General features: G+C 45.4%; 1 protein-coding gene across 4 annotated transcripts; it reads left to right on the top strand.

The window, feature by feature from the left end:
- Nucleotides 1-3,269: 3,269 nt before the first annotated feature.
- Nucleotides 3,270-33,046, top strand: MTCH2 (mitochondrial carrier 2). 4 transcript variants are annotated; one of them, XM_004051070.5, is made up of 13 exons: nucleotides 3,270-3,594; nucleotides 6,713-6,797; nucleotides 6,959-7,065; nucleotides 14,748-14,774; nucleotides 15,588-15,650; nucleotides 18,659-18,716; nucleotides 19,286-19,337; nucleotides 19,758-19,817; nucleotides 21,321-21,414; nucleotides 23,241-23,288; nucleotides 24,627-24,694; nucleotides 27,584-27,659; nucleotides 31,447-33,046. In XM_004051070.5, exons 1-13 carry the CDS (start codon nucleotides 3,271-3,273, stop codon nucleotides 31,531-31,533), a joined length of 1,149 nt encoding a protein of 382 aa, XP_004051118.3. In that variant the 5' UTR covers nucleotide 3,270; the 3' UTR covers nucleotides 31,534-33,046. The 4 variants fall into 4 exon arrangements, with proteins under 4 accessions (XP_004051118.3, XP_018892719.2, XP_063567255.1 ...); XM_063711186.1 differs by having other exon boundaries at nucleotides 3,461-3,572; XM_019037174.4 differs by lacking the exon at nucleotides 14,748-14,774 and having other exon boundaries at nucleotides 3,287-3,594.
- Nucleotides 33,047-51,847: the final 18,801 nt, after the last annotated feature.

Genomic DNA, 51,847 nt, shown 5'->3' with positions numbered 1-51,847 from the left:
TCCCCATTTGAGCCCCCTGCCACCAAAGCATCCTTGAAAAACCCTCACCTCTGAGCCCTCGGGGAGAATGATTTGAGCGATAACTTAAGTTCTTCCACATGGCCCACACTGTGTTAATTAAACTCTTTCTTTACTGTAATGCCACAGTCTCAGTGAACTGATTTTGTCTGTGCAGCAGGCAGGAAGAACCCACTGGACAATTACATGATCTCTCTCCCAAGTCAGACCGCCTCCCAGTCCAGGAGACTTTTTTTTTTTTTTTCTTCAAGACAGGCTCTTACTCTGTCCCCCAGGCTGGAGTGCAGTGGTACAATCTCGGTTCACTGTAATCTCTGCTTCCCAGGCTCGAGCAATCCTCCCACCTCAGCCTCCTAAGAAGCTGAGACTACAGGTGCAAGCCACCATGCTCAATTAATTTTTTTTTCTTTTTTGCAGAGACGGGGTTTCACTATGTTGCCCATGCTGGTCTCAAACTCCCAAGCTCAAAGCAATCCACCCAAGTGCTGGGATTACAGGCATGTGCCCTGCTCCCAAGAGGCTTTTAACTGGTACATCCATTCAGCCTTCCCTGGGCTTCATTTTTTTTCTGAGATGGAGTTTCACTCTTGTTGCCCAGGCTGGAGTGCAATGGCGTGATCTCGGCTCACTGCAACCTCCGCCTCCCGGGTTCAAGCGATTCTCCTGCCTCAGCCTCCCGAGTACCTGGGATTATAGGCATGCGTCACCACGCCTGGCTAATTTTGTTTTTGAGTAGAGATGGGTTATCTCCATGTTGGTCAGGCTGGTCTTGAACTCCTGACCTCAGGTGATCCGCCCACCTCAGCCTCCCAAAGTGCTGGGATTACAGGCGTGAGCCACCGCGCCCGGCTTCTGGGCTTCATTATTGACCTCTTGGAAGCTTTTGATACATTGACTATCCTTTCTTTTTCCAAACTTTTCTCTTGACTTCAGTGACATGCTGTTCTAGTTCTATTTCCTTCCCAGTTAATTCTGCCCCTTTTGACTTCTGTTATTCCTCTCACCACTGCAATATGGGTCAGCAAATATAACCCATCTTAGGGTCATCATACTGAACTGTATCAGGGAATGCCATTAAGATCATAGTCTTTGTGACTGGCCCCACTCTGAGTTATGCAGTGCACAGCCTAGGCAGCTGTACATAGCACCTCTTACCTTATCTATATTGCTGACTTTGGTTACCTATTCTCTGCAGATTCTTCCCAAAACCTAATCAGCAGCTTCTGCCTCACACCATTGGAAAATATTGTGGAGCAGACTGAATCCCCCAACCACCCACCCCTGGCAAGAGGCTCTGTGCCTCCCCATGCTCACTAGCATCAGTGGGACAAGGCAATATTATTTGGCACCATCAATGCACAAATCCAAGAATAAAGAATCCAACCAGGTGTGGTGACTCATACCTGTAATCCTAGCACTTTGGAAGGCAGGTGGATCACTTGAGTTCAAGAGTTTGAGACCAGCCTGGGGCAACATGGCGAGACCCCATCTCTACTAAAAATACAAAAAAATAGCTGGGCATGGTGGTGCACACCTGTGGTCCCAGCTAATTGGGAGACTAAGGTAGGAGGATCGCTTGAGCCCAGGAGGTGGAGGTTGCAGTGAGCCGAGATTGCACCACTGCACTCCAGCCTGGGTGACAAAGAGAGACCCTGTCTCAAAAAAAAAAAAAAAAAAGAATCCCCTGCTAAATAGTCTCTCTGGCTCAGCTTTATGTTTCTAGATTCAGTTAGAAGCAACTTGTTTCTTACAACTTTATTTTTTATTTATTTATTCTTTTGAGACTGAGTCTCGCCCTGTCACCCAGGCTGGAGTGCAATGGCGCAATCTTGGCTCACTGCAACCTCCAACTCCCGAGTTCAAGCGATTCTCCTGCCTCAGCCTCCCGAGTAGCTGGGATTACAGGCACCCGCCATGACACCCAACTAATTTTTGTACTTTTAGTACAGATGGGGTTTCACCATGTCGGTCAGGCTGGTCTTGAACTCCCGACTTCAGGTGATCCACCCATCTCAGCCTTCTAAAGTGTTGGGATTACAGGTGTGAGCCACAGTGCCCAGCCAATATCTGTATTTCAATATAAAGATTTTTAAAAAAACCCTTTCCTATGCATAATTTCACTTAATGCTGATAATAACCCTGAGAGATAGACAGTAGTGTTAGATTTAGATACAAAAACTGGAAATTAAAGAAGCTAAAATGACAAATGGATGCAGTGGAAAAGCCAGGATCCAAATCCAAGTCTTTCCCCTACAGTACTTCACTCTGCTCCAAGCTCAGATTCACCAAATGTTGTTTGATAGAACACGTGAGCCGGGGCTGAAGGAGCAGGGACAATGCCTTTTTCACTTTTGCCTCTGATAGCCTGTAGACTGGTAGGCACTGAAGTATTTGTTCACTTGTGCAATAAATATTTATTGAGCACCTCGTATGTGCTGGGCACTGAAAACGCAACCGTGAACAAAGGCTGTCGCGGTTCCTGAACTCATGGAGCTTTCATTCCAGTGGAGGAGACATAATTTCAGTGATAATGCTACGACGGGGCACAATGTGGGAGAAAATAAGAGGGAGGTGGCCAGGCGCGACGGCTCCTCACTCCTGTAATCCCAGCACTTTGGGAGGCCAAGGCGGGTGAATCACGAGGTCAGGAGTTTGAGACCAGCCCGGCCAACATCGTGAAACCCCGTCTCTACTAAAAAGACAAAATTTAGCCGGGCGTGGTGGCGTGTGCGTGTAATCCCAGCTACTAGGGAGGCTGAGGCAGGAGCATTGCTTGAACCTGGGAGGGGAAGGTTGCACTCCAGCCTGGGTGACAGAGCGAGACTCCATCTCGAAAAAAAAAAAAAAAAAGAAAGAAAAAGAAAAGGGGGAGGTAATTTTAGAATGGTCAGAGAAGGTTTTTCTGAGAAGATAACATTAATCAAACGAATAAATGAATGAAAAGCCACTCGCTAGCGGATTCATTATTTGCTATACTTATTTAGAGTTTGTCAGTCACGAGACTGTTACGGCTCTGATGCTGAGTATCTTTTGAACCCTATGTTGATGATGCCCAAAAGGCAAGTGCAGAGATGAAGCATAACGAAGAATCCTTTTCAATTTCTTTTCAGTCCTCTGACCTTGCCTCTGCCGTCACGGTCACACTCCCCCACTGACACTCCCATTCTTCTGTTTCCGGACACTTGCGGCCTGGAAGCGCATGTGCAAGAGAAACCGTCATTCCCGGTGAAGGGCGAGCCCCCGGCAGAACGCATGCGCCTCTGTCCCTTAAGCCCCGCCCCGACCTCAGCGCCCCCTCGCGAGCGCCTGCCGTTTCTCGGGGCGGGACGGGGGGGCGGGGACTGGGCGGAGAGACGCGTGCTGCTGCGTGCGTGCGCGCGCGCCGCGGGCGGGCCAGTGAAACTGGCGGCCCTGGCACGTGACCTAGGACCGGCTCACCGGGTCGCTTGGTGGCTCCGTCTGTCTGTCCGTCCGCCCGCGGGTGCCATCATGGCGGACGCGGCCAGTCAGGTGCTCCTGGGTTCCGGTCTCACCATCCTGTCCCAGCCGCTCATGTACGTGAAAGTGCTCATCCAGGTATGAGGCGTCGCCGCTCCCTACCCCGCCCGGCGCCCCGTTCGGTCGCTGCTGCTCAGGGCGCCTGAGGATCGGCTCAGCCTTGCGGGCCCTTCATTCTCCCGAGATGCTGCTGCTCCTCCGCTGCCCTTTACCTCCCCGCAGGGACAGCTTCCTCAGTCCCGCGGCCCCGCTTGGGGGCCTCGCCGAGCCCTCGCCTCGCCGCCCAGCGTTGAGGCCCACTCCTCCCTTAGCCAACCGCCACCCGGCCCTGCCCTGCCCGGCGGATCCTCTGAACTTTGGTTCTTCTTCCCTGAGGTGGATCCTGGCCGGTCGCCACCAAAGGCTTCCGAACCCTCCCTCTCGCCCCTCCGAAATTCACATTCACCACTACTCCCCCCAAAATCTCAGACGCAAAACACGAAATACTCAGTTGAAGACAAATGTGAAGTTAGGTGGGAACCAACATTTTATTTTTTATTCCTTTTTTTTTTCTTTTTATGCTACTGTTACTACTGCTTTTCTGTTCCGAGGTTTTCGCACCAGATACTGAGAGAAACACAAGGAGCTCATTCAGAAGTGTTAATGAAGGGGTTGCTCTGTCAGATTTCGGAAGGATGCATTGAGCGCTTTCCAGCAGCAGCCCATGTGGCTCCTGACAATGAAAATCACATTTGTCAGAGCTGGAAATTAGTGAAGCTGAGTTTTAGCGAGTTTAAACATGGGAGTTAGTTTCTAATCTACTGTCAAATAATTATTACATGGTATTTTATATTCACATGCAGGTAGGCCAAGTAAGTGATAGACTTAGTGTTTCCAGTTCCTTTGCTATATCCCTGTAATGGGCAGGTCATTCTTTTTTTTCTGCTTTTACTGAGAGTTGACACAATTACCTCATGCACTGTGCCTAGGAATTGAACAGTTTTTAGAACCCCTGTCTCGCCGTCTACTTTTCTGGAAAAAATAGGCAAGACACTAGAGAGGGCCCCATTTCTTATTCTTGAGTTGTTGGGAATCCAAATTATTTCTTGCTGAGTAGACCTGTGTGAATTCAGATTCCATATGTTAAAGGCTATTGCAAATAAATTCTTTGTACCTAGAACAAAGACTGATTAGAATGTACTGTAACATCTAAAACAGAATTGGCACATTTGGGGCTAGATAGCATCGGAGATGACAGCATGTTGCAGTATATCTAGTAAGAACCCTTGGGGCCGGGCGCGTTCGCTCACGCCTTCCCAGCACTTTGGGAGGCCGAGGCGAGCGGATCACGAGGTCGATGTTTGAGACCAGTCTGACCAACATGGTGAAACCTCGTCTCTACTAAAAATACAAAATATAGCCAGGTGTGGTGGTGCGTGCATGTAATCCCTGCTAGTCGGGAGGCTGAGGCAGGAGAATCGCTTGAACCCGGGAGGTGAAGGTTGCAGTGAGCCGAGATCGCGCCATTGTACTCCAGCCTGGGCGACAGAGCAAAACTCAGCCTCAAAAAAACAAAACAAAACAAAAAAGAACCCACTACTCAATACTTCTCTGGGAGACGGGGTTTTCTAATGATGTTCAGAGCTCTTGCCCCAAAAACTTTGAATATTCTTAATTCTGATTTCACAACATCTATGTGTTGCCAAGTAGCCCAGGAGTTTTGGTGAAATTCCCAAATGCTCAGTTGTAAAAATAGTTACTTGGGCCGGGCACAGTGGCTCACGCCTGTAAATCCCAACACTTTGGGAGCCTGAAACAGGCGGTTCACCTGAGGTCAGGAGTTAAAGACTAGCCTGGCCAACATGGCAAAACCTGTCTGAGCTCCCTGAAAGTGCTACCAAGTAACCATTTTTATTTTTATTTAGTTACTTATTTATTTTTTGGAGACAGAGTTTCGCTCTTGTCACCCAGACTGGCATGCAATGGCACAATCTCGGCTCACTGCAACCTCCGCCTCCCAGGTTCAAGCGACTGTCCTGCCTTAGCCTCCTGAGTAGCTGGGATTACAGGTGTCCGCCACCACACCTGGCTAATTTGTGTATTTTTAGTAGAGACAGGGTTTCACCATGTTGGCCAGGCTGGTCTTGAACTCCTGACCTCAGGTGATCCGCCCACCTTGGCCTCCCAAAGTGCTGGGATTACATGCATGAGCCACCACGCCAGCCCAGGAGTTACTTAATAGGACAGATTAAGAGTCACAACAATAATCAAAACTATGTCCTACAGCATTCATTCTGTCAAGTATCTGTAGTGTTAAAAATCCTGGGTATATTGTACAAAGACCATGGTAATCATTAACTATATAAAATGGACTTCATTAGCTGTTAATGACAGCCTGTGTTTTTTTGTTTGTTTGTTTGTTTGTTTTTGAGATGGAGTCTGGCTGTTGTCGGCCTCGGCTGGAGTGCAGTGGCACAATCTCGGCTCACTGCAACCTCTGCCTCCCGGGTTCAAGTGATTCTCCTGCCTCAGCCTCCCAAGTAGCTGAGATTACAGGCGCCCGCCCCTACGCCCGGCTAATTTTTTAGTTCTAGTAGAGACAGGGTTTCACCATGTTGGCCATACTGGTCTCAAACTCCTGACCTCAGGTGATCCATCCCCCTCGGTCTCCCAAAGTGCTGGGATTACGAGGCATGAGCCACTGCGCCCGACCGACAGCCTGTTCTTCTAACATGAAGTTAGCTTGTAATTCTTTCCTAAGTGAACTATCCAGCTATATCTGCATTTGCCTTTTGAGTGTTTTATCTAGGTTGCCAAATATGCAGCTGATGCTGGCGTAATGGATGTCTTCTAGTTTTGTTCAAATATAAAATGTGCCTTAGATTTTATTTAGAAGGTATTTTTGAGCGCCCTTAGTAAACTGTAGCTTTCCTAACGCAAAAGTTCCCTTCTTTCATTTTGATATTAGCCTATTTCAGCTACATGGTTTATGTCATAGAATTTGAACCAAAATGAAACTTGGAGTTTATTGGACTCAGTATTACCAACAGAAGAAAAACCTACAAGAATGATGCTTCATCATTGCCTTGGAAAACATATGCTGCATTTTTACTTGTGTTTAAAAATAACCCAAATTGTGTTCTTTATTCAAGACCTTGCAAGCAAGACATTTCTGGAAATATTGCTTTAATATTGATATATTCCATTGTTTTTAAAGGTGGGATACGAGCCTCTTCCTCCAACAATAGGACGAAATATTTTTGGGCGGCAAGTGTGTCAGCTTCCTGGTCTCTTTAGTTATGGTAAGTGCCTTTGATTTATTTGGGTTTGCATGACGTTGAGGACTGTGATAGGCAGGAGTTGTTACTGAAAGAAAATATATAGAAAGCTTGTTTCTTTGAAATTGTAGTATATCCATTTCTCTTGACCAGAAGTTGACAACATCTCTGACTTGTGTTCTTAGCTCAGCACATTGCCAGTATCGATGGGAGGCGCGGGTTGTTCACAGGCTTAACTCCAAGACTGTGTTCGGGAGTCCTTGGAACTGTGGTCCATGGTAAAGTTTTACAGGTAAGAGGAAAATTAAATCAATCTTCCCATAGATGTTGCTTACCTGTTATGCATAGTTTGTTCTAAATATCAAGAGCAATTTAAAAGATACATTTATAACCCTGTCCTTTCTTCCTCTTGAAAAACACTTTTTTTTTTTTTTTTTTTTTTGAGATGGAGTCTCACTCTGTCGCCCAGGCTGGAGTGTAGTGGCACGATCTGGGCTCACTGCAAACTCTGCCTGCCGGGTTCACGTCATTCTCCTACCTCAGCCTGAGTAGCTAGGACTACAGGCGCCCGCCACTGCACCCGGCTAATTTTTTGTATTTTTAGTAGAGACAGGGTTTCACCGTGTTAGCCAGGGTGGTCTCGATCTCCTGACCTCGTGATCCTCCTGCCTTGGCCTCCCAAAGTGCTGGGATTACAGGCATGAGCCGCCGCACCCGGCCGAAAAACATTTTCTTAAAACATCTTCTTTCCTGGGAAGCAACAGGAATTCCTTTAAAATGAAGTGGGTTTTTTTTTTCTTTTTTTGTTTTGTTTTGTTGAGATGGAGTCTCGCTCTGTCAGCCAGGCTGGAGTGCAGTGGCGCGATCTTGGCTCACTGCAAGCTCCGCCTCCCGGGTTCATGCTGTTCTCCTGCCTCAGCCTCCCTAGTAGCTGAGATTATAGGCATGTGCCACCAAGCCCGGCTAATTTTTTGTATTTTTAGTAGAGACAGGGTTTCGCCATGTTAGCCAGGATGGTCTCGATCTCCTGACCTCAGGTGATCTGCCCACCACGGTCTCCCAAAGTGCTGGGATTACAGGTGTGAGCCACCGTGCCCAGCCTGAAGTATTTTATTTTGCTCTACATACCTTCTTCCTCTGACCCAGTCATTTGGAGCAGAAATTAAATACATGCACTTATTTGATCACCTACACAGCTCGGTTTATTTCTTCAAAGGAAGAAGGAAGCTGACTAAAACATACATTTTTTTTTTCTGAAGTTATTTTCCTCTTATTTCTGGTGTTAACCTGGTAAAATATTTTTTATTAAAAGCTTATATTTTTAAAAAAAGAATATAACTGGCTGGGTGCAGTGACTCATGCCTGTAATCCCAGCACTTTGGGAGGCTGAGGCGGGTGGATCACCTGAGGTCAGGAGTTTGAGACCAGGCTGGCCAACATGGTGAAACCCCATCTCTACTAATACAAAAAAATTAGCCAGATGTGGTGGTGCACACCTGTAATCCCAGCTACTCAGGAGGCTGAGGCTGGAGAATCGCTTAAACCCGGGAGGCAGAGGTTGCAGTGAGCCGAGATGGTGCCATTGCACTCCAGCCTGGGCAACAAGCGCGAAACTCCGTCTCAAAAAAAAAAAAAAAAAGAATATAACAAAGTAAACATAAAATTCAGGGTAGTGGTTATTTGTTGGGAGATGGAGAGGAGGAACCACATGTCTGGGATAATGACAGTGACTTTCCTTGGCTAGAGCTGGTGGATCATGTCTGTCATCCCAGCACTTTTGGAGGCTGAGGCTGGGGGACTGCTTGAGCCCAGAAGTTTGAGACCAGCCTGGGCAACATAGTGAGACCTCCTCTACAAAAATTTAAAAAAAAAAAACATTAGCCAGGTGTGATGTTACATGCCTGTGGTTCCCGATACTCAGGAAGCAGAGGGGAGAAGATCACTTGAGCCCCGTAGGTCGAGGCTATGGTGAGCTGGGATTGCACCACTGCACTCCAGCTTGGGTGACAGAGTGAGATTTTGTCTTGGGGAAAAAAAGGATTTTCCTTGACCTAGATTATGGCTATATGGATGTTTGCCTTTCAATTATTTTTTACTTGTACGTTTGTGTTTTGCGCACTGTTCTGTGCGTTATATTAAATTTTTTTTTTTTTTTTTTTTTTTTTTGAGACGGAGTCTTGCTCTGACACCCAGGCTGGAGTGTAGTGGCGTGATCTCGGGTCACTGCAAGCTCTGCCTCCCGGGTTCACACCTTTCTCCTGCCTCATCCTCTTGAGTAGCTGGGACTACAAGTGCCCATCACCACGCCCGGCTAATTTTTTTTGTATTTTTAGTAGAGACAGGGTTTCACCATGTTAACCAGGATGGTCTCAATCTCCTGACCTTGTGATCCACCCGCCTTGGCCTCCCAAAGTGCTGGGATTACAGGCGTGAGCCACCGCACCTGGCCTAAATATTTACAGTTTAAAAGCCTCACCAAATTGTACATGAAGGCATGGTAGTTTACTTGTGGGAAAAGGGAGGGATGAGAGATGAAACTTCAGCTTTGTCTGTGGCACTTTATTTTAAGACCGCAAGGCCAGGCATAGTGGCTCACCCCTGTAATCCCAGGACTTTGAGAGATGACCAAATGAGAGGATGGCTTGAGCCCAGGAGTTCAAGACCACCTTTGGCAACATAGTGAGACCTTGTTTCAAAAAATAATAAAATATTTTAAGAAGGCAAGGCCGGGCGCAGTGGCTCATGCCTGTAATCACAGCAGTATGGGAGGCCGAGGCTGGTGGATGACTTGAGGCCAGGAGTTTGAGGCCAGCCTGGGCAACATGGCAAAATCCCATCTCTACTAAAAATACAGAAATTAGCCAGGCATGGTGGTGCATGCCTGTAATCTTGCAACTCAGGAGACTGAGGCACGAGAATGGCTTGAACCCAGGAGGTGGAGGTTACAGTGAGCCGAGATTGTGCCACTGCACTCCAGCCTGGGCAACAGAGTGAGACTCTGTCTGAAAAAATAAAAAGAAGGAAGAAGGCAGGGGATGTTAAGCAAAAAAAGGGCAAAATGTTAACATCGGTTTAGCCTTGGTGGTGGATGCATAGGTAAATTATTAATTTTTCTGCATGCTTGAGATTTTTTAATAAAATGTTTTTATTTTCCAAGTTCCAAAGAACTGGAAATCGAAATGTTTTTAAAACATCAAAGTTACTTTTTTTTTGTTTTTGAGACGGAGTCTCACTCTGTCACCCAAGCTGGAGTGCAGTGGTGCGATCTCGGCTCACTGCAACCTCCACCTCCTGGGTACAAGCACTTCTCCTGCCTCAGCCTCCCAAGTAGCTGGGATTACAGGTGCTCACCACCATGCCCTGCTAATTTTTGTATTTTTAGTAGAGACGGGGTTTCGCCATGTTGGCTAGGCTGGTCTCGAACGCCTGACCTCGTGATCTGCCCACCTCGGCCTCCCGAAGTGCTAGGATTACAGGAGTGAGCCACCGCTCCAGGCCTATTTTTTTACTTCTAATGCTAAAGCTTGTAATATAATTTTGAATGTACGGATTTCTCATTTGCACCTATTACTATGTAGGTTAAACTGAATTAACCTTTAAGGAAGTCTTAGTATTTAGAACATACTTCTGGAGAAAGAATTGTTTATAAAGGGCAATTCGGGTGTTTTATAAAGGTATTATGAATAAGAAGTCTGTAGCATTTAGAACAATCCAAGGGAAGTTTCTGCAGCATGAATGTGATTCACAATATAAAACTAATGGGTTTTCTAGTTTATTCTATTTCCTAGTGGTACTAAGGGTATTTTGTTTGTTTGTTTGTTTTTTGAAACGAGTCTCACTGTTGCCCCGGCTGGAGTACAGTAGCACGATCTCGGCTCACTGCAACCTCCGCCTCCCGGGTTCAAGCAATTCTCCTGCCTCAGCCTCCCGAGTAGCCAGGATTACAGGCGTGTGCCACCATGCCCAGCTAAGTTTTTGTATTTTTAGTAGAGACAGGGTTTCACCACGTTAGCCAGGATGGTCTCGATCTCCTGACCTCGTGATCCGCCCGCCTTGGCCTCACAAAGTGCTGGGATTACAGGAGTGAGCCACCGTGCTCGGCCGAAGGGTATGTTACTGTTTGTGTAACTCTCAAAAAATGTAGCAGTAGGCTAAGAGTTGTGACTCACTCCTGTAATCCAGCACTTTGGGAGGCCAAGGTGGGCGGATCACCTGAGGTCAGGAATTTGAGACCAGCCTGGCCAACACCAGTGAAACCCTGTGTCTACTAAAAATACAAAAATTAGCCGGGAGTGGTGATGGACACCTGTAATCCCAGCTACTAAGGAGGCTCAGGCAAGTGAATCACTTGAACCCAGGAGGTGGAGGTTGCAGTGAGCTGAGATGGCACCACTGCACTCCAGCCTGGGCAACAGAGTGAGACTCCATCTCAAAAAAAAAAGTAGCAGTATTGGCTGGGCACAGTGGCTCACACCTGTAATCCTAGTGCTTCTGGAGGCCAAGGTGGCAAGATCACTTGAGGTCGAGAGTTGGAGACCAGCTTAGGCAACATAGGAAGAACCCCATCTCTACAAAAAATAATAAATAAATAAATAATTAGGCCAGGCGCAGTGGCTCACACCTATAATCCCAACACTTTGGGAGGCTGAGGTGGGAGGATTGCTTGAGCCTAGGAGTTCCAGACCAACCTCTAGGCAACGTGGTGAGACCCCATCTCTACAAAAAATTAAAAAACAGAATTAGCTGGGTGTTGTGGCATGCACCTGAAGTCCCAGCTCCCTGGGAGGCTGAGGTGGGAGGACCACTTGTGCTGGAGAGGTTGAGGCTGCAGTGAGCTGTGATTACACCACTGCACTCCAGCCTGGGCAACAGCGAGACCCTGTCTCTAAAAAATTGCATATATATATATATATATAAACATAGCAACAGTTCCTGCAGTCCTCAGTGTACTTTTTAAGGCTTTAACATAGCCCCCAATTCTAATGTTTTTTTTTTTTGAGACAGAGTCTCACTCTGTTGACCAGGCTGGAGTGCAATGGCACGATCTCGGCTCACTGCAACCTCCGCCTCCTGGGTTCAAGCAATTCTCCTCCCTCAACCTCCTGAGTAGCTGGGATTACAGGCGTCTGCCACCACGCCCGGCTGATTTTTTGTATTTTTAGTAGAGACGGGGTTTCACCGTGTTCTCAATCTCCTGACCTCGTGATCCGCCCGCCTTGGCCTCCCAAAGTGCTGGGATTACAAGCGTGAGCCACCGCGCCCGGCGGGACTCAGTGAAATTCTTGCTGTTACTTCCATGAAATTTACATATGGAAAGGCAGTTGTCATCTAGCCAAAGAGGTTTATGTATAGACTTAGAGAAAAAGAGAAAGTGCTGCTTGAGACTAAGTTACTTTATGTAACTGTAAAGTAAGACAAACTTGAGGTAACCAGGTACCCTGAATATGTTCCAAATGTAGTCCAGTGAAATATTACAGGGTTGGTACTACACTTAGCATCCAAAGCTGCTTGTACAGTCAAGAAGAAGGATATATGCAGGGCTGAGAAAATTATTAACCTTTACAAGAAATAATTTTGTAAACTGAACAAGAATTAAAATGAAATTCAGGAAATGTAGAAGACAGGTTAGATAATTATATCGATGGAGTAAATAACAAAGTATAGAAACAAGTGAAAATTTTTAGAGACCTGAAGCTATTAGAATTAATTCTAGCCAAGGACCTGGAATTTGGCCAAAATACATTACTTTGCTTTATCTTCACATTTGTTCTCTTGCCCGTGATTTTTTTAAACACGATTCTTTTTACAAGAGAAAATGTTGTCTATTTTTGAAATCTGATATGGCTAGAAAATAATAAAACTGACATTAAAAAATAAGAAAACAATAAAACTGGTGGTTACACAAGAAGGAGCTCTCAATTGATAATTTTATTTTCACCTAGCTCACATTCTATTTCCAAAATACGCCACAAAAAATTCCTCTTGCAAGAATTTTTCTCTGGGCTCTGGCAGTATTCATGATCTCTTCTCTAGAAGAGAAAAAAAAACCTCTTGCTTGTTTTAGAAACCATCAGATACAAAGGAGAAAGTGAGGCGATTTCAGCTCTTCAGACTTAATATCAATTCTCTGTCCTTTTATGCAGGGAAGAAAAGAGTCTTGCCCTAATTTGGTATTGGTCATGCGTTTTCCATGAGAAAAGTGGGAACCCTGGGCTATGTTTTTACTGACTTATTTTCTGTTAAAACTGAAAGTTCTTGGCCAGGCGCAGTGGCTCATGCCTGTAATCCCAGCACTTTGGGAGGCCGAGGCGGGTGGATCAGCTGAGGTCAGCAGTTCGAGACCAGCCTGGCCAACATGGTGAAACACTGTCTCTACTAAAAATACAGATGTTAGCCAGGCGTGGCGGTGGGTGCATGTAATCCCAGCTACTCAGGAGGCTGAGGCAGGAGAATTGCTTGAACCTGGGAGGTAGAGGTTGTAGTGAGCCGAGATTGAACCATTGCACTCCAGCAGTGAGCCGAGATTGCACCATTGCACTCCAGCTGGGTGACAAGAGTGAAACTCCATCTAAAAAAAAAAAAAACAAAGTTCTTGAATTTTCTTTTTTGTTGTTGTTCTTATTTTGTAATTATTTCTTTAAATTTATTATTATTTTTTTAGAGACAAAGTCTCACTATGTTGCCCAGTCTGGTCTTGAATTCCTGGGCTCAAGCAGTCCTCCCTCTTCGGCCTTCCAAAGTGTTGGGATTACAGGCGTGAGCCACTGCGCATGTTCCCTTTTCGTTTTTTGGGTTTTTTTGTTGTTTTTTTTGAGACAAAGTTTCACTCTTGTTGCCCAGGCTGGAGTGCAATGGCATGGTCTCGGCTCACTGCAGCTTCCACCTACCGGGTTCAAGCAGTTCTCCTGCCCCAGCTTCCCACATAGCTGGGATTACAGGCACCCACCACCACGCCCAGCTAATTTTTGTATTTTTAGTAGAGAGGGGGTTTCGCCATGTCAGCCAGGCTGTTCTCAAACTCCTGACGTCAGGCGATCCGCCTGCCTCAGCCACGCAAAGTGCTGGGATTACAGGCGTGAGGCACTATGCCCGGCCACTTTTCTTTTTTTCTGAGATGGAGTCTTGCTCTGTTGCCCAGGCTGGAGTGCAGTGGTGTGATCTCAGCTCACTGCAGTCTTTACCCCCCGGGTTCAAGCAATTCTCCTGTCTCAGCTTCCCAAGTAGCTGGGATTACAGGCGCCCGCCACCAAGCCCGGCTAATTTTTGTATTTTTAGTAGAGATGGAGTTTCACCGTGTAGGCCAGGCTGGTCTCAAATTCCTAACCTCAGGTGATCCACCTGCCTTGGCCTCGCAAAGTGCTGAGATTATAGGTGTGAGCTACTGCACCCAGCCTTCCCTTTTCTTTTTTTTTTTTTTTTGAGACGGACTCTTGCTCTGTCACCTGGGCTGCAGTGCAGTGGCGTGATCTTGGCTCACTGCAACCTCTGCCTCCTGGGTTCAAGTGATTCTCCTGCCCCAGCCTCCCTAAGAGCTGGGATTACAAGCGTGCGCCCCAATGCTCCGCTAATTTTTGTATTTTTAGTAGAGACGGGGTTTCACCATGTTGGCCAGGCTAGTCTTGAACTCCTGACCTCAGGTGATCTGCCCACCTCGGCCTCCTGAAGTGCTGGGATTACAGGCATGAGCAATCACACCTGTCCCCTTTTCTTTTTTCAAAGAAGAGTTTTCATGACCATTTGCTTTTCTTCCAACTGACCAATATGTTAAACTTAGCAACAAGTTTATCTTGGAGATCCATATTTCCAGTTGATTAATGAGTAGAAGTTAACTGAAGATTTGCAGCTTAAAAAAAAAAACAAAAACTTTAAAAAAACTTCAGCTGATTTACTTTCTGTCAGTAGAGTTTTCATTTTATGTCTTCTTTCACATGACACTGTAATAACCCCAATCATCCTTTTTCTTTTTTTCTATAGCATTACCAGGAGAGTGACAAGGGTGAGGTATGTTGGAGCTGATTTCTAAGCATGAGGGCCTTTCCCTTGCAAGTTATTACTGCTTTTGGGGCCTCTTTTGGAGAAAAGCCAAGTAGTCAGTCTCCTATTCATCTCAGTGAGTGTTGTCCTGTGGGGTGGCCACCAGTTTGGACAGTTCTGTTTGAAACCATCAGGATGGCTGGGCATGGTGGCTCATGCCTATAATCCTAGCAGTTTCGGAGGCCAAGGTGGGAGGATCACTTGCATCTAAGAGTTTGAGACCAGCCTGGGCAACATAGACCCCTTCTCTACAGAAAATCAAAGATTAGCGGGCCCTGGTGGCACATACCTCTGTATCTCAGCTACATGGGAGGCTGAGGTGGGAGGATCACTTGAGCCCAGGACGTCAAGACTGCAGTGATCCATGATCACATCACTGCACTCCACCTGAGTGACAGAGCGAGACCCTATCTCAAAAGAAATAAAAACCGTCAAGATCGGCCACGCATGGTGGCTCATGCCTGTAATCCCAGCACTTTGGGAGGCCGAGGCAGGTGGGGATCACGAGGTCAGGAAATCGAGACCATCCTGGCTAACATGGTGAAACCCCGTCTCTACTAAAAATACAAAAATTAGCAGGGCGTGGTGGCGAGCACCTGTAATCCTAGCTACTTGGGAGGCTGAGGCAGGAGAAGCGCTTGTACCTGGAAGGCAGAGGTTGCAGTGAGCCGAGATTGTGCCACTGCACTCCAGCCTGGGTGACAGAGCGAGACTCTGTCTCAAAAAAAAAAAACAAAAAAAAACATCAAGATCTCTATTTTCTTTGATTTTGATTTCCAGGAGTTAGGACCTGGAAATGTACAGAAAGAAGTCTCATCTTCCTTTGACCACGTTATCAAGGAGGTAAGAGATGAATTACATCCTGTGCTGTTTGCCCAGATCAAACTGTGGTGTTGCAACTATGGAATCAGAATCATCAGGCCTGTGTGTTTAGTGTCTGTTCCCAAATGAAATTAAACCTTCAAATTAATTTGGGCTTTACTACATATATAACATTAAAAAGAGAGAGGATCAGTGCTTGCTGTTCAGAATAGATGCATTTCAAGAAAACTCATTTTGCCCACACATTCCGTCTTTAGAATACTGAAAGTCTTCTAATAGTGTTGAAAACCTCAGGAATAAAAGTGTTAAAATAGGCCAGGTGTGGTGGCTCACGCCTGTAATCCCAGCACTTTGGGAGGCCAAGGCAGGAAGATCACTTGACCCCAGGAGTTAGAGACCAGCCTATGCAACATAGTGAGACTTCCTCTCTACAAAAAAAATAGAAAAATTAGCTAGGTGTGTGGTGGCACATATCTGTAGTCCCAGGTACTCGAGAGGCTGCGGTGAGAAGATGACTTAAGCCCAGGAAGTTGAGGCTGCAGTGAGCTATGATTGTGCCACCATACTCCAGCCTGTGTGATAGAGCAAGACCTTGTCTTTAGAAAAAAGTATTAAAATAGCAACCAGGCCCTTTGTATGTTGGATAGTATCTATGCAGAAAGGCTCTTTTGGCATTTTTCTGACTCTGAAAAGTTCCTCATCACCCATTTCCCACCCCCATATGCTGCCATAGGTGTTTCTGTGCCTGGCTTTCAGGCACAGAAGTTAGAGACCAGTATTAAGTAATAAGCATTCTCTTATTGCTTAAGTCTTCACATTGTCTTAATTGTCATTAATGAAGTCACAATTATCCAGGAAATGCAGCCATCCAAAATACATATTCCAAAGGCTGGGCGCGGTGGCTCACGCCTGTAATCCCAGCACTTTGAGAGGCCGAGGCGGGCGGATCACCTGAGGTTGGGAGTTCGAGACCAGCCTGACCAAGATGGAGAAACCCCGTCTCTACTAAAAATACAAAAATTAGCCAGGCATGATGGCGCATGTCTGTAATCCCAGCTACTTGGGGGGCTGAGGCAGGAGAATCGCTTGAACCCAGGAGGCAGAGGTTGTAATGAGCCAAGATTGCACCATTGCACTCCAGCCTGGGCAACAGGAGTGAGACTCCATCTCAAAAAAAAAAAAAAAAATATATATATATATATATATATATATATATATATATATATTCCAAAACAAACATTACTAAAGGTCTGGAAACCAGATAAATTAGCTCTATTTTCTGTAAATTTTCATGAAATTAGTTTGCTTAAAAGCAGGGATACGGCCGGGCGTGGTGGCTTACACCTGTAATCCCAACACCTTGGGAGGCCGAGGCGGGCGGATCACGAGGTCAGGAGATTGAGACCATCCTGGCTAACACGGTGAAACCCCGTCTCTACGAAAAATACAAAAAAATTAGCTGCGCATGGTGGCAGGTGCCTGTAGTCCCAGCTACTCGGGAGGCTGAGGCAAGAGCGTGGCGTGAACCTGGGAGGTAGAGCTTGCGGTGAGCTAAGACTGCGCCACTGCATTCCAGCCTGGGAGACAGTGAGACTCCCTCTCAAAAAAAAAAAGAAGCAGGGATACATGTATTACTATGCAATTAGTATTTTCCTTAGTTTGCCCATCCAGTCCCATAGGATCTTATGCCCTTGGAGAAGGGGTGAGGGCTGTCTTAAAACTCAGTGACTAGGCCGGGTGTGGTGGCTCACACCTATAATCCCAGCACTTTGGGAGGCCGAGGCGGGCAGATCACGAGGTCAGGCGTTCAAAACCAGCCTGGCCAACATGGCGAAATCCCATCTCTACTAAAAATACAAAAAAAATTAACTGGGCATGGTGGTGGGTGCCTGTAATCCCAGCTACTCAGGAGGCTGAGGCGGGAGAATCGCTTGAACCTGGGAGGTGGAGGTTGCAGCAAACTGAGATCGCACCACTGCACTCCAGCCCGGGCAACAGAGCAAGACTCTGTCTCAAAAAAAAAAGAAAAGAAAAAACTCAGTGACCATAAAGATGCTGTTTAAATGCAAAAGCCGGCCGGGCGCGGTGGCTCATGCCTGTAATCCCAGCACTTTGGGAGGCCGAGGCGGGCGGATCATGAGGTCAGGAGATCGAGACCATCCTGGCTAACACGGTGAAACCCTGTCTCTACTAAAAAATACAAAAAAAAAAAATTAGCCGGGCATGATGGCGGGTGCCTGTAGTCCCAGCTACTTGGGAGGCTGAGGCAGGAGAATGGCGTGAACCCAGGAGGCGGAGCTTGCAGTGAACCGAGTTCGCGCCACTGCACTCCAGCGTGGGTGACAGAGCGAGACTCTGTCCTAAAAAAAAAAAAAAAAAAATGCAAAAGCCAATGGTAGACCTGCTTACTTTTACAATCCCAGAACCTAAATGCAAAGATTATAATTTAATTTTCTTTATTACTTCCTTACAGAGCCCTAGAGTAGAAAGATAAACTAGGAAAAACACAGCAGCTCTAAGATACTGCACAGTTACTGGGTTGTAGTCACAAAACAAAATTGTTCTCTTCTCCCAAAAATGTGAGTAGAGACTAAATGGAGCCTGTCATTTATCTAGAATGATATCAGACTCTCCAAAATCACTTACCAATAAGAGAGCAACTTAATAATCTCAATAAAGGCCTCATATTTTTTATTTCAGCTTAATGACTGTTTGTTGGTGACCTTTCCTGTTTCTTTATTTTCTTCTCTTACTTGTAAAATTGAGAAAACAACAGAAGCCTGCTTTGCAGAGAAATTTTGAGAAGTAACTATAATAGAACATTGAGATCCATGAGTGAAAAGTATGATAAAATGACAGTGAATGAGATCTTTCACATCCCATTCAAACTCTTCTTGACTCCAGCCAGGGCAGGAGGGCTGTGTCATTCACTTTCTTATCCTGTACCACGATATCCACCCACATTCCTTCTCACAGGCATTTGAGTGTCATTTGTTTAGATTTCAGAAGTGTGTGTTGATTGTTTCTAGACAACTCGAGAGATGATGGCTCGTTCTGCTGCTACCCTCATCACACATCCCTTCCATGGTATGTTTGCAGTTGACAACTGACCTTTCTTTTATAACCTGATCTCTCCTGACCACTTAGATAGGTTGACGTGGGAGTTGACTAAAATGCCTTGCCTGCATGTTTTTGTTTGCTTGCTTGTTTTGGCTTTTATCCAATTTATCCAGATAGCAAAATGTCTTTAGGTGGAAAATCTTTTTTTTTCCAGGGCTATCAAAATCTATCTTAACATAGTTTTTTTTTGTTTGTTTTTTTGTTTTTTGTTTTTGAGACGGAGTTTCACTCTTGTTGCCCAGGCTGGAGTGCAATGGCGCAATCTTGGCTCACTGCAACCTCAGCCTTCTGGGTTCAAGCAGTACTCCTGTCTCAGCCTCCTAAGGAGCTGGGATTACAGGTGCATGCCACCACGCCTGGATAATTTTTGTATTTTTAGTAGAGATGGGGCTTCATCATATTGGTCAGGCTAGTCTTGGACTCCTGACCTCAGGTGATCCGCCCACCTTGGCCTCTCAAAGTGCTGGGATTACAGGCGTGAGCCACCGCACCTGGCCTTAACATAGTTGTAAACATCTTTTCTCTATATTCCACAGTGATCACTCTGAGATCTATGGTACAGTTCATTGGCAGAGAATCTAAGTACTGGTAAGTGTTTTTGTTTTCACATACTCAAGGAGATCTTTTGAAGCCAAAGTACTAGAATAATACTACTTTGTATTTTTATGATACCTTACAGTTTGTAGAACAAATTCGTATCTGATGTCATTTGATCTGCACAAAAAACAATAAAATGGGAGAAAATATACACAGGCAGGTTTAGTAGCCTACCTAGGATTTCAGAGTAAGTTGCAGAGCCCCTGACTCCATATGACTATACCCCTAGGTAGTTAATATTTTCACTTCTATCTCCAAATTTAGCTATCTTTGCAGAGTGAGAGAGTGCTAGAAAAGTGTGAGGGAAGGAGGTCGTGGATTTGACCTTGTCCAATGTGATAATTGAAATTATTTTGTTTATAGTTCCAAAAGAATCTTAATATATTTTACCTTTTCTTCTTGTGTACGTAGTGGACTTTGTGATTCCATAATAACCATCTATCGGGAAGAGGGCATTCTAGGATTTTTCGCGTGAGTAAATGTTGATTAGTGTGTAATTTTTGCATGAGTGGGAAACGTTTTCTGAAAGTAAGAATAGTGAGTCTTTGTTTAATCCTTGGAGAAAACGTACTCCCTGGGCTTACCTCATGTTACATTCTATTTAGGCCCCTTATTTTTTTTTCTTTTTTCTCTGCAGAAAGGCATATTTAGGCCGCATATGACTAGAATTATCTTGTAAAGATCCCAAACCTTTACTTCTAGATACTTAAAACATTTGAGACCGGGCGTGGTGGCTCATGCCTGTTATCCCAGCACTTTGAGAGGCCAAGGCGGTTGGATCACCTGAGGTCAGGAGTTCAAGACCAGCCTGGCCAACATGGTAAAACCCCGTCTCTAGGTGTGGTGGTGTGTGCCTGTAATCCCAGCTACTCGGGAGGCTGAGGCAGGAGAATTGCATGAACCCGGGAGGTGGAAGTTGCAGTGAGCTGAGATTGCGCCACTGTACTCCAGCCCGGGTGACAGAGTGAGACTCTGTCTCAAAAAAATAATAATAATAAATAAATAAGGAATTTCTTTTTTTAACAAAGGACTTAATTCCAAGTTTCTACCCTTGTAGTAAACTCCCAATTCTATATAGATAATAAAATGAGAAAAATTAAATGTTGAAAAATGGGGAAATCATCTTAACTTGTATTTTCCTTACCCTAAAAGAGTAAGTTTTTGCAAGGCTTGAATTTACTTTGGAAGAACTTAGACTACTACCCTCATTCTTCTATGAGGAAAAATTTTGCATCATTACCGAAATGGTGTTTTTTGTTTTTTGTTTTTAATTTTCAGAGTATCTCCCCATACGGATTTTGAATATCATAAATACCCTGTGAGATAGGCAGGACAGCTATAATTAGTATCACTTTAGAGATTAAAAAACATTGATGTTCTGAGAGTTTCATCTGCTGCCTGTCACATCGCTGCTGAGTGCTGGAGCTGGCATTTGAAGCTGGTCTTCAATCTGTGGGGAAATGCTCTTCCCACTATTCCATGCTGCCTCACCTAGGTCACCCAGACCCTAGAAATGTGGTTTTTGATGCCTCTCATCTGTATCTGTACTTGGGACCATTCTTGCTTTGTAATTTTTCTCGTCTTTTGCTCTGCCAAATATGAATATCAGATAGCTTAGCAAAATCATTTTTTTAAGCTAGTCAAAGCAAAACAATATTTAAGTCTCTTCTGCAAAGCACCTCGCAAATCTTTTGCCTCCCTGCTTACAGTTATGATTAGTAAGGTGAGCCACTGAGGGTATAGCCGACCTGCATTTTAAACATAGGAACAAAAGTCACTGGAGATCAGTTTCAAGTACAGCTGTGTTAACGAGAATGAACTAGGTATGCGGGCTGGATTCTGGTGTTTGATGCCTTTTTCACTTCCCTAGAATGTTTTGTGACCTCTAATTATTTGAGAAGCATTTGTACTGAAGAGCCTGTCGTGTTACTGATCACATTTTTTGGTTCTTATTTTTATTGTTTCTTCATGTAGGGGTCTTGTTCCTCGCCTTCTAGGTGACATCCTTTCTTTGTGGCTGTGTAACTCACTGGCCTACCTCGTCAATACCTATGCACTGGACAGTGGGGTAGGTTGTGACCTTCATGAGATGTGCTCACCTTGGCTTTAATCTTGCAGCTAGATTAGCTTTTAAAGTAAGATGGGCCAGGCGCGGTGGCTCACACCTGTAATCCCAGCACTTTGGGAGGCCAATGCGGGCGGATCACCTGAGATCAAGAGTTTGAGACCAGCCTGGCCAACATGGTGAAACCTCGTCTCTACTAAAAATACAGAAAAAATTAGCTGGGCGTGGTGGTGCGTGCCTGTAGTCCAAGCTACTCGGGAGGCTGAGGCAGGGGAATCGCTTGAACCCAGGAGGCGGAGGTTGCAGTGAGCCAAGATGGTGCCACTGCATTCCAGCCTGGGTGACAGAGGGAGACTCCATTTCAAAAAATAAATAATAAATAAATAAACAAGATGACAGCTTGCTACATGCCAGACTGAACAATTATATAGCTAAAAATTATCAGTCAGATTTTCAAATGCTAATGAAATGAGCATACTGTTCACTGTAGAACGATACTGTTTACTGTAGAACGATACACGTTAAAAGTCCCTAAGATGTGACAGAGTATGCCCAAGAGACTTAGCCCGGTGTTACTTCAGGGCTTTAAAGAGATCACTTCTTTACTGATACTTAACTTGAGAGAACCTGGGAAAGCAGGACATCTTTATGGTGTATCGGGGGCTTTTCATCTAATCTGGACTTAAGAGGGTGCCTGTATTGGGCTTTCTAGAAACCTCAGCCTTTTGAGAATCAGTCTTATCTAGAAGTTGTCTTTCTTATCTCAGCAGTTGTGGGGCCTCTTGTATATCGGCAGCTCCATAGCATGATGATAAATTGAACACATCACAGGGTATATGACTAAATCCCTGTTGTAAACCTCTTGAGTACAGAGAGGGATTTTCTTCAACGCATCTGGTAGAAAGCTGGCTGTGTAAAACAAAGGTAGTGAATTGTCCCTTAGATATACTATAAATGTGGTTTTCCAGGGACTGTATTTCTAGGATGTGTGAAAAGGTTATCAATCTCATTTTCTTTAGTATTTGAAATCCTTTTACATTCGTTCCTAAAGCATTTTAGTATAATACGAATTTGTCTGTTAATATTGGATCAGGTTGATCATTTTGACCACTGCCTTATTATTCTAATAATCAGTGTTTTATGGTTTTGTCCTCAAAATTGGTTTTAGACAGGTGTGGTGGCTCATGCTGTAATCCCAACACTTTGGGAGGCTGAAGTGGGAGGGTCACTTGAGCCCAGGAGGTCAAGGTTGTGAGATCACAGCTCACTGCACCTCCAGCCTGGGCAACAAGAGAGATCAGATCCTGTCTCAAAAAAAAAAAAAAAAAAAAAATTAATTTTCAAGCTGTCAAACTGATAATTTAGAGATAGACTATATTGACATGGAGAGCAAGGCACAGTAGCTCCAGCCTATGATTCCAGTGACTCAGGAGGCTTAGGTGGGAGGTTTGCCTGAAGCCAGGAGTTTGAAACCAGCCTAGGCAACATAGCAAGACACCGTCTCTTAGCTGGGCATAGTGGCTTATGCCTATAATCTCAGCACTTTGAGAGGTCAAGGTGGGAGGATCTCTTGAGCCCAGGAGTTTGAGACCAGCCTGGGCAAACATAGGGAGACCCTTATCTCGAAAAAAAAAAGACACCATTTCTTAAAAAATATTTTGAAATTAGCTGGGCGTGGTGATGTGTGCTTCAGGAGGTCACTGCACTTCAGCCTGGGTGACAGAGTGAGACACTGTCTGAAAGAAAAAAAGAAAAGAAAAGGAAAAAAGAATATATTGATGTGTTGTAGTGTTGTAGGCAATTAATTTAAGGCTCTTTTCCTGTTTTAGGTTTCCACCATGAATGAAATGAAGAGTTATTCTCAAGCTGTCACAGGAGTGAGTTTTTTAAAATCCTTTTAACCTTCTAGGAATAGTTGTGTTTTGTTTTGTTTTCCTTTTAAATCTGGCTTGTGTCATCACTGCTTTAAGATAACCAGATGTCTCACTGGGACATCTCCCTGAAATTTGTTATATTTGTCAAAGGTAAGAATAACTCAGTTTTCGGCCAGGCGCCGTGGCTCATGCCTGTAATCCTAGCACTTTGGGAAGGTGAGGTGGGCGGATCACCTGAGGTCAGGAGTTCGAGACCCGCCTGGCCAACATGATGAATCCCCATCTCTACTAAAAATACTAAAATTAGCCGAGCGTGGTGGTGCATGCCTGTAATCCCAGCTACTCGGGAGGCTGAGGCAGGAGAATCACTGGAACCCGGGAGATGGAGGCTGCAATGAGCTGAGATCACGCCACTGCACTTCAGCCTGGGTGACAGAGTGAGACTCCATCTCAAAAAAAAAGAGAGAATAACTCAGTTTTCGAAGGAACCACAGACTCACATGTGAAAATAAAGAGAGTAAGGCAGAGCCCCTGCCTCACATCCTGCATGGTTTGGTACTGCTTAGCTTTCATAAGGGGTGTGCCTTTCCTCCGAAATAATATTGTTCAGGCCAGACATGGTGGCTCACACCTGTAAACCCAGCACTTCGGGAGGCCAAGGAAGGAGGATCACTTGAGGCCAAGAGTTCAAGACCAGCCTGGGCAACTGAGCAAGACCCCATTTCTACAAAAGTGAAAAAAAAAAAAAAAGCTGGGGCAGGCGCGGTGGCTCACTCCTGTAATCCCAGCACTTTGGGAGGCTGAGGTCGGGAGTTCGACACCAGCTTGGCCAATTTGGAGAAATCTCATCTCTACTAAAACTACAAAATTAGCTGGGCATGGTGGTGCATGCCCATAATCCCAGCTACTTGGGAGGCTGAGGCAGGAGAATCACTTGAACCCCAGGAGGCGGAGGTTGCAGGAGAATCGCTTGAACCCAGGAGGCGGAGGTTGCAGTGAGCCAATATCACACCATTGCACTCCAGCGTGGGCAACAAGAGGGAAACTCCATCTCAAAAAAAAAAAAAAGTAGTTGGGTATGGTGGCATGCGCCTATAGTCCCAGCTACTCAGGATCAGAGAATTCTTCTGGCCTTTTGTTAAAATGTTGGATGCAGTGGTGTGCTAAGAGGAAGAAGCATCTCCAGGCTCAAAACTGTAACTGTTGTCTTTCCAGGGTACCGATGAAGCGAGACAAGTGTTAGAGTGTCTCACCGCAGTGGCACTAGGCCTTTAAGGTAAAGGAAAGGAGAATAAAGACTAGGAATGATCTAATAACAGCTGCCTTGTTTCCATTTTACAGTTTTTTGCGAGTATGTTGACCTATCCCTTTGTGCTTGTCTCCAATCTTATGGCTGTCAACAACTGTGGGTAAGCACTTTGTATTTCTTATTCTAGTAGGTGGTTGACTGTATGCTGACAGGCGGAGCAGCCTTGTAGAAATTTAGGAAAGATGAATGATCAGTATCAATCTCTGATTGGTATTTTTTTTAAAAGGGGGGGAAGAAAAGTATAATTGATACCATTAGAAGATTCCTAATTTTTTTCGTTGTATGCCCTATGCAGCAGCAGCCTCAATTTGTATTTATTTATTAATTATTATTATTTTTTTTTTTTGAGATGGAGTCTTGCTATGTTGCCCAGGCTGGAGTGCAGTAGCATGATCTCGGCTCACTGCGACCTCCACCTCCTGGGTTCAAGTGATTGTCCCGCCTCAGCCTCCCGAGTAGCTGGGATTACAGGCATTCGCCACCATGCCCAGCTAATATTTTTGTATTTTTGGTAGAGACAGGGTTTCACCATGTTGGCCAGGCTGGTCTCGAACTCCTGACCTCAAGTGATCCACCCGCCTCAGTCTCCCAAAGTGCTGGGATTACAGGCATGAGCCACCATGCCAGGCCAATTACTATTATTATTTATAGTTTTTGTTTTTGTTTTTGTTTTTGTTTTTGAGACAGAATCTCACTCTGTCACCCAGGCTGGAGTGCAGTGGTGCAGTCTCGCTCCATTGCAACAGACACCTCCTGGATTCAAGCAGTTCTCATGCCTCAGCTTCCCAAGAAGTTGTGATTACAGGCATGTGCCACCATGCTGGGCTAATTTTTGCATTTTTAGTAGAGATGGGGTCTCGCTATGTTGGCCAGACTGGTCCCGAACTCCTGACCTCCGGTGATCTGCCTACCTCGGACCTCCAAAGCACTGGAATTAAAGGCGTGAGCCACTGCACCTGGCCTATTTTTATTTATTTTTAATGTTTTTAGAGATAGGGCTGCAATGTGGTGGTGAAGTCCTAGCTCACTGCAGCCTTGAACTCCTGAGCTCAAGGGATCCTCCCATCTCAGCTTCCCAAGTAGTTGGAAGTACATGTGCATGCCACCATGCCTGGCTAATTATTTTTTGTGAAGACACAGGGTCTCACTTTGTTGCCCAGGCTGTTCTTAAATTTCTAGGCTCAAGTGATTCTCCTTCCTCAGCCTCTTAAAGTGCTGGGATTACAGGGGTGAGCCACCATGCCCAGCCAACATATTGTTATTTTAAATCTTTATCTTTTCTATGAAAGTGACAAAAGGTGTATCAGGGATTAAATGACAACCCATACCTGTTTTTCCTAGGGGCTTTAAGGAGAAAGTGAGTTTTAAAGAACCAGAATTAGGATATTTAGTCTATGGAAAGTTTGATGACCTTTTCTCTGTATTGGTTAGAAGGGCAGGTTTTGGTATAGTGGTAGACTCCATTGATTTCCAAATTCTAGATGCCAAGTGACTCTACTGAGTTGGGCAAAATTTTGCCTTTTTTTTTTTTTTTTTTTTTGAGATGGAGTCTCACTCTTTGCCCAGGCTGTAGTGCAGTGGTGCAATCTCGACTCACTGCAACCTCCACCTCCCAGGTTCAAGCGATTCTCCTGCCTCAGCCTCCTGAGTAGCTGGGATTACAGGTGCCCACCAGCATGCCTGGCTAATTTTTTGTATTTTTTTGTTGTTGTTATTGTTGAGACAGAGTCTTGCTCTGTTGCTCAGGCTGGATTGTGGTGGCGCGATCTTGGTTCACTGCATCCTCCACCTCCCGGGTTCAAGCACTTCTCCTGCCTCAGCCTCCAGAGTAGCTGGGATTATAGGCACTTGCCACCACCCCCGGCTAATTTCTGTATTTCTAGTAGAGACGGTGTTTCACCATGTTGGCCAGGCTGGTCTCGAACTCCTGACCTCAGGTGGTCCACCCTCCTCGACCTCCTAAAGTGCTGGGATTACAGGCGTGAGCCACTGCACCCAGCTTTGCCTTTTTTGTTTAATTCAAAATTCTTTTCCCATATGGTACCTGACATATCATTAAACATGTTACTGTTTTCAAATAAGATCAGATAGCTATGTGGAGTTTTGAACATTTTACATTGTTTGTTTTCTGGTTTTGTTTGTTTCATGTTACTCCTGGCAAGCTGTGATGTTTTCTGATACGTAGAGCAACTGCCATTTTTTAGCACAGTGTAAACTTGAAGGATGAATTAAATGTATTATTATTATTTACAGTTTTTTCAAGATGAAGTGATTATACCTAAGTAGGAACATATATATCTACTGTTTATATCCGTTTTCATGTTTAGTTTCTTTGTGAACACCAGTTAGTTTTTAAATCCCCTTTCCCTGCTCTTCCTTTTTTTTTTTTTTTTTAAGACTGGTTCTTACTCTGTCACCCAGGCTGGAGTGCAGTAGTGCAATCTTGGCTCACTGCAACTTCCGCCTCCTGGGTTGAAGCAATTCACATGCCTTAGCCTCCCGAGTAGCCGGGATTACAGGCATGTGCCACCATGCCAGCTCATGTTTTTGTATTTTCAGTAGAGATGGGGTTTCACCATGTTGGCCAGGCTGGTCTTGAACTCCTGACCTCAAATGATCCACCGGCCTTGGCCTCCCAAAGTGCTGGAATTACAGGTGTGAGCCACCGTGCCCGGCCACCTTTCCCTGCTCTTTAATCATGTAAATGCTGTGTTCTGGAGTTTCATTTGTCCACAAATGAAAAGTCTAAATGTTTTAGAAATTAAGGTTGAAGTTTATGTTTATTTATTTATTTGAAACCTAAATATAGGGGAGGAATTCTCTTTTGGATGCTTGATCTTTCCCCTGCTTCAATATGATTTGTTTCATTGAACTAAAATGATCTCTCAGGGAATCTTCTGTGCAGCAGAATATTTTGACAAGGTTTATCAACGTCTCAAGAGAATGGTTAATATTAACATGAATAGCTCCATGTTTTTTTCTATTTTAGTCTTGCTGGTGGATGCCCTCCTTACTCCCCAATATATACGTCTTGGATAGATTGTTGGTGCATGCTACAAAAAGAGGTATTTCTTTTTCTCTGTCTCTCTCATTTTATTTTGTTTTATTTTTATTTGTTTGTTTTCTTAAATATTGTCTCTGGAATCCCAAGTTAACTCTTGTAGCTCACTTTAGCTAGAGTTAGTCTAGTCTGCCAGTTAATGTACACTTTACAATGTTCTGTGTTTTCACTTTGGCATAGTAGTAAAATGTGATGTTTAGAAATCATGAGCAGGAGTAATGAAGAAGAAAGAATCCCTAGATGAGACCTAGAAGCCATTTGAGTGCCCACATTCAACTTACAAATACGATCCAGGTAGATTATTATCCTGGTAAAATGATGGCCTTGATTTTAGACTCTTTTTTTCCCCCAAACTCACCTTTCATAACCACTTATTTGTCACAGTGGTATTGACAGAGCTGGTCTCATACTTCTAGAGTCTTGTTAGTGGATGATTTTGCCTAGATACCAATTGAGGGTTTGTTATTACTATGAGGTGTATAATCTGCAACAAAAAATTATTTATTGTCTAGGCAAAGCTTTATTGGAAAATAAAATAATGGGCTGGGTGCAGTGGCTCACGCTTATAATTCTAGCACTTCGAGAGGTCTAGGTGGGCAAATTGCTTGAGCCTAGGAGTTTGAGACCAGTTGAGGCAACATGATGAGACCTCATCGCTACAGAAAATACAAAAACTTAGCCAGGCATAGCACCTATAGTCCCAGCTACCCAGGAGGCTAAGGTGGGAGGATCACCTGAGCCCGGGAGGTCAAGGCTGCAGTGAACCAAGATTGCACCACTGCACTTCAGCCTGGGTGACAGAGTGAGACCCTGTATCCAAAAAAGGAAAATAAAATAACGGCTAGGTATGGTGGCTCACGCCTATAGTTCCAGTTACTCAGGAGGCTGAGCCAGGAGGATCACATGAGTCCAGGAGTTTGAGGCCAGCCTGGGCAACACAGCCAGACGTGTCTCTTAACAAAAAACTACAGGCCAGGTGCAGTGGCTTACGGCTGTAATCCCAGCACTTTGGGAGGCCAAGGTGGGCAGATCACTTGAGGTCAGGAGTTTGAGACCAGCCTGGGCAATGCAGTGAAACCCCATCTCTACTAAAATACAAAAGAAATTAGCCAGGCGTAGCAGCGTGTGCCTGTAGTCCCAGCTACTGGGGAGGCTGAGGGAAGAGAATTGCTTTAACCCAGGAGGTGGAGGTTGCAGTGAGCCAAGATTGTGCCACTGCACTCCAGCCTGGGTGACAGAGCGAGACTCCATCTCAAAAAAAAAAAAAAAAGACAATAACAACAACAAATGGATTGGCTGTGGGCTAAATTTAGCACAGGATCACTTAAAATGATTATCAGTTTAAAGCTGTTTTTGAAGGGGGGTCCACTTCTTAAAGGACTGCAGAAGAAAGCGTATAAAGAAGCTCTTTGTTGCATTATTTTATAGCACTAGTGATATATAAGAGAAAGGCCTTTGAAATCTGAATGAAAAGGCCTAAGTGTTGTTTGTAGTTGCTCTTGCTTAGTGTGCCCACAAAGCCCCTCTGTGAATCCAAGCTAGAATACTTGAATGATTTCAGTACAGACCTACTATGAACATTGTGCATTTCATTCTGAGTTTTACTCTCTATTGTACAGTGTGGTCCCTGTTTAAATGGAAAAAATGGCCTTTCCTTCCTTCCTTTTCTGACTAACACTCTGTTATAGGAAGAAAGCAGACAGAGAATGGATTACGGTTTCAAACACACTTCAAGTAGGAACAGTTGTTCCTGTAGGTGCTTACAACAACAGCAAATCTTGATTGGGCATTTACTGTATACCAGATATCATGCTAAGAGCTTTTCTTACATCAGCTCATGTAATCCTCAAAACAGCTGTGTGAGAATAGGTGTCATTCTTAATCACCCATTTCACATATGAAGAAACTGGGGCTTAGAGCAGTTTAGTGCCAATTACATAACGCAAGGTCACATGGCCTATATTTGGGAAGGCTCAGATTTATACTCCAGAGTGTACTCAGTTGCACTCAGAACATTATTACTTTATTTTTATTTACTTATTTGGTTTTTTATTTTTTAGAGACAAGCTCTGTCGCCCAGGCTGGTGTGCAGTGGTGGCATCACAACTCACTGTAGCCTCAAACTCCTGGGGTAAAGCAATCCTCCTACCTCAGCCTCCCAAGTAGCTAGGACTACAGGCATGCTTCCACCATGTCCTGTTAATTTTTTTGTTTTGTTTTGTTTTTGAGACAGGGTCTCGCTCTGTCACCCAGGCTGGAGTGCAGTGGCATGGTATTGGCTCACTGCAACCTCTGCCTCCTGGCTGAGGTCTCTGGCTCAAGTGATCGTCCCACCTCAGTATCCCAGGTAGCTTGGACTACAGGCACATACCGCTAAGCCCAGCTCATTTTTTTGTTTTTTGTTTTTTGCTTTTTTTAATTTTATTATTATTATACTTTTAAGTTTTAGGGTACATGTGCACAACGTGCAGGTTTGTTACATATGTATACATGTGCCATGTTGGTGTGCTGCACCCATTAACTCATCATTTAGCATTAGGTATGTCTCCTAATGCTATCCCTCCCCCCTCACCCCTGTTTTTTGTTTTTTGTTTGTTTTTTGTTTTGTTTTGTTTTTTGTTTTTTTTTTTTTTTGATACGGAGGCTTGCTCTGTCATCCAGGCTAGAGTGCAATGGCGCGATCTTGGCTCACTGCAACCTTCACCTCCCAGGTTCAAGCAATTCCCCTGCCTCAGCCTCCTGAGTAGCTGGGATTACAGGTGTCCGCCACTACGCCCGGCTAATTTTTGTATTTTTAGTAGAGATGGGGTTTCACCATGTTAGTCAGGCTGGTCTCGAACTCCTGACCTCAGGTGATCTGCCTGCCTCAGCCTCCCAAAGTGCTGAGATTACAGGCGTGAGCCACCATGTCTGGCCAATTTTTTGTATTTTTTGTAGCAATGGGGTTTTGCCATGTTGTGCAGGCTGGTCTCAAATTCCCGAGCTCAAGTGATCCTCCTGCCTTGGTCTCTCAAAGTGCTAGGATTACCGGTGTGTACCATCGCACCCGGCCTTTAATTTTTTAATTTCTTGTAGAGATGGGGTCTTGCTATGTTGTCCAGGTTGTTATTACTTTGATTATCAGATTTTATAAGTAGTCCTTAGAAACACGATTTCATTTCATTAAGAAATAAATAGGCTGGGTATGGTGGATCACACCCGTAATCCCTGCACTTTTGGGAGGCCAAGATAGGCGGATCACTTGAGGTCAGGAGTTCGAGACCAGCCTGGCCAATATGGTGAAACCCCACCTCCACTAAAAGTACAAAAATTAGCCAGGCATGGTGGCGCATTCCTGTCCCAGCTGCTTAAGAGGCTGAGGCAGGAGAATCGCTTGAACCTGGGAGGCAGAGGTTGCAGTGAGCCGAGATTGCACCACTGCACTACAGCCTGGGCAACAGAGCGAGACTCCATCTCAAAAAAGAAAAACAAAGAAATAAATGAAAGCTAGCACTTACTGAATGTTAGGCACTGTTCTACATGACTCATTTGCTAAGCCAGCTGGAAAGTGGCAAAGCCAGGATCCAACCTGGGTGTTCTGTCTGCCCAGAGTAAGAACTTAATAAGGAGAAATTGTAGTTAGTTCATAGTAGCTCAGCCTTTCAGAGAATACAAATCCTTGTTCTATAGTGATAGTCCCAGTTTTGTCCTAGATTTAGTCACGTCTCCCAGTTGGACCTCTCTGCTGATTTGGATTGGCTGATCTCATCTCGCTAGATATTATTTGTGTTTTGTTTTGTTTTGTTTTCCAGGGGAATATGAGCCGAGGAAATAGCTTATTTTTCCGGAAGGTCCCCTTTGGGAAGACTTATTGTTGTGACCTGAAAATGTTAATTTGAAGATGTGGGGCAGGGACAGTGACATTTCTGTAGTCCCAGATGCACAGAATTATGGGAGAGAATGTTGATTTCTATACAGTGTGGCGCGCTTTTTTAATAATCATTTAATCTTGGGAAAATTCAGGTGTTTGGTGTCGCCTTTTTTGTTCTTTTTTCCAGCACAACATAACTTACCACTGATACTCCCCCTTTAGTTATTCTGAATTAGGATATTTTTGCTCCAAATTCTTATTTTACTTAACCAGAAGGGAAAAAAAGTTGTATTTTCCTGAAGCTACAGGCACTTTGTCATGTGATTTTTGAGTCTCAATTTAAGGCTTTGTAAAATGAAGAGTAGAATTCCAAGAAGAATGAGAAATAATTTTGTAAAACTTAACAAAATCACTAAATTAAACTATATGGGAGGTTATGAATTACTTTTTCTTGGGTAGACCCTAAAATGTCAGTAGCATGCACCAGAATCTGACTCCCATTATGCTTCTAAGCACATTTCATTGACCTTGTCTCTCATACTTCAAGAAAAGGACAGTACATTGCTACATTACCCTAGAAAGTCTGTGTGAGGATCTGCCCCTTCAGTCTGTTATTGCAAAGTAATAAAATGTCACCTACAGGGAGCCTCTGAGCCTACTCTAGTTCAAGAGGCTGCCTGAAAAAAAATAAATAAGATAAAGGGTCAGCAACAACAAAGAAAAAGACAATTACAGAATTAAGCAAGATTTGGAAAGGAAGTATAATGGCACTTTTTTCCTCAAAGGAAGTTCTTGTTTTCACATAAAATATGAAAAGCAGATCCTGCAGGAGTAACCCCTTCTTTAAGAGCCAAGTATTCGCCAGTGCTTAAATTACACCATACAGTTCTAATTATATATAATCTTTTGTTCTTCAGTTTTTTATTTTGTTTCCTTTTTGTTATTGTTGCCGAAGGTGAGTAGTTTTGCATTTCTGATGACAGCCTTGGAAAGTATATTTGTAACTCCGTGTCTGGTAATGCCAACCCAAGTCGACATGGGTCTTAGGACACTGACCATCTCACATGCCATACCCTCAGTTAAGCATGTTAACATTTATAGGAGGAAAAAAATCACTTTAGGAGAAAATAAAATTCAACTCAAGCATAAAGCTTCTGTTTACTCAGGCCTTCTAAAAAGCAGGTTAAAATGCTCTAAAATGAGAAAGCCTGTGGTTTCACTTATTTATATAACTCACTGGGACATTGCCAAATGAGTAAGCACTTAATTCGCTGCTTCTGAGACTTCTCTGTCAAAACAGCCCCACTGATAATATTAGACAGAACGAGAATGCAGGGGTCTCTTCCCTCCCCTGGGGTTTAGGAAGCTCATGAGGAGCTCAGCTTAAAATGTCTTTGATGTCTCTTCCTTTGTCTCAAAAAGTAATGTCAATTTTATATACTATTTCAATATTACTATCTGCATTTGTTTTAATATAAAAATGTTTGCTGCCTACCTTTTTCTCCCAAAAAATCTTTAAGTAAAGATGATCTGGGAAAATGTGCCATGTTTATCCTGTGGCTTCTGTGAACTTTCATGCTTGCCTATTCCTAGTTGAGAAGCATGTCTGACTCTGATAACCAGTCTACCACCAGAGGACGCCAAGGCTTCAGTTTTTCCTGTGCAAGTTGGGTGGCTGAGAAATTTCTCCAAGGCCTAGGATTGCTCAAAATACTAGTCCAGCTGTTTCAGTCTTGCTGCATCCAAGCTAGAGGTCTAGTCAGAGTCCTATACCTATGATCCTCCATAATATCTTACTATAAGCTACTAACATAAAAGTCTAAAGATATTCAGGGGCTAGGAAATGCAAGTAGGTGCCATTAAGAAACACATGCGACCGGGCGCAATGGCTCCTGCCTGCAATCACAGCACTTTGGGAAGCCAAGGTAGGTGGTTCACCTGAGGTCGAGAGTTCGAGACCATCCTGACCAACATGAAGAAACCCTGTCTCTACTAAAAATAACAAAATTAGCCGGGCATGGTGGCACATGCCTGTAATCCCAGCTATGCGGGAGGCTGAGGCAGGAGAATCTCTTGAAACCCAGGAGGCGGAGGTTGCAATGAACTGAGATCACGCCATTGCACTCCAGCCTGGGCAACAAGAGTGAAACTCCCATCTCTTAAAAAAAAAGAAAAAGAAAAAAAGGAAACACATGCAAGAAATAATGAACTCAGTAAGTAATATGGACTTAGGCTGGTTGTGGTGGCCCATACCTGTAATCCTAACACTTTGGGAGGCTGAGGCAGGTGGATCACTTGAGGCCAAGAGTTGGAGACCAGCCTGGCCAATATATCTACTAAAAGTACAAAAAAATTAGTCGGGCATGGTGGCACGCACCTGTAGTTCAGGAGGCTGAGGCAGGAGAATCGCTTGAACCTGGGAGCTGGAGGTTGCAGTGAGCCAAGATTGTGCCAGTGGGTGACAGAGTGAGACTCTGTCTCTTAAAAAAAAGAAAAAGAAAAGTAGGGGTTCTCTAGTAAGCCACTTGTGAAACTGGTTTTCCTTTGTGGTACCAAGCTAAGTTGCCACAAACTGTTCCTCTAGAGTATGTGGTGACCATTGAAACCTTGACTTAAGAAGAGTGTGGGGTGGGCTGGGGGCAGTGGATCACTTGAGTCCAGGAGCTCAAGACCAGCCCGGGCAACATGGTAAAACCCTGTCTCTATTTTTTAAAGAAATAAAGGGAGGAAAATTAGCTGGGCGTGGTGGCACATGCCTGTAATCCCAGCTACTTGGGAGGCTGAGGCATAAGAATCGCTTGAACCCAGGAAGCGGAGGTTGCGGTAAGCTGAGATCGTGCCATTGCACTCCAGCCTAGGCAACAAGAGTGAAACTCCATCTTAAAAATAAATAAAGAAGGTATGGGTTTCCTGGAACTTTGGGGGATCATTATAAAAATACTAGGGTAAAAAAGCAACCTTAGTAATCCCAGCAATTTGGGAGGCCGAGGCGGGTGGATCACGAGATCAGCAGTTTGAGACCAGCCTGACGAACATGGTGAAACCCTGTCTCTACTAATACAAAAATTAGCCAGGCATGGTGGCGGGCAACTGTAATCCCAGCAATTTGGGAGGCCGAGGCGGGTGGATCACGAGATCAGCAGTTTGAGACCAGCCTGACGAACATGGTGAAACCCTGTCTCTACTAATACAAAAATTAGCCAGGCATGGTGGCGGGCACCTGTAATCCCAGCTACTCAGGAGGCTGAGGCAGGAGAATCGCTTGAAATCGGAAGGTGGAGGTTGCAGTGAGCTGAGATTGCCCCACTGCACTCCCGCCTGGTCAACAAGAGTGAAACTCTGTCTCAAAAAAAAAAAAAAAGCAACCTTAGGATGAAAGAAACATTGAACATAAGCCCTATATTCCATCATCTCTGTTACCTCAGCATACCTTGACTTAACTATAATTTCCTATTCTAGAAATGTCCTCCCCCTCTTGCCAGTGACATGTTTCTGTACTGTCAGATTCAGTTCTAGTGCCATCTCTTTGTGAAGTCACTGAGAGTCCCAACTGGGTGAGAGGGCTGTGCCTTCAAACTCTCCCTCCTTCACAGCATGTAATGATAGTACAAACTAACTGACAAAAACTACATCCAACACCAAGTTCATGTTTTACACAGCAGGAGCATTACTTCTCTCTGATTTGAAAATCTATGGGGGAAAAATACATATTTAGTCCTTTAAAACAGGCCAACTAAAACAGCCTCCCTGGATAATATAGTGAGACCTTTTCTCTACACAAAAATTTAAAAATTAGCCAGGCTTGGTGGTGTGCACCTGTAGTGCCAGCTACACAGGAGGCTGAAGTGGGACGACTGGTTGAGTCCTGGGAGGTTGAGGCTGTAGTGACCTATGGTCGCACCACTGCACTCCAGCCTAGGTGTCAACTGACAGCCAAAAAAAAAAAAAAAAAAGCCTCACTGGGCTTTATAGAAAAGCTAGTGGGGTCGTGGCTGGTCTAAGTGCAGCAGTATTGCAACTAGTTGATGACAACCAGTTAACAGATTTTTTTTTCCTTCTCCCCTTCCACTGCTTCACTTAGCCTTTAAAATGTATATTAAAATAAAAGACTGGGTGCGGTGGCTCACGCCTGTAATCCCAGCACTTTGGGAGGCTGAGGTGGGCAGATCACTTGAGGCCAGGAGTTCGAGACCAGCCTGGCTAACATGGTGAAACCGCATCTCTACTAAAATTACAAAAATTAGGTATGGAGGCGCACGCCTATAATTCCAGCTACTTAGGAGACTGAAGCAGGAGAATCGCTGAAACCCAGGAGGTGGAGGTTGCAGTGAGCCGAGATTGCGCCAATGTACTCCGGCCTGGGCAACAGAGCAAGACTGTCTCAAAGAAAAAAAAGAGGCTGAGGCAGGAGAATTGCCTCAACCTGGGAGGCGGAGGTTGCAGTGGGCAGAAATGGTGCCATTGCACTCCAGCCTGGGCAACAAGCAAAACTCCGTCTCAAAAAAAAGAAAAAAGAAAAACTAGCTGGTCAAGTGGTAGTAATTGTAGGTGGTCATTTTAAGGTACTGTGGCAGATAAGGGAGCAAGACAGGAGAACAGATTGGTTAGTAGTGACTGCCAAGCCTGTTGTAGAAGTTCTAATTTTCATGATTTTTTGGTGGGATAGGCATCCTCGTTTTATGTGAGACTCTAATTAAGCAACTCACTCGAAATCATAGCCAGGAATTTTCAGGGCTGAATTCAAACTAGGGTCTATCAAATTCCAAGGTTTTTTTTTTCCTTAATAATTCTTCCAGGACATGAAGCCAGTCGAGGCATTTTTATTCTTTCGTGGAGGCTATAAAATGCTAAAATTGTAGCCAGTAAACCACATTGTGTTTTTGTGTTTGTTTGTTTGTTTGTTTGTTTGTTTTTGAGACAAGGTCTCTCTCTGTCTTGCAGTGGCTGATCTCGGCTCACTGCAACCTCCACCTCCTGGGTTCAAGCAATTCTCGTGCCTCACTCTCCCAAGTAGCTGGGATTACAGGTGCGTGCCACCACCCGCAGCTCACTTTTTTGTATTTTTAGTAGAGACGGGCTTTCACCATGTTGGCTAGGCTGGTCTTGAACTCCTGACCTCAAATGATCTGCCTGGGCCTCCCAAAGTGCTGTGATTACAGGCGTGAGCCACTGTGCCCAGCCAAACCAAATGTTATGTAAGCCATCCATCTGAGGAAAGTGGGCCTGCATTTGTAGTCAAAGCAGTGAACAAGCCTCCCAACAGAGTAGAATGGTCTTAAATAAGGAAAGACAGATCTTGCCTCTGCAGAATTATAAATAGTGGAAACAACTGAAAATAGAAATGATCACTATTACTTTTCTAGACTATTATGATGGTTTATGTAGATGAAAAGATAAGTTACTGTATGGCAAGGATTTCTTCCTAGAGAAGAAATCTTCCTAGAGGTACCATTAGTTCAGTGTAGTAGAACTCCTAGTACATTTGGCTGGTAACATTTCTTGAAACTGATCTATGTGTCAGCACCTCTACTGGGTGCTTCTAAAACATCCTTGCAGAATGGATGGGTTCATTCAGGCTGCCTCCCAAGGTGGCATGGTAGTTTCTATTTTGGCATTTTTGTTTTTGTTTTTTTAAATACAAAGATATTTGTCTTACCTCGTTTTCAGAGCTCTGTTTAGGCTTTCCTAAAGAAGTCACAAGTGCTGGGTGCAGTAGCTTATGCCTGTAATCCCAGCATTTTGTGTTTTTTTGTTTTGTTTTGTTTTGTTTGTTTTTGAGACAGTCTCAAAAACACTGTGCCCAGCCAATCCCAGCACTTTGGGAGGCTAAGGTGGGAGGATCACTTGAGTTCTGGAGTTTGAGACCAGCCTAGACAACATAGTGAGATCCTGTCTCTACTAAAAATAATAAAAAAAAAAATTAGCCAGGCATGGTGGAACACATCTGTAGTCCCAGCTACTTGGGAGGCTGGGGCCAGAGAAACCTGAGCCCAGGAGTTTGAGGCTGCGGTGAGCTATCATTGTGCCACTGCACTCCAGCCTGGGTGACAGAGCAAGATCTTGACTTAAGGGAAAAAGTCACGTGACATCTCATTTTATATTTTTCCCCCTTCTATTCATCTCTCATCTTATTTTTCCCTTTAAACTTGAAAGGAGTCAGAATCTTGCACTCTGATTTTTGCCCTGGAGGGGAAGTTGCCAGTGAGAGATTCTTTTACCACCAACCAAAAATTAGCACTTTTTTTTTTTTTTTTTTTGAGATGGGGTCTCACTCTGGTTGCCCAGGCTGGACTGAAGTGTAGTGGTGCAGTCTCAGCTCACTGCAGCCTCCACTTCCCAAGCTCAGATGATTCTCCCACCTCAGCCTCCCAAGTGGCTGGGATTACAAGTGTGCGCCACCACATCTGGCTAATTTTTTTTTTTGAGATGGAGTCTTGCCCTGTTGCCCAGGCTGGAGTGCAGTGGCACGATCTCGGCTCACCGCAACCTCTGCCTCCCAGGTTCACACCATTCTGCGTCAGCCTCCCAAGTAGCTGGGACTACAGGCGTCCGCCACCACGCCCGGCTAATTTTTTTGTATTTTTAGTAGAGACGGGGTTTCACTGTGTTAGCCAGGATGGTCTTGATCTCCTGACCTCATGATCCGCCCATCTCAGCCTCCCAAAGTGCTGGGATTACAGGCGTGAGCCACCGCGCCCGGCCCACACATCTGGCTAATTTTTTTTGTATTTTTAGTAGAGACAGGGTTTGCTATATTGTTGCCCAGGCTGGTCTCGAACTCCCGGACTCAAGCCATCTGCCTACCTAGGCCTCCCAGAGTGCTGGGATTACTGGTGTAAGCCACTATGCCTGGCCAAAAAATAGCTTCTTTTCAGGAGACTATCTTGGCTAAGAATGAGGATTAATTTTCTAAAGTGAGTGAAAGTTTTCCTTCTATCCAATCTTCCCCATATGACAGCTTCCTCATATATTTGCTGTCTAGAGAGAGGTCCTAGGGAGACCCCTTCTAGTGCATGAGTTAAGTGTTCTGGTCGCCAGTGTCCCGTGATTATAAGATGGAATTGCAAAGAGCCCATCTTGCCTTGGTCTAAGTAGAGTCCTCTGTACTCTGGGCACCAAATCTCTTGTCTGGAACTAAGCAGATTTTGCATGAAAACTGTAATTGCTCTGGAATCATCTTATTGCAACTCTGAAAAAGAATGTTTTTAAGTAGATTCCGATCAGTACCATACCACAATACGGTTAGAGGTTGGTACTTGAGAGAGTGGAGGAAGAGGAAGAGAAACCAGTGTGACCTGCCGATGTTATTCAGGACTCAGCAGCTTCCTGAGAGGCAGCAAATAAGGAAACAAATCTTGTCCTCTCTCCAAGTCTCCAAGATGACACGTGGATGAAAGAAAAGTTTGTAACACCAGCCTCTGCCTCGCTAAGGCAGCCAAGAGAATGGACTATTCCCTGGCAGTGCCACATTTCCATGGAAAATCTATTAGGTATTGCTTTTATTTCCACACAGAGTAGCATGAAGAGCCAGAGGTTGGATAAGGACAAGCCAGCACTGCACCTACTCTGGCTGGCCATCTAGCCGGGGCCCTGCCCTTCTGGCATCAGACTGGTGAGAGTGTCCTTTGGCTGGAAACAAGACAGAGGGTGAAGATGGAAACAACAGAACCATGCCTCACCTCAGACTGCTCACCTTTTGCTGGAATCTCATGCCTTTCCTCCCCCTGAGGGGCTCACATTTAGAGTTTATAAATGCAACTGTCAGTCATTAAGTGAGTAGCTTGAGCAGAGTTCTGTGCGAGGGGCAGCAGAGGATGCAAAGGCCTATAATCTCCCAGTCCTCCTTGGCGCTTACTGTCCACTGACAGGGAGGCAGAATGACAAGAACATAAAACTCTAGGAGTATTGGAGGATTAAGTGAAACCATATGTACAACAGTGAGGCCTGGTGCCCTGAAAGAAGGTATTCGTTGAAGCTCTTTTAACACTCTCTGATGATGGTTCTACAAAGCAGGATACGCCATGAGAAGCCGGAACCAAGCACCATGGGATGCACAGAGGGAAAGCTTACATCCATTTGGGGAGATCAGAGACTTCATGAAGAAGTGGCTCCGACTGTGGCTTTGTCAGGATAGTGGGGATCTTGGGTGGCAGGATGATGGGATGGCAGCAATTTCTAGCTGTCACCAGCTGTGAGACCTTGGGAAAGTTGGTCATTTTAAGCCTCAGGCTCCTCATGTCTAGAATGCAAAGTAATACTCATTACAGTTTTCTTTTCTTTTTGAGACGGAGTTTTGCCCTTTCGCCCAGGCTGGAGTGAAGTGGCTCGATCTCGGCTCACTGCAACCTCTGCCTCCTGGGTTCAAGTGATTCTCATGCCTCAGCCTCCTGAGTAGCTGGGATTACAGGCACGTGCCATCACACCTGGCTAACTTTTGTATTTTTAGTAGAGACGGGGTTTTGCCGTGTTACCCAGGCTGGTCTCAAACTCCTGACCTCAGGTGATCCACCCTCCTCGGCCTCCCAAAGTGCTAGGATTACAGGGATGAGCCACCATGCCCACCCTAGAGTATTAGATTTAGTACCATGTCTGGCATAGAGTAAATATTTGGTATGTGATAGTTATTAGAATTTTAAGAATTAGAAGGGAGGGGCTACTTTCCAAGTATAGACAATAATATGGGCAAAGTTACGGCGTTAGTAAAGGCTAAAGCATTTGGAGGCAAGTGGAATTGCATCTCTTACTGTCCTAACCTTTCTTCAAAGCTGGATTTCTGCCATATAATGAGCACCTAGAACAGGGACTGGCACATGGTAGAGACTCCACAGATGTGTGTTGAACAAAGTCAGCTGCCTCCTAGCTGTATCCACTGAATATCCACTGAATGTCCTTGAGGATCCCCAAACTGAGTTACATCTCAAGCCCTCTTCCCAAGCCTGTGGTGGTACTTGCACTCTAAATTCTATTATAAACACAGCATTATGCCCCTATTCCCCAAGCTAGAAACCCTGGAGATGAGTTTGAGTCTTCCCTACCCCTCCCTCTGCTTCTAGAAAATCACTGCTGGATTCTCAGAAACGCCTCTGAATTTGTCACCTCCCTTTCTTTCCCGTCGCCTTTAGGCATCATCTCTGCTCAGCTGTTGCTGCAGCCTCTATCTTGTCTTCCTGCTGCCAGCTCAAGGCAGTAGGCAGTAGATAAAGCTGGAGTTCTACCAACTTTGACCAGGGTACAGAGGATGGCCATGACTCTCCTCTACCTACACAGGCTTCTGGCAGAGGATAAAATACTGCTTTTTGACCCAGGTTTCTTAAGATTTCTTTTCTTTTCTTTTTTTTTTTTTTTTTTTTTGAGACAGAGTCTCGCTCTGTCACCCAGGCTGGAGTGCAGTGGCACGATCCCAACTCACCGCAACCTCCGTCTCCTGGGTTCAAGTGATTCTCCTGCCTCAGTCTCCCTAGTAGCTGGGATTATAGGCACCTGCCACGATGCCCGGCTTTTTTTTTTTTTTTTTTTTTTTTTTTGATACAGAGTCTCACTCTGTCGCCCAGGCTGGAGTGCAGTGGCACAATCTTGGCTCACTGCAACCTCCACCTCCCAGGTTCAAGCAATTCTCCTGCCTCAGCCTCCCAAGAGTAGCTGGGATCACAGGTGCCTGCCACCACACCCGGCTAATTTTTTGTATTTTTAGTAGAGACGGGGTTTTGCCATGTTGCCCAGGCTGGTCTCAAACTCCTGACCTCAGGTGATCTGCCCGCCTTGGCCTCCCAAAGTGCTGGGATTGTAAGCGTGAGCCACCGCGCCCGGCCTCCTTGAGATTTTCTTTTTTCTTTTTTCTTTTTTTTTTTTTTTTTTTTGAGACAGAGTTTTGCTCTTGTTACCCCGGCTGGAGTGCAATGGCGTGATCTCAGGTCACCGCAACTTCCGCCCCCCAAGTTCAAGGATTCTCCTGCCTCAGCCTCCCAAGTAACGGGGATTACAGGTGTGCACCACCACACCCTACTTTTTTTTTTTTTTTGAGACAGAGTCTTGCTCTGTCGCCCAGGCTGGAGTGCAGTGGCACGATCTCGGCTGACTGCAAGCTCCGCCTCCCGGGTTCACGCCATTCTCCTGCCTCAGCCTCCCAAGTAGCTGGGACTACAGGTGCCCACCACCACGCCCGGCTAATTTTTTGTATTTTTAGTAGAGATGGGGTTTCACCGTGTTAGCCAGGATGGTCTTGATCTTCTGACCTCATGATCTGCCCGCCTCAGCCTCCCAAAGTGCTGGGATTACAGGCATGAGCCACCGCGATTGGCCAAGATTTCTTGACCTAGCGTCTTTAATCCTTCCGCCCCAAGCCCACATGCAGCCCCAGTTCCCCAACAGCTTCTGCTCTGTACATTTGTGCCGCACTGGCAGCTGCTCTCTGTGTCTGTTGTCTTCCACGGAAGCCTTGTGCAGGAGGAGCTGAGCTGAGAGACAGGGCTATTTATAAATAGAAAGTGGGTGTAAAGTTCTGCAGTCACAAGTGTTTTAAACAAGACTAATTCCATCTCCCCCAATCGAACTTTGAAATTTCTGTCCACCTCCTCATCTCCCATCTTTTCTCAAAAGCCTGCAAGTTCTTGTCCTCTCCTTGGTCAAAGCCACCATAAGCCTGGATACCATGGTAGCTAAGAGATGTGACATGGAACAAAGTGTGGGAATTATATAGATTCAGCATAGTCAGAGTCAAAGCTACTGACGTAACATAAATGTTCCTACCACCTAGTAATATTTAGTGATGGCTCACCATGTGCCCTGCCCATGTCGCCATTAGCTCCAACCCATAAAACAGCCATATAAGCTAAATACTGCTCCCATTTTAGTGGTGGAAAAGTGAGACTCAGAAGGGTTCATTGATTTGCCCAAGACTGGTGGTAAATAGCAAAGCCCGGATTCTGACATGGGTCTGCAAATCTGGAATTTCTAATATGGCACACACATGCATTGCGTCCCAGTATTTTTCTGCATGATGATCGGAGCACAGATTTTAACGAAGAGTGAAGTAGGAATCTTAATGAGAGGAGGGAACTCGTGGTTTTATTATTATAATGAAAGGATCAACATTGTATGCTCAACAGTTAGATGCTCAGAAGCCCAACTCAAACTGGCTACATTGGCTCAAGTAATAAAAATGACCAGTGGTGAATCTGGGGGTTCAAACAAGGGCATCGGGATTCGGTCTTCCCACCCCTCGGCTGGTTTCCCTCTCCGACGGGCTCTCCACATGGCAACAAGATGCCAGCTGGCAGCTCCACTCACATGGCTTCTTAGAGCTTGTGATTCCAGAGAAAAAGCAAAATCACTTTGGAGAGCTCCAGCAAAAATCCCCAGGAGGACTCTGGCTTGAAACACACACCCATCTGTAAAGCATTTGGTGTGTCTGGGAGATGCTAGCCAGGCCTGAGTCACAGGCCCATCTGAAGGGGTGGAGGTCCAGGGTCAGCCCCAGAACCACATACATTCTGCTGGACTGTTCTGCTTCCTGTCCTCCGCCCCCACACTCTTCTCAGAGCTGGACTGTTTTCTAGTGGGATGCATGGCTCATCCAAGGAAGGTTCACTGGGCAAAGACATACATTACACCCTGTCCAAAAGAAACAGTTTTAATAGAAAGGGGAAAAAACAACAGTTCACCCAGAACATGTGACACGTGAGACTCCATGAAGCTAAGCTGAGCACAGAAGCTGGTGTGTTTGAAACCTTCCATGCACAGGTACATACATATGTCAGCTCAATCACCCCATGAGCCTGATAATAGCCACTTTTTCTCACTTTTTAAGTGAGAGAAATGGAAGCTCAGAGATAAAGATTTAAGTGACTTGCTAGTAAGTAGCAAAACTAGAATGCAAACCTGGGTATATTGGAGTCCAAATCCTGCAAGCTTTACACCACAGTACACTGCCAATTTGGAGGAAACCAGGTGTGAGGGTGAGACTGCTAGATGAGCTCGTGGAAGTCGTGTCCCCAGGGAAGCACACATCTGACTGCCTGACGTGCTCTGAGAGCGGCAGGCACCGAGCTGGAGACTGCCCTGTCCTGGTAACTACAGTCTCACCCAGCTAGTCACTGAGTGGCTGATAAACTCTTCACATTCATCAATGACAGTTTCCTCTCAGCTGGAAGAAAAAGCTGCCAGGGAGCTGCTCCCCCAACCTTCCTTCTGATGGGGAAAGACTCCCCTGGTGCTGTTGATGAGACAGGAACCAAAGGAGAAAGTTGGATTTGGAAGGAAGGGCATGTGGGCATGTGGGCATGGGATGAATGGATGATTGGATAAATAATCCCAGAAAAATGATTTGAAAAGTTAGAAAAAAGTTATGATTCTAAGTTTAGAGACAAGATGGCAATATGGCACAAGAGGGATAGGAAGCTCTGAGATAAATTAGGCTATCCCATTTGCAGAAAATCCCTGTGCAGAGAAAAGGAGAGCCAAAGAAACCAGTGTGGCTCTGTAGAGAGCTCTCTGATAAGTTCAAAATTTAAAAGGTGGGGTACAAGAGACGGAAGGAAAGGTGAAGTCCGTGATAAACTGAGACTTGGAAAAGGTGCAGACAATAAAAGATATTGCTGGTTATGTTCAAGCAAGAGGAAAAAGGAGAAGACACGGTTCCATCTGGGGATGAAGATGTCAGGTTGGCAGTTTTCAGAGAAAGCAGAATACTCAACCCTGATTTTCCTCTTTCTCCCCCGAAGAAAAGCACTTCCAGACTGGGAAGAGTTCAGCAAAACAGGGGTCAGAGGACATTAAACCCCAAATAGAAGAAAAGATAAGAGAAAACCTAACCACCTAGCCATTCAAAATGAGCTGCAACTCCCAAGGTGATGACAGACCTTTGCAGATAAGATCCAGGGACCTTTGCCAATGTGGCTATGAAAGCTGTGGCGAAAAGGACAGGGGCCACAGTCCTGGACAGCTGCAAATACCCTGACAAAAAAGAAGAAAAGGGAGATCCTGGGCACATTTGAGGTGAATTCCCTCAAAATCTATTCTAGAATATAACATTAAACCATGGATTTGAGAACACCTAGAAAAATAAGTGGTATCTTCACAAAGAACAAGATACGGCGAAAATGATAAAAATATCAACAATAATTTGTCACTTATTTACTCAGAAGGCCACTAGGAAAATTCCTTGGGCCATACATAGTGTTCCTTGTTTCCAGTTAGACATTGATTGTCTCACGATTGAAGAGACTAGTAGGAAAATATCGATCTCAGAGACTGCCCAGTCAGGTGGATTCATGTAACTGCTGTGCTGCTTCACCCCAGTTGGTTATCCAATTGCTGCAGAGCTTGCTGAAGAGGTATCTCTAGTTCTGTGCTCCTAGACCCTGGTCAGCCTAGTAGTGGTCAGTGCCCACTACACTTGCCAAATTTGCAGAAGGCACCACTGTTGGGATGAAAAGCTAATATTTCAAAGTCAAGACTCTAAAATAACTTGAAACAGTGGGCTGAAACCAGCAGGATGAAATTTAAAAGAGTAAGTGGAGAGACCTGCATTTAGATTAAAAAAAAAAAAAAATCAGCTGCATAAGCATAGGATATAGGAAGTTTGGTTTGCCAGAGGTGCCTGAGAAAAAGGCTAAGGGCTTGCAGCTGATCTCAGGTTGAATAGAAACCGGTAGGAATGGACCAGCTGCTTAAAAAGATAGTGGCTCTCCCCACCTCGTTATTTTAGGTACAAAGGGGTGAAACAGTGAAAAATATGTGAGACGGCCGGGCACGGTGGCTCACGCCTGTAATCCCAGCACTTTGGGAGGCCGAGGCGGGCGGATCACGAGGTCAGATCTAGACCATCCTGGCTAACCCGGTAAAACTCCGTCTCTACTAAAAATACAAAAAAATTAGCCGGGGGTGGTGGCAGGCGCCTGTAGTCCCAGCTACTCGGGAGGCTGAGGCAGGAGAATGGCATGAACCTGGAAGGCGGAGCTTGCAGTGAGCCAAGATCTCGCCACTGCACTCCAGCCTGGGCGACAGAGCAAGACTCCGTCTCAAAAAAGAAAAATATGGGAGACATATTAACAGCAACTGCTGTTAATGGTTTCTAATAGATCCCCTCAGAGGTATTCATTCCAAGTACACATAAGCAAATGCATGCTTTTTATTTTTTCACATAAATGGTGGTATGTTGTGCACCTTGTTTTTTATTTCACTTAACTAACAGCATTTCTTAGCGATTATTTCATCAGTATACAAAATGATTCCTCATTCTTTTGTAGGGATGCATCGTATTCTACTGTATATATGTATCATAATTTATTGGTCCTTTTGCCGGACATGTAGATTATTTCCAGTATTTTGCTATTACAAACAATGCTGCAATAAATAACACATCATTGCTATTACAAACTGTTTGCTATTACAAGCCATGCTAAAATGAATAACATGTAATTCCAACAACTGGGCATGTATCTGAAAAACGTCTCTTCAAGAAGTAAAATCACTGACTTAAAGGGCATGCACATTTTTAAACTTGGTAGATACTGTCCAATTGTGTCATTTTACCCTCCTACTAAAAATGTATGAATGTCTGTTTCTCTACATCTCACCAATAGAATGTATAATAAACCTCATTGATCTTTGACAGTTTGAGAGGTAAAAATAATAACAATAGCATCTTATTATAATTTTTTTTTTTTTTTTGAGAGAGAGTGTCTTGCTCTATTACCCAGGCTGGAGTGCAGTGGTGCAATCATGGCTCACTGCAGCTTCAACCTCCTGGGATCAAGCAATCCTCCGACTTCAGCCTCCTGAGTAGCTGGAACTATGCGTGTGTGCGACCAAGCCCAGCTAATTTTTTTCTTTTTTTTTTTTTGTGGAGACGGGGTTCTCACCATGTTGCCAAGGCTGGTCTCGAACTCCTGGCCTCAAGTAATTCTCCCACCCTAGGGCTCCCAAAGTGTTGGGATTACAGACATGAGCCACCACGCCCAGCCCACAATACTTATAAGTTTGGTCTGACAGGATTGGCATCGGCATCCCCTGGCTTCCAGAATAAAGTCTGGATGGCATAGGCTGGCACTTGAAATCCTTCATGAGACTGGGTGTGGTGGTTCACGCCTGTAATCCCAGCACTTTGGGAGGCCAAGGTGGGCAGATCACCTGAGGTCCGGAGTTCGAGACCAGCCTGATCAACATGGAGAAACCCCGTCTCTACTAAAAATACAAAATAAGCCAGGCGTGGTGGCGCATGCTTGTAATCCCAGCTACTCAGGAGGCTGAGGCAGGAGAATCTCTTGAACCCGGGAGGCGGAGGTTGCAGTGAGCTGAGATCGCACCACTGCACTCCAGCCTGGGCAAGCAGACTGAAACGCTGTCTCAAAAAATAAAAATAAATAAATAAATAATCCTTCATGATTGGATTCAACCACATTTTTCTGGGCCTATCTCCCATCAGTATCTCCACATTCCATACTGCAGCCACACCAATATTATTACTCATTTTTCAAACACACCAAACAGTAGTAACAGCCAACACATACTGAGTGCTCACAGTATACCAGGCTCTGTGCTAAATGTCTTTAATCCTTGCAGCAATGAGGCATACTTTTATTATCCCCATTTCACAGGTGGGGAAACAGGTCATACAAATAATGAAGAAGCTGGGATTCAAACTGAAGCAGTCTGATGCCAGACACTACTCTTCACCATGATTCTGAATTGCCTAAGAGCGTTACCTCCTGCTCCCTGCTCCTTTCTTCCAGAATGCTCTTCAGTCTATTGTTACCTGTCAAAGTCCAGTGCAGCCTTCACTGCTTCATTTAGGTGTTACCTCTCTGATTAAGCCTAGCTGCATCGCTCCACTTAGAATTAATTTCTCTTCCTAATTTCCACCCAACCCACAAGGAATGGAGTGCAGGTGTGCCATCTTGGCTCACTGCAGCCTCCACCTATTGGGCTCAAGTGATCCTCCCACACTTTCTGGTTTGTATTTCTGCCTACTCTTTTAAAAACTGAGGGGGCACCCCGGCCAGGCGCGGTGGCTCAAGCCTGTAATCCCAGCACTTTGGGAGGCCGAGGCGGGCGGATCACGAGGTCAGGAGATCGAGACCATCCTGGCTAACATGGTGAAACCCCGTCTCTACTAAAAATACAAAAAATTAGCTGGGCATGGTGGCGGGCGCATGCAGTCCCAGCTACTCGGGAGGCTGAGGTAGGAGAATGAACCCGGGAGGCGGAGGTTGCAGTGAGCCGAGATCGTGCCACTGCACTCCAGCCTGGGCGACAGAGCAAGACTCCGTCTTAAAAACAAACAAACAAAAAACTGAGGGGGCAATGATAAATTGCTGTAAGCCTCTCCCTGCCCCCTTCCCTCCTCCTCCAGCAGTTACTCAACTGGGTTGTAGATTATGTTTACATACAAGTTGTCTCACCAGTCACTCAGGACTCTTCTGACCTACACTCTGGCAGGCACTACACGGGGGTGAACACAGACAAAGCAATTCAACACAACCCCTCACCAGTCAGAATCAGAATGTGACCAGACGTAGTGGCATGCACCTATAATCCCAGCTCCTTGGGAGGCTGAGGCAGGAGGATTGCGTGAGCCTAGGAGTTCAAGGCAGGCGTGGGCAACAAAGTGAGACCCTGTCTCAAAAAAAAAAAAAAAAGCTGGCCGGGCAAGGTGGCTCACGCCTGTAATCCCAGCACTTTGGGAGGCCGAGGTGGGTGGACACTTTGGGAGGCCAACGCAGGTGGATCAAGAGGTCAGGAGTTTGAGACCAGTCTGGCAAAGATGGTGAAACCCCGCTTTTACTAAAAAAATACAAAAATTAGCCGGGGGTGCAGTGGTGGGCGCCTGTAATCCCAGCTACTTGGGGGGCTGAGGCAGGAGAATTGCTTGAACCCGGGAGGCGGAGGTTGCAGTGAGCCGAGATCGCGCCACTGTACTCTAGCCTGGGCAACAGAGCAAGACTCTGTCTCAAAAAAAGAAAATAAAAGAAAAGAAAGCCAGAGGGCTTCTCTCTGTTACTCACCTTGGCAGGACACAGCCTTCCTTTTCTCCCTTCCTGCAGGCCATGGAGACCCAAACACTGTCTCCTGCCAGTGCCAATACTACCACTGTTTCAGCTCACAGAAGAGTGGGTTTTTTCTCCAACCTCTCCAATTGAAAAGCTGACTTTTGTCCCCAAAGATGTGCAGATCTTGGTGTCAATGTGCAGCATTCCATAGCCAGACATAGGATTTGGGTCTCCTGACAGTCTGGAGTTATTTGTGCCTCCAATGTCTTCTGCTAACATGGGTCAAGGAGAACGTGCAACAACAGTTCAGGGAATGAGCCTGGGTATGGGGAGAAACTTGGTGGCTGTCCTGCATCTTCAGCCAGTTTTGATCAGGTCTGGTTGCCCCAGTGTTCCAACTCTCTGTTGCTACAGTAACCCAAAACTTACTGGTTTAAAACAGCAACAGTCGGCTGGGCACGGTGGCTCACACATGTAATCCCAACACTTTGGGAGGCCGAGGCGGGTGGATCACTTGAAGTCAGGAGTTCAAGACCAGCCTGGCCAATACAGTGAAACCCCGTCTCTACTAAAAATACAAAAAAAATTAGCCGGGTGTGGTGGCAGGCGCCTGTAATCTCAGCTACTCGGGAGGCTGAGGCAAGAGAACTGCTTGAACGCGGGAGGCAGAGGTTGCAGTGAGCTGAGATTGTGCCACTGCACTCCAGCCTGAGTGACAGAGTGAGATTCTGTCTCAAAACAAACAACAACAACAAAAAGCCCAGCAACAATCATCTTTATTCCTTGTGGGTCTGGTGGAGTACTAGGTTCAGCTAGGCAGTTCTCATTCAGGGCCGCTCACACAGTTGCAGTCAGAGGCCAGGCCTGGTGTCCTCTTGAAGGCTTCCTCACGTCCACATCACTTGCAGTGATGCTGGTACCGCAGCTGGGGCCAGGGCCAGCTTCGTGGCCCCACAACTTGCGTGGCTGAGCAAGGTGCCACACTTGGAAGAGCCATATGCTTGGTTTAAAGCTCTAAATTCTTAACTTTTTAACAGTAGCCTCCACCTTTTTTTTTTTTTTTTTTTAAGACAGGGTCTTGCCCTGTCGCCTAGGCTGGAGAGCAGTGGCGCAATCTCGGCTTGCTGCAACCTCTGCCTCCCAGGTTCAAGCGATCCTCATGCCCCAGCCTCCCGAGTAGCTGGGACCACAGGTGAGTGCCATCATGCCCGGCTAATTTTTTTTTTTTTTTTTTTTTGAGATGGAGTCTTGCTCTGTTGCCCAGGCTGGAGTGCAGTGGTGCGATCTCGGCTCACTGCAACCTCTGCCTCCCAGGTTTAAGCGATTCTTCTGCCTCAGCCTCCTGAGTAGCTGGGATTACAGGCACGTGCCACCACACCTGGCTAATTTTTGTATTTTTAGTAGAGAAGGGGTTTCACCATGTTGGTCAAGCTGGTCTCGAGCTCCTGACCTTTGGTGATCCGCCCGCTTGGCCTCCCAAAGTGCTGGAATTACAGGCGTGAGCCACCACACCTGGCCACTTTTTGTGTTTTTTTTTAGAGACGGGGTTTCGCCATGTTGGCCAGGCCAGTCTCAAACTCTTGGCCTCAAGTGATCTCCCTGCCTTGGCCTCCCAAAGTGCTGGGATTAAAGGCATGAGCCACTGTGCCCAGCCGCTCCACAATTTCATTTTGCACTGGACTCTGCAAATGATGTAGCTGGTCCTGACTAGGACTGTTGGCCACAATATTTACACGTGGCCTTTCCATGTGACCTAGGCTTCCTCACAGTCTGATGGCTGGGCTCCAGGGATGAGGGTTTCAAGAGAGAGATCCAGGCAGCAGCGGCATCACCTTTCAATGGCCTAACGTAACTCCTCCTTTTCATGAGGACTGGCAAGGTCACACTGTAAGAAGAACAAGTGGGATGGGAGATGACACTGTCGCATTTGAAAATGCAATTTGTCACATCAGGTCATGAGCAGGTCACCTCCTGGTCCATCTGCAGAAGGGGCCCAGGGGATTCAGTTCTGCCTTCTAGGAAGGCCAGTGTTGGGATCTTAGAGCCCTGCTGGGAAAAAGGCCAGGGGAGAGTTGGGAACTTGGTCTTCACAAGCACTCCCAGCTTCCCCTCTCCGGGGTCATTTACCAAGTGCTCAGAGGAATTGGAACCAAGGGCAATGGGGCCAGGAGCGTGACCAGGAACCCTAAAGTCTGCTCCCCTGGAGGGCTGAAATCTCCGAGAAAGGCAGGGACTCAGCGCCCAGACATATGTTTCTCCTGCTGGCATCTCTGCTTGGCTAACATTCCTCCTCTTTCATTTCTCCCTGGGGCATGTTGTTGTCTTTCTCATTAATTTCCCCTCAACTCCCAGCAAGGTCCCTAGACTGTGAGCTTTGCTAATTCCCTGTAATCCACTGGCAAAGCAGGAAGCTAATTAAATTGTGAGCTGTGTGCTCACTCTGTCAGTCTCTGAATCTCTCTTCTCAGTCCCTCTCCCATCTGTCTCTTCCTTTCTCACTGCCCCTGGATAGTTTACTTTCATCTGGACACCTTCAGTATCTTCTCACCCATCTGCCTTCCTCTCCCCTCTTCTTTCTCCTGCTTTTCAATCTGCAGAGTAATCTTCTTAAAATACAGCTTTGAGCACACCTTCTTCTCCTCTACTGTAAGGTAAAAGCTCCTTAGCTCAGCAGTTAAGCCCCACACTCCTTACCTGCCATAACTTCCCATCACAAACCCTTATCCACAACCAAGCCTGGTACATTTCCTTCCCTAAGCTCCACCTACGCCACCTCCTCACCTTGGTTCACATTCTTATCTTTGACTGGATCCCACCCCCTCACTCCTCCATCTCCACTTCTATCTCACCCTGTCAAAATCCTCACCATTATTTAGAAAGAGCCTCTTCAGACCGGGCACAGTGGCTCACGGCTGTAATCCCAACACTTTGGGAGGCTGAGGTGGGTGGATCACGAGGTCAGGAGATCGAGACCATCCTGGCCAACACGGTGAAACTGTCTCTACTAAAAATACAAAAAAACTAGCTGGGTGTGGTAGTGCACACCTGTAGTCCCAGCTACTCAGGAGGCTGAGGCAGGAGAATCGCTTGAACCCAGGAGGCAGAGGTTGCAGTGAGCTGAGATCATACCACACACTACAGCCTCTGTCTTAAAAAAAATAAAATAAAAAGGCTGAGAGAGAATCAGAGAAAGGGAGGCTGCAGAGTATACTGGTTAAGGACTGGGTTTGGGAGCCAGATAGCTCTGAGTTTAAATCCTACTCCTGCATTAACTTTTCTGATCCAGAAGGGACACATGGCCCTAAGAAGGGCTGCATGGCCCTAAGAAGGGTTGTGGCTGCCCTAGGTTGGCTT

Source organism: Gorilla gorilla, chromosome 9 (genome assembly GCF_029281585.2).
Source record: "Gorilla gorilla gorilla isolate KB3781 chromosome 9, NHGRI_mGorGor1-v2.1_pri, whole genome shotgun sequence".
NCBI classification, from domain to species: Eukaryota; Metazoa; Chordata; class Mammalia; order Primates; family Hominidae; genus Gorilla; species Gorilla gorilla.
Note: the sequence above shows the minus strand (reverse complement) of the source record. Positions and strands in the feature narration are given on the sequence as shown.

Coding starts and splice junctions, on each gene's coding strand:
- MTCH2 (XM_004051070.5), top strand. CDS start 3,271: ATGCGCCTCTGTCCCTTAAGCCCCGCCCCGACCTCAGCGCCCCCTCGC. Junction 14,775..15,587: donor AGGAGAGTGACAAGGGTGAG/GTATGTTGGAGC, acceptor TTTGATTTCCAG/GAGTTAGGACCTGGAAATGT. Junction 27,660..31,446: donor GGTGCATGCTACAAAAAGAG/GTATTTCTTTTT, acceptor TTTGTTTTCCAG/GGGAATATGAGCCGAGGAAA.